This window comes from Nicotiana tomentosiformis, chromosome 6, assembly GCF_000390325.3.
Source record: "Nicotiana tomentosiformis chromosome 6, ASM39032v3, whole genome shotgun sequence".
Lineage (NCBI taxonomy): Eukaryota > Viridiplantae > Streptophyta > Magnoliopsida > Solanales > Solanaceae > Nicotiana > Nicotiana tomentosiformis.
Genome location: NC_090817.1, coordinates 133,402,666 through 133,474,754, shown reverse-complemented (window position 1 = coordinate 133,474,754; position 72,089 = coordinate 133,402,666). Strand labels below are relative to the sequence as shown.

Genomic DNA, 72,089 nt, shown 5'->3' with positions numbered 1-72,089 from the left:
TTGATTTTCCGGAGATTCAGAGATAGCTGCCGTGTTTCGCAGACCTTGTCTCTCCTTCCTATCTCTTTATTTACTGTATTTGGTCTTAGACTATTCTAGACAATAGTTTCCAGACTTGTATCCATACTAGATGCTCATGTACTCAGTGACACCGGGTTTTGGGAGTGTTTATATATGTATTTGTGAGTTTTCTTCTGCTGTAATCATTTTGTTTTTAAACATAAAATATATGGGAGTTTATTGAGATTATCGGCTTGCCTAGTATTGAGATAGGCACCATCACGACATGTGAGATTTTGGGTTGTGATACTTTTACAGTCTCTGATTTTCTCGATTTTGGAACTACCGGTAGTACTTGACATAAATTACCTCCCAAACCATTAATTTTTCACCAAATGGTTCATTAATATCCAGACAAGATGGGTTGCTCTAGTGGTGAGCACCCTCCACTTCCAACCAAGAGGTTGTGAGTTCGAGTCACCCCAAAAAAAAGGTGGAGAGTTCTTGGAGGGAGGGAGCCGAGGGTCTATCAGAAACAGTCTTTCTACCCCAGGGTAGGGGTAAGGTCTGCGTACATACTACCCTCCCCAGACCCCACTAGTGGGATTATAGTGGGTTGTTATTATTGTTGTTGTTGGTTCATTAATATCCAATATATCTCTAGAAATTCTTTTGACACTTAGCCATAAGTTCTTCATCCCATATTATCAATTTTGCTTTCCTTATAAACTTAGCTTCATTGCTCTGCTCTGATATATTTGTGATGGTTATTTAAGTTGTTTGAAGAGGTATATCAAATCTAAAGTGGGTGGCTTCACAATAAAATCGTTGTTGGTATACCACTTGTTATTATTGCGAACAGTGTCATACATCTTGATATAATATTTGCAAGTAATGCGTGACATAGAAATATTATTTCTAAATAATTAATTAAAAAGATTTAATTATTTAATTTTAACATAAAATAATTTATTCTATGTTGATTCAGATCATAATATTAGTTCATCTCTTGTTTTGAATATTTAATCTTAATTATAATTTTATCCACCAAAACTTTTATTTTCAAAGAGTAAAAGATTGATATGACATTTCACTTTTAGATCTTTATGTTCGTAGAATCATTAGTAGTATTCACTCTTACCTACCATTTTTTTCTCTTTCTCGCACATTTATATTCTTAAATATTTTCTTAGTTCTTGTTTAATAATTGAGTATTTTTTAATATTACGCGAAAAATTAATAAAAAATATTATTTGAGTAGGAAAATAATTCAAATATAATATAAAAATATATTATCACGGGATATTTTTTTCTCAATTTCAACTCTTTATGCAGTCCATTTAATATTACTTTTATTGTTTTTGGTATTGGATATTATGGAGTGGTAATGTACTGCCAATACGGATGATTCTGATGAAATTGATTTATTAAACTTTCCTACATATTTTTAATAAGAATTTAATAGACAAATTTTATTAATTTTAAAATCTTAAATATTAAACATTAGCATAAAATGTATTGTAGTCCAAAAAATAAGTTATTACAGTTATGCCCTTTCCCTATGAGTTCTTCCGTTTAATATTTTAGGGCTATTTTGGTATATTAATATTGTATTTATACTTTTATAATAATATAGGCTCTCATTTTTTCTAAATGGATTTGGACAATATAATACATTCTCAAATTAAATTAGTAATAGAACATTATAATACGTTTTCAAATTAAATTAGTAATAGGAATTTTTAAGAAGTATCTCTTAAAAGTAATATGATTACATAACTAAATATATTTACTTGTTCAATTTTATATGAATTAGACAACCGGAAAGTAATTATACTCATAATAATCATGTAGGATTTCAAACGTGTAGTATTATGTCCTAAAACTAATAGGATTAGAAGGTCAATATCTAGAATTCTGGTTATGTCCTTTTATTATGAGTTATTTTGCTTTAATATTATAAGGTTATTTTTGTAAACTGACATTGTATTCATGCTTTTATAATAATATTAGTCTCTACGTACGTGTCTCGCACGTAATACTCTAAAACAGAGAAGAGAAAGATAAAAAAAAAACTATCTAAGAGAGTAGATATTAGAAATGTAAAAGGAAGAATTCGACTAATAGTTAACATAAAAGTTCTAGCCCTAAACGTTCACTTGGCAAGCTCGATCTGACTTGCAAGGGGAACAACTTCAAGAACCATATGTTATCACCAATGACCCAACATCTAGATCAGATATTAATCTATAGTTGGTAATATTTGCAGCTATGACTCTTCAATCTTCCTACTTTTCGTCGTTCATGTGAAGGAAAGATTAATTTCATGCAACATGTTATTAAACATAAATTCTTATTCGATAATAATTCAGCTTAGACATGTATACTCTTAATGCTAACTCTTCGCCGGCTTTGACTAAATTGCTAGTGGGCTAAGAGTATGGAAGAGAATCAAAATACACCTTTTTCAAAAAAGTTAATATTGCTTGGGTGATTGTGCGTGTATGGTTGAGATGGAGGTATTAGAAGGAGCACGGATATCTGAAATTTAACAATTGACATACTAATTTACATAATTGATAAAGAGAGCGCGGTAAGAAAAGACTTCAATCACATACCGGCAACATTGGGACATCAATCACAATCACGCAAATTTGATTATTTGAATTACGATCTATTTAAAAATTGAGATTTCAATGTACTCCGAAACTAATATAGGCGTTGGTATATATTATTTAAATATATGTTAACAAAATTAATATAGGCAGTGGTTATATTACTATCTAAATACACGTCTACAACAATAGCATCTTTATAAAAAATATTATTACATCCAAGAGTGGTAAGTAGAAGATAAAGAAACACAAGATAATCTTAAGGATATTGTGTACGGTCAAAACCGGTTCTCAATCATAAAGACTGGTCGAGACAATGACGTTTCAATCAAAGGATATCCACACGACAAGCTCGGACGAATTCTGAAGTAGGGGCGTCGAGCTTCGAACTATAAGACCAATCGACGGCAAAACTCGATATCGTTATCGAGCCCATGTCTGAATCGGACTACGGGGAAACACCGGTCGACACAGGCCCCGAGTATCGATGCCCCAAGGCAGAATCGAGCTCGAATCAAGACTGGGGGTTCGATCTAATAACGAGCTCGAGCCAGTGCTAAGCTCGCAGACAAGAGCCGTTACAACTGCACCGAGGGATAGAATCTTGGCGAGAATCAAGGCAGAGACAAACCATCATGGGTCCTCCACTATATATATTATTTTATTATGTTATTATAGATAAAGTAGTGACCATCTACTATAAAAAGGGAGATAGACTGCAATAGACAGGCCCTCGAAGATACATTAAGATTTTATTGTGCTTGTTTTTCTAACTCATTTTCAGTCTTCCCGTCCATCATTCCCATTTTATAGCAAAAATACATGTATTGTCATTTTGGATCAAAGGGATTCACATATCCTTAGAACCATATCTAAATTTAACGTTATCCGATTTTTTGGGTAAACAGTTTGGCGCCCACCGTGGGGATAAGGGTAACAGTGATCGTTTGATATAAACCTAAAGTACACGCCAGTTTGCAACTTCAAATCAGCAATGGCTTCACCTATCGACCATGAAGCCGGCCTTCAAGATGAAACCAATAACTTGGCGCCCGGGGCCGGAAGGCCACTCGATGAAGGCGTTGAGGCTCGAATCGAAGCACCCAAAATTCGAGCTGAAGTATCATTGGATGTCAATTCACAAATAGCTCTAGAGGCGAATCAGCATTCCGAACCGGAAAGAAGCATTCAGGGCGGTACTCGATCCGTAGCTCGAGACACCCATAACGAGGATGAGATCGGAGTCAGCTTACGGATGATCTTCGAGATGTTACAAGCCCAACAAATAGCGATAGCTCAGTTGCAGAGCCAAACTCAGGTGCAAAGCAGGCCGGATCCCAATCCGCTTCGAGAAGTCACCCACAGAACGGAACCAGCCATAGAGAAACCAAATGAGCAAGAATCGGGGACTACTCTCGAAATCACTAAATTGCTCGAGGAACTCACAAAACGAGTCGAAACCAATGATAAAAAAGTAGAAATATATAATTCCAAGGTCGACCAGATCCCGGGGGCTCCACCAATGATAAAAGGGCTAGATTCGAAAAAAATTATTCAAAAGCCTTTTCTCTCGAGTGCAGCCCCAAAACCAATCCCCAAAAAATTTTGTATGCCCGAAATACCCAAATATAACGGAACGACCGACCCCAACGAGCACGTCACTTCTTACACGTGTACCATCAAGAGCAATGATTTGGAAGATGATGAGATCGAATCTGTATTATTAAAAAAATTCGGTGAAACCCTGTCAAAGGGGGCAATGATATGGTATCATAATTTACCATCTAACTCCATTGATTCTTTTGTTATGCTTGCAGATTGCTTCGTAAAAGCTCATGCCGGAGCCATCAAGGTCGAAACCAGAAAGTCAGACCTGTTCAAGATAATACAAAAGGATAACGAGATGCTAAGGGAGGTCGTAGCTCGTTTTCAAATGGAACGAATAGATCTGCCACCAGTCATAGACGATTGAGTTGTTCAAGCTTTCACTCAAGGTCTAAATGAGCGAAGCTCGAGGACTTCGCGGCGGCTGAAGCAAAATCTGATCGAGTACCCAGCTATTGCTTGGACCGATGTGCACAATCGATATCAATCTAAAATAAGGGTCGAAGATGACCAGTTGACTTCTAGGTCCATTACGAAAAAGCAAAAGTTGACCAGAGATCGATACCAATCATATAGTGGAAACGATACTACTGCTGAGTATTCGAGGCCTCTTTAAAATCAACCTCATACACAGGGGGGCTTTATCATTGAACGTATCTGTGACGATTATCAAGTTCGGTGCAAAGGAAGTTACTTCGTTATTTCATGACAAACAGTGTCTCAACGGGAAACGTTGTAAGGGCCAAACGGTCAAAACGAACCATGCTTATATAGTTGGCCCGAGCCCTGACGCAAAACATGAACCCATGTATAATGACCTGCAAAGAAAGCTCCCTTCTTTACCGATATTCTATGTTCAAGATTTATTATGCAAACAGGATCGAGTTCGAATCATTCGCTTGATTGCCAAGCCTACAGGCTACCTTTATTTCGAGTTCGAGCAATCACTCACTCGACCATTAAGCCTACGAGCTACTTTGACTATTACGCCTACGGGCTACATTGCATCGAGTTCGAATCATTTGCTCGATTGCCAAGCCTACGGGCTACCTTTATTTCGAGTTCGAGCAACCACTCACTCGACCATTACGCCTACGGGCTACATTGCATCGAGTTTGAATCATTTGCTCGATTGCCAAGCCTACGGGCTACCTTTATTTCGAGTTCGAGCAATCACTCACTCGACCATTAAGCCTACGGGCTACTTTGACTATTACGCCTACGGGCTACATTGCATCGAGTTCGAATCATTTGCTCGACTCCCAAGCCTACGGGCTACCTTTATTTCGGGTTCGAGCAACCACTCACTCGACCATTAAGCCTACGGGCTACTTCGACTATTATGCCTACGGGCTACATTGCATCGAGTTCGAATCATTCGCTCGACTGCCAAGCCTACAGGCTACCTTTATTTCGAGTTCGAGCAACCACTCACTCGACCATTACACCTACGGGCTACATTGCATCGAGTTCAAATCATTCGCTCGATTTCCAAGCCTACGGGCTACCTCTATTTCGAGTTCGAGCAATCACTCACTCGACCATTAAGCCTACGGGCTACTTTTACCATTACGCCTATGGGTTACATTGCATCGAGTTCGAATCATTCGCTCGACTGCCAAACCTACGGGCTACCTTTATTTCGAGTTCGAGCAATCACTCACTCAACCATTACGCCTACGAGCTACATTGCATCGAGTTCGAATCATTCGCTCGATTGCCAAGCCTACGGGCTACCTTTATTTCGAGTTCGAGCAATCACTCACTCGACCATTACGAGTCACTCTTCTCAGTGAGGCTCCGAACCTCGGCATCATGCTCCTCTCTGATTCGGAGAAAAGCCTCGTGATGCAACATCGAATCCTGCAAACAAAAGGAGAAACATTAGAATTACCTACAACTCTGTGTAAAAGAAGTGGCGAAAACGCCATCAGAAGTTACCCGATTCAAAGCATGTTGGGCCTCGTTGAAAAGACAGGAAGCCCCTCCGCATTCATCACTGATTGATCTTCTCCGGTCACCAAGGACCGAAGGTAACTGGCAATTCCCACAGGGGAAGAAAAAATTTGGGTATCCTCGATAAAGTCGGGGACTATAAAGACGCATAAGATGATCGAGCATTACATACGTCATGGTCGGGGTCGAGAGTAACGTCAGCATAAACTTGATCGAGTCGCATGGAAATCATATCGTTCCTCGCCACATCCTTTCCGAGAAACGAGGGGACTATCTGTGTACGGTCAAAACCGGTTCTCAATCATAAACACTGATCGAGATAATGACATTTCAATCGAAGGATATCCACACGACAAGCTCGGACGAATTCCGAAGTAGGGGCGTCGAGCTTCGAACTATAAGACTAATCGACGGCAAAACTCGATATCGTTATCGAGCCCATGTCCGAATCGGACTACGGGGCAACACCGGTCGACACAGGCCCCGAGTATCGATGCCGCAAGGTAGAATCGATCTAACACCGAGCTTGAGCCAGTGCTAAGCTCGCAGACAAGAGCCGTTACAATCGCACCGAGGGAGAGAATCTTGGCGGGAATCAAGGCAGAGACAAACCATCATGGATCCTCCACTATATGTATTATTTTATTATGTTGTTATAGATAAAGCAGTGACCCTCTACTATAAAAAGGGAGATAGACTGCAATAGACAGGCCCTCGAAGATACATTAAGATTTTATTGTGCTTGTTTTTCTAACTCATTTTCAGTCTTCCCGTCCATCATTTCCGTTTTATAGCAAAAATACTTGTATTGTCATTTTGGATCAAAGGGATTCGCATACCCTTAGAACCATATCTAAATTTAACGTTATTCGATTTTTCGGGTAAACAGATATCATTCAAATGTTTAAGTTCTTGTCTCAATCGCAGGGATGATGTACTGGGTATTAGCACTCAAAGAGAACAAAGACACAATGAAAATATATAGCTTAACAATATACCAATATAAATTGAACACAAGATTGGATTTTTACCTCTCCATAGCAAACATATACACGCTTTTGAAAGGTTCTGGCATGCTTATATTAAATCTCGAGACGAAGTAGTAAGACACACATCTATGCTTATTTCAAGTATCTTATAAGTTGTATATAACAATGTTACAATATAACAACATTAAACTATCTTCAGCCAGTCTCCACAAAAGACACATCATCCTCCACCGCAATTGAAATCTCTCGCATCAATCTGGTTTACTTCCACTTGCCCATGCCCCACATAGAATTTTAAACAAAATCATACAATAAATTAATCATGGTACATAACTACACATGTTCGTTCAAAACTATACACAAGCAAAGCACACAATAGATCTATAAAATTGAATTAAAATTCACTCATCAAGAGGTATAATAAACAGATGAGTACTATTGTCTTTCTGATAGAAGTATATATTACTATAATTTGAGTTGGATTTTTTTTTAAATTCGTGGCTGATTGGCGAAAATTCACGGAGACCCACTTTTAGTTGAATTCAAAAATCTAAAAATTAGGTAAAGTTTAATATTACAATTTTATCAAATATAGATTATCTCTTTGAAGAATTTCAAATAACGGAGGAGTACTAATGTCTTTCTAATAGAAGTATTATGATAACATGAGTTGGGAAACAATTTTAATTCATGGCTGATTGACAGAAATTCATGGAGACCAGATTTTTATCGAATTCAAAAATCTAAAAATTAGGTAAATAATATTACAATTTTACCCAATATGGATTGTTTCTGTGAAAAAATAATTTAGCTTTTAGGAGCATAAAAGTCGATCAATATTTAGGGGATATTTTTGTCGTTCAATATTTAGCGTGAAACATTCGTGTTTTTATAATAACTAGTCTTATGGTACGTGTGTTGCGCGTGCACCCATGTCAGTGAGTATACAACTTTTTAAGAAATCGTATAAATATTATTAAATAATATGTTTGTATTAAAAAATAAAAAATATATAAGTTCCTAAAAATTATGAACATTTTTCCTATTTAGCTAGCTCGATAAATGAAGTAATATGACTTATTGTGATTATATTCCCGCCAACTACGTATCGAAGTTATCTGACCACCATCTTTAATTTTCTCTCTCATGAATTATAGTCATAGAGAAAAAGAATTTGGTCATGTTACATTATTTAAATAAGAACGTAAAATTTCGATTGTGTTTTAAATCCTAAATATCTAAACTTCCAACATATTTTAAAATAAGAAGGATTCAAAAGATAAAAAGTTGATGGATGTTTCAATTTTGAATCTTTGTATTTAACTATTACAAATCACTTTTGTTTCCATTCATCAAATGGGGTTAGGCAAAATATGGACCGGTACTAGACAAGACACTCATGAAATGCTCTTGGACTTACGTGTGAGCTCTTATCTTGCGAAGCTTATGCTCAAGCGCTCGGCATATGCTTGGTATGTGCCCAATGCCTTACACACGGGCTCGTCACACAATTCGTGTGCTACTTTCTGTAATTAGCTTTGTAGATCATAAAAAATTCATTATCAATCTTTTGACTTGTTAAAAACTCTCTTAATTAATTGTATTTCAGAAATTGAAAACAATAATATTACGTCATGAAAGTGAATTTGATAGAACCTCTCATCCAAAACTTCTACATGTTATAATTTTTGTTAGGTCTTCATTATTGAATTCTTTATAATTGTTTCTTCAAATCTTGATTTTTTATTTTATTTCATTTGAAAATAATTTTTTCACATTTGTAAGTGATGAAACTTATTAATTAATAGTTAGTGTTTAATGAATAACAACTTATAAATATTTATATCCATTAATGTTCTTTTAGTAAGGATTAGAGTATTGAATTAATTTTTAATTTATTAATAGCTTATTGGAAGCATATAATGCTAAATTTATTAATTGTGAACTATTCCCTTAAAATTGTATTAGTAAATAATTAATCTGCAAATATTTTATTAACAAAATAAACGGTTTAATCAATCACGTTTTTAGGTTAAAAAGGGGACTCTTAAATCTAAAAGAAGTGCAAAGTGTTTCAAATTTTTCCAAATGTGTATTTGCAGTGTATGTTTTTTTCTTGTCTGTTTTCCTCTTTGTAATATTCGTTTTCTTTTAGCCTATGTGGCTTAGAAGTCTTATTAATGTGAATATGCAATGTTTTTCCTTAAGCTTTTAAACCTAAAAACTGTATTATGACGTGTCACTATTTTTCTTTTACAAATATGATATATTACATAGTTCAAATAAAGAAAACTCTAATATAGAAAATTTTGTTGATTTAGAAGTCCTAAATATTAGAAAAATAACTAGAAAGACTATTTTGTCCAATGTGAGATCTATTTTTTAAGGGTAAAAAAAGGCGAACGACATTTCGCTAAGGGTTTTTGTGCTTTTTATATAGTATAGATATAGATAGATAGATAGATAGATAGATAGATATAGATAATAAAATAAAACTTAAACTAAAACTTTAGTTGATTTAAAAATTTTAATATTAAATAAATAATTAAATATCGTGAATAAAATTTATATCTAAAAATATAAAATAATTAATAAAGGAGATAAATCAATATTAAACTAACATTGAAATCGTTATCAAATGCTCATTCCTAATGTCTATATACGTTGAATAAAGGAGAAAAATTTACAAACAAATTGTTTGAATGGTATAAGGTCAACTTAATTAATTACTCGTTTAAGTAAAATGTTAAAATTAAAAGGTGACTACTACCTTAAGTCATAATGTTAACTACACACATTTATAAGACAAAAAAGTTTTGGTGGGATTAATCTACATAATTAAAATATGGAAAAATTTACTAATAAGTCAAATTTTAGTTAATTTTAAAGTCCTACATATTAGGAAGTTAATTAAATGAATATTCCTAAATATTAGAAAAATAATTGAATGACTATTTTGTCTAGCGTAAACTTTAATTTTAAAGGGTAAAAAAGGTGAACGACATTTCGCTAAGGGTCTTCGTACTTTTAATATAGTATAAATATAGATAAATAATAAATAGATAATAGATAGATACATAGATATAAATAAATAAATAAATAGATAAATATAGATTCAGATACAGATAGATAGATATAAATATAAATATAAATATAAATATAAATATTAATATTGCTAGCTTATTTTAGATATAAATTATCGAGATTTAAATAAAAAAATTCTCTTCACACAAAGACTGACACGTCACCTCGCCATCAACCACGACCATCATACCAGGTACCCCGCACTCCCACCCCTAAAGACACCGTACCATTCTTTCTCTTATCCCTTTTTCTTCTCCTTTTTTACATGTATTTAAACAGACTCTGCTTAACAACGCAAACATATTCATATCCACATTGTTATTCAATTTTCTTTTTCCTTTTTCCATCTTGTTGACCTTTACATGAACAATTATTCGGATTAATAAATTAGGAAAACAGTCCCATTCACATTCGGTTTGCCGTGTTATTTGATATGAATATTCAACTTAATTCATAATCTATTTAAAGATCGGCTTGTGGCTAATTTTCTTAGAATCACATCAAAGTTTCAATCTTTTATTTGTTGAAAATACATACCTTCCTTATTTGAAAAGATATTCATTAATGGCGACTGCTATTGGAATGCTGGGAAACGTTGGGGGTTGCGGCTCTGCATCTGCGTCTTGGATTCGTTTGAAAAACTGCTCAAAGAAGAAAACGAAGGGTGAGAATGTTAGATTTGGGGTGTCTTGTGTTTATTCTCCTTCTGTGAGTGATCCTTACAAAACCTTGAGAATTAACCCTGGTGCTTCTGAATCTGAAGTCCGGAAAGCTTTTAGACAGCTCGCTCTTCAGGTATCTTCTTTCTCCTTGCCTAACTCTTTCTCCTTGCCTAACTTGTTTCGGGTGGATTCAGGATTTAAATTTAATGAATTTAGCTTTTAAAATTTTTAGTATTATATTCATTCAAATCTAATACCTTATTGAGGTTTTAGTACATATAAATTTATACTAAAATTATAAGTTTAGTTTGAATCCGTAGCCGACACCGCTGCTTGTGCTTATTGGAACTTGGAAGTAATTGATGAAATAGTGGAGGTGGTACAAGTTGATCCGGACATCACAAATATTAAAAATAAAATTCTTTTAATGGAAAAAAGGGTGTCTTTGTTATTTTTTTAAATATTTTGGTGAATTAGTAATTGCCATGGAATATTTGCTTTCTGGGAAATTATTGCCTTGTAATCAGGCTATTGTTAGTTTTCGTTTAGGTCTCCTCTGCTTATTAGACATGTTGAATAACGTTAATGTGTTTGATTGAATTTCAGTATCACCCGGATGTGTGCAGAGGAAATAATTGCGGCATCCAATTCCACCAAATCAATGAAGCATACGATGTAAGTTTTCGTCTCTCTCTCCAACTATTTCTGTTTGTCCATTTATTTTTTTTATTCTTTTTTTTTCATAATTAAATGTGTTTCTTTTCTTCTTTTTTTCCGATTCTTCTTCTCAAACAAACGTGGTTAATATGTTATTTTTAGCTCTAATACAAATAACTAAGGTTCTTTTAGTGAATGCGAGCACGATAAAGTTGTTTTTCTGTTTTCTATATCTCACAAGTGAGCCGTAGAAGCTGTTAATAATTTCATTAGGATAAGCTATCTACCCTTTACGAATGCTAAATGTTTTTGCGCACCCCTTTAAGCAGAGAATCTAGGAACCAGATGAAAGAAGGCTTGGGTTTTTGATAGTGTAGGTGTATTTTTTTACTCCGTACTAATCTATCCCTAATACTAATAAATAAAGTGAACCAAAGATTCAATGGATATAAAAATTTTATTCCGTAAACAAATACTTTAAGTAGGTATCAATCACTTCATCCTTGGATAATCTAATCTCGTAGGGAACCAGTACCCACTATTTTAGGCAAAAGGTCCTTGTCACCTTTTGTCGAAAGTTGAGGAATGCCAATTACATAATATAATAAATTAATAATAATAATGTCACTATCCATTTCAATTATTTATCATACGTACTAGAACTTGTTTGCGTAGGTCCCTTTTTTAATAATTTTGGAATTATTTTAACTTCTCCATTATTCAGAGTCTCCTTAATAGTACTAGTATTATTTTTCTAATGGGTAGGTTTTTTGGTGCAGGTTGTGATGAGTAACTTGAGAGGTGAAACGAAGAGGGCAGAAATGGAAATATACGAGGAATATGAGGATGATGATTCCATGAGAGGAGTGAACGATCCAGATTGGGACATGTGGGAAGAGTGGATGGGATGGGAAGGAGCTGGCATTCGTGACTACTCTTCTCACATCAACCCTTATATTTAATCTTTAATCTAGACTATACTTACCTCGACGGGGTCAAAAGGTCTATGGCCTAGGCTGGACGGCCCGAGTGGTCGAGCCTACGTCATATTTTTTGTTTTAAACAATCTGGACTGCAGTATTTCTGTTAAAAAAGCCCGTCCATCCATCTATTTCAACCGAAGATGGTTCGTGATTTCTGTATATTTTCGATGTAAAAAGTGTAATTATTTTGTACATATATGGGAGTCTCTCCTCTGTGATTATTAATATCAACTATGACGATATGATAGACAGATGATATAATATCAATGAGAACTTATATTTGGTTAATTTTGTATCAATCTTGAAATAATTATGAAGATTATGGCTTTGAGTATTTTCTTTTAATTGTTGAGTTAAGAAGCTTACTCAACAAACGCAGTATGATCCAATCTTTTTTGCCTATGTAAATATATTGTATGGGTTGAGTAATGAGTTATATAGTCCAACTTGTTTAATTTTGGTTTGATCACAATTGACATCTTTAAGGTGCGAAGATGTGGATTTGGTCGACATTAGACCGGCTACGGTCGCATTGAATCGATATATGGTTATAAGTGACATAATCAAAGTTCGTTTTGGTCAAGATAAGTAGAATAATATTCTTAAGTTTGGATAAATTGGACAAATTACGTTATAGTCAAGATAAGTAGAATAATGTTCTTAAGTTCGGAAAAATTGGACAAATTACACTTTTACGGATTACCATTGACATCTCTAATTGAAGATAATCTACACTTAATACACTCACTCTGGTTATTTAAGAAACTAATTTGTGTGTTAATTTTTATCTTAGTTATGGCTATTCAGTCGAACGATTTCATGGAACATGAAATTAGAAATTAGCTGAACTGAAACACACCACAAAAAGTCTCTTTCGGACTTGAAACGACAATAATAGAAGTGTCTCTTTCTGGTAGCAGAGCCGGTGGGGACTGAAGGGTTCTTTTACTACTTTATCAGACTTCATAACATAGATGTCATTTTCTACCAATAAACAAATTCATTGCCATGAACAATTATTGATTCATTTTGTAACACATTGACAACATCATTTATGACTTTTGGTGTTTGGAATACACAAACCACGTAATGGATATCTAGGCAATGTTGGGACTTTTTCTCCTTTATTTTATCAATTTTTCTCTCGTTAAAAATTAGAGAAGAAGCTCGAAGAGGTGGTAAAATTATAACAAGAAAAAAATGATACTCAATTGATTGTTGATAAGTCAACGGATGAAAATATAGAGAATGCCAACAAATTTAATTGCATATCTGTTTCAGTACTATTTCACTGCTATGTCCTCATTTTATATTTCGTAAAACGCATCATACTAACAAAAATGAAAAAGACGCATTCAAATTATTACCTAACGATAAGTAATATACGGATCATATTTGCAGTAGTGTGATGCATCCGTTCAGCCTTACATTTTGCTGATGCGTATATGGACATGAGATATGCAATGATATTCCATTTTTGACAAGAAAATCACAAAACAAAGAAAGTTTAATATATTCAGCACCGCCATCATATTACAAAGCTTTTATTTTTGTGGAAAATTGAGTTGAGACATAAGAATAAAATGATTTAAATTTTAAAAAAGCTTCTGATTTACGTTTTAAAGGAAACACTCATATATTTTTTGAATAATCATCAATAAAAAAAATATAATAACGGAAGCCTGTAAAAGATGCTACGGGAGATGTGCATATATCACTATGTATCAACTCAAATGGAGATTTCGTGAATGATTGAGATTCCACAAAAGGTAATTTATTGTGCTTGCCAAGGTGACAAGCATTTATTTTCTCTAACTAATATAGCAAGAATGGCAACGCTTGGATGGCCTAATCGTTGATGCCAAAGATTTGGAGAACGTCGCATTGCTGCAATAGCTCGATGAACCGCACCAAAAGATAAGGAAGAAAATGAATAAAGAGGGCCTTGGCTATTGCACCGTAGAAGAATTTTCTTGGTCTTGAGATCCTTAATAAAGAAATCAAAAGGATCAAATTCAATGGTGCAATTATTATCCGAAGTAAATTTACGAACACTTAGCAAATTACTTGAGAAATTAGGAACAATAAGAATATTCTCTCTCGGTGTATATTAGCTTAACATGCGCCTACCATGGGTAAGAGAGCTCGTATTCCATCTCAAAAAGCATTAATGGTGAAGGAGGTAGTTGCTTCACAGAGTAATGCTCAACGAGGAATCAAAGGAAAGGTAGCAACAAATGAAAATTCTGGAAGTAAGCAATCGAACCCTAATTTCAATGAAACAGGACCAAAAATACTGAAAAATGAGAAACTCTAGCAAATTGAAGCAATTCAAATATGGAATGAGGTTCAACAAGCATCCACGAGCAGCAATCCAATAGTGCATGTGAGTAATGGAAAGAAATCATGGGTAGATGAGGTCGATGAGGAGACTGAAGTGCAGGGGAAGAAGAGCTCAGTGTGGGATAACTTCGATATCACAAAAGTATCAAATGTTGGGTATAAATTTGGAGTATGTTCAACCTAAATCAACAGGCGAGTTTACTTTTGTTAAAATTAAACTGGACGACATTAGTACGAAAATTGATTACAGGGGAAATGTTGTCATGTGCTATGTGCTTGGGGCTCATCCACCGTTTGCCGTGATACAAGGTTACATACATAGGATGTGGGGTAAACATGGTATAGATAGGATAGCAATGCTAAAAAATGGGGTAATTGTTATATAATTTGATACAGCAAGGGGAAATCAGGAGGTAATTGAGGGTGGCATCTATTATTTTAACAACAAACCATTCATTGTCAAAGCTTGAACACCTGATTTGGAGTTCACTCGGGAGGAACTCCTTACAGTACCAATTTGGATCAAATTGCCAGCAATGGACTTCAAATATTAGAGTCCAAAAGGACTAAGTAAAATAGGAAGTTTGGTTGGTAAACCACTGATGGTTGACCATAACACAAAGAAGATGATTGATTTGAACTTTGCTCGACTGTTAGTGGAGGTTGAAATGGATGCTAAACTACCTGATGTGGTGATGTTTAGGAATGAGAAGGGTAATCTAATAGAGCAAAGGGTTAGCTATGATTGGAAGCCAACACTTTATACTCATTGCTTAAAATATGGACATGAAGAAGGTGTATGCAGACTAAAGAAGCAAGCTCCTAAGAATGAACAAAGGAACAAGGAACATACAACAGACACTCAGGTGGAGAAGCAAGGTCAAGTGCATAGTGAGAAGAGCAATGAAGCTCAGAAAACCAGTTCAAATGATATAAGGAGTAATAAAGGACAAGTAACTTTAGGAAGAACACAACAATATGTAGCAAAGGAGTAAGTGGTAGCAAAGGAAAGAAATGCAGAACCAAGTTGGTAAATACCTAATAAGTATGGCAAGACTGTGACAAGGCAGAAGGAACAAATGGAGAAATCCAACTCATTCCAGATTCTTAATAAGCAGGAAGCTCTCAACCTATCCATGGAGGAGGGAGAATGAAGCAGTGTGGGTGGTCTAAACATCCCTAATAGTGGGGATGATTAGTCTACTAAGTTGGAATATTAGGAGGTTTAATGCCCCTAATAAGAAAAAGAAGATAAAGCTCCTTTGTAATGAGGAAATAGTAGGCTTGATAGGCCTGCTGGAAACAAAAGTTAAAAGGGAAAAGATGGGCCAACTAGCAGACAAGATATTTGTTGGATGGAAGTTTGTAACAAATCTTGATTGTCATTACAATGGTAGAATCTGGGTTACCTGGAGACCAGATTATTACCAGATTATACCTAGAAGAAAGACAACTTAATTAATAACATGTGAAGTACTGTATATCCCTCTTCAACTATCATTTGAAGTAACCTATGCGTATGTTTTTAATACAAAAGAGGAGAGTAAGGAATTGTGGGAAGATTTAATTACTCAAAGTAGAGAATGCAGTAAACCATGGATGGTACTGGGTGATTTTAACTCAGTACTGAATGCAGAGGATAGAATAAGAGGGAATGAAGTAACATGGGCTGAAGTGGTGGATTTCTATAATTGTGTTGTGGAGTGTGGTTTGATGGAACTACATGCACAAGGGAATAGATACACTTGGATAAACATGAAGAGCACAGAATTTTTTCTAAAATTGATTGGATTTTTATTAATGAGCAATGGTTTAATACTATGCTAAATGCAATGCAAGATTTTGGACAGGGAGGAAAAGTGATCACTGTCCTGCAAAGGTGACTTTTGTCAATGAGAGGCAAAGAAGCAAGAGATCCTTTCAATTTTGTAATGTGTGGACTCAACAATCACAATTCATGAACATAGTCAATGAGTGTTGGAACTATAATGTTGAAGGGTACAAAATGTTTAATATAGCGAGAAGATTAAAAATACTAAAGAAGAGATTAAAAACCTTAAACAATCAGGCATTTCATAACATAGTGGCTGAAGCCAATGAGGATAGGAACACACTCAAATAGGCTCAAATTCAACTGCAGAGATGTCTTACTAGCCTAGAATATCAACAAGTTGAAGTCAATACATACCAAAAGTTTAGACAATTATCTTACCTAGCTGAAGTGTATTTACAGCAAAGGAGTAAAGTAACATAGATTAGATTGAGAGATGACAATACTAAATATTTCTACTCAGTAATCAAGCACAAGAAACTGAAACAGGCTACTACTTAGGTCAAAGATAGCTCTGGTCTTTGGCAAACAGATCCTGATATAATTGCTGGTATGTTTGTTGACTAATATAAAGATCTATTAGGGAGGAAAGCAATAGAAAGAGTGCAAGCTTTTGGTAGTATAATCAGGAATGGGAATAGGTTATCAAAGTCTCAGCAAAAGATATACTGCAACCTTTTTCTGAAAGAGAAGTCAAGCAGGCAATGTTTCAGATTAACAGCAACAAAAGTCCCAAACCTGATGAATTTAGGAGTGGATTTTACAAAACAACCTGGCCAATTGTGGGAAGAGACATCACTGAAGCAGTTCAAGAATTCTTTCAAAATGGAAATATCTCAGGCAAATAAATGCTACTACCATTGCCTTGATACCTAAAGTGGAAGCTCCAGAAAATGCAGCTCAATAAAGGCCAATTTCCTGTTATAATATTCTATACAAGTGTATATCTAAAATGATATGTACCAGGTTGAAACCAGCAATCAATCATATAGTAGCAGATAACCAGTCAGCTTTTGTATAAGGAAGGTCCATGATGCACAATGTTTTGATATGCCATGACTTACTAAGGCACTATAATAGGAAGACAACTCCTAGATATGTAATGAAAATAGATCTCAGAAAGGCATATGACATGATAAGTTGGGAGTTTTTGGAGGAAGCTTTAAGAGGATATGGATTTCCTGAGAAATTCATCCATTGGATCATGGTATGTGTGTCTACTACTATGTTCACAGTCAAAGTTAATGGTGAAGGCCATGGTACTTTGTTGGAAAGACAAGATTGAGGCAGGGAGATCCCATTTCTCCATTACTATTTGTTCTAGTAATGGAGTACCTTTATAGAACCTTAAAGACAATCAATAGATTACCTCACTTCAGGTTCCATCCAATGATCAAAGAGATTAAGCTAACACACCTCATATTTGTAGATGATTTGATGATATTATGTAAAGGTAATGTTAGCTCAGTTAATAGAGTAATGGAAGCCCTTGATCACTTCAGTAAAGTATCTGGTTTGATTGCCAATATGGAGAAATCTAGCATCTTTGTAGTTGGGGTTGAAGAAGGTATCAAGGACCAACTGCTGGAAAGAACAAGATTTACTCTTGAAATTTTTCCTATCAGATACTTAGGACAGCCTTTACCTCCAAGTAAATGGAATAAAATGGATTGTCAAATGTTGATTGGGAAGATCACTCACAGAATCAATGTTACCTACTCTAAGCAATTGTCTTATGCAGGAAGACTTCAAATAGTAAATGTTGTGCTCTTCTCTATACATAGCTTCTGGGGAATATCTTTGTTTTACCACAAAGTGTGGTAAAAGGAGTAGATAGGCTATGTAGGGAGTATTTGTGGGGTAAAAATGAGGGGCAGAAGAAAGTGGCACTGGTTGCATGGGAAAAGGTGTGTTGTCCAAAAAAATTGGGGGGGTTTAAATATCAAAGGGTACAAAGAATGGAATATAGCCTCAGTAGGTAAACTACTATGACAACTGGCATTGAATAAGGAATCCTTATAGGTAAGTTGGGTTCATGGAGTATACATGAAAGCAGATCATGACATATGGGCACATACTCCTACTATATATAGTTTTTCGTATTGGAGGACGCTAAACTCAATCAAAGAATTGATGGTACTCCCATGCAGATATGTTCTAACTACATGAGGGAGATATTCAATCACTCATAGCTATCTTGCTATAGTTGGCCAACAACAGAAACTAAAGATTGCAGATTTAGTTTGGACAGTTGTAGCACAGCCTAAACACAGGTTTATTGGTTGGCTTGCAACACTAGGGAGACAACAAACTAAATATAGATTGATTGGGATGCAATTACATGTTGATAATATATCATGTAATTTGAGTAATGAGGATAAACTAGAAATAAAGGACCACTTGTTTGTTGAATGCAGTAAGACAAGATATCAACCTGTGGTTAGGACAGGCAGTACCGGCTGCAGGAATCAAGCAAATGCTATAAATGATCAAACGAAAGAATTGAAAACAATTCAAAAAGAAAGTGGTAGCTGCAGCTAATGTAGCAGTGATATACCATACCTGGAGAGCTAGAAATATAAAAAAAATTCAAGGAAGAACTGTAAATAGAGCAGAGGTAGTTACACAAATTAAGAGGGAAGTTATAGAAAGGTTAGAGTTACTTCAGAAGTCAAAGAAAGCACAAAAATGTAGGAGTTTAGTTCGACAAATTCTTTGTACTTAGCTGGGTTTTTTGTTGGAGGCCTAAAGTCTGTGGTCAGATTTAGGTGCTCTATAAGTGTAATTGTTTGTTGTTGTCAATGGTAATATTTACATTGTTATAAAAAAAAGAATATTTTTAAGAGAAAAAAAAAAGTAGAAGGAGTAGATATAGTACCATGACAAGTGTATGAAATGAGAAGTTGAGTACCATTGCCTATAAAAACTCGATCAGTACCATTGTAAGGAAGAACTGAGGATACATTACCAGGATTTAGGGTCATGTGAGAGGAGGCTCCAGTATCAATATACTAGTGTGCATCGCTAGGCATGGCTTAAGAATGAGTTGAAGATTATTAAAATCAAATACAAATGCTTTAGAACCAAGGGATGGACATTCACGAGCTGCATGATTATATTGAAAATGAAGTTGACATTAGACAATAGCATGCATGTGGGAAAAGGGAAAAGGAGAATGAGGAGTAGGCCTGAGAATGGATGGAGATCTAGGGTGAGGAAAGAGATTTGGAGAAGGGCTAGAAACATTCTTATAAAACCCAGGACTGTTATGACCCCTACCACGACCACTATTTATATTTCGACCCCCATTGTTATTCCTACCACAACCATGACCATGACCATGAGAAGTAGAATGTTGCTTTGCAATAAAAGCAGTAGCAGAGAAGTCAGGATTAGTGGCAGAGAAATTAGATAATTGAGCCTCATGCAAAAAGAGCAGAGAATGTGTCTCTATAAAAGATGGAAGTGGGATTCTAGTAGAAATGGAAGTAATAATTGGCATGTAATCAGAAGAAAGGCCATACAAAATTTAAAAAACAAGATCCGTTTCTAAAATCGGATTACCAACGAAGTTTAGAAAATGTGCAATTGTTTTAAGCCGATGCACATAGCCATTGATTGAAAGGTCATCTTTCTTAAGTGTAACGACCTAACCGGTCGTTTTGAGTATTACAACCTCATTTTCCCATTTACTGCTTATTCTATGTTCAATTATAATTATTTGGCTCGTCGGAGAGGGTTCAAAATGAATTAGAACACTTAGTTTCAAGATTTAAAGCTTAAGTTGGAATAGTTGACCGGATATTGACTATATATAAATGAACCCGGAATAGAGTTTTGATGATTCCAATAGCTCCGTATGGTAATTTTGGATTTAGGAGCGTGCTCGAAAAATTATTTGGAAGTCCTTAGTTAAATTAGGCTTGAATTGGCTAAAATAGAAATTTAAGTTTGGAAGTTTGACCGGGGAGCTGACTTTTTGATATCATGGTCGGAATTTGATTATGAAAATATGAATAGGTCTATTATGTCGTTTATGACTTGTGTGCAAAATTTGAGGTCAATCGGACTTGATTTGATAGGTTTTGGCATTAAATGAGAAGTTGAAAATTCTTAGTTTCATTAAGCTTGAATTTGGGGTATGATTAGTGGTTTTAGCATTGTTTGATGTGATTTAGAGGTTTGACTAAGTTCGTATGATGTTTTAGGACTTGTTGGTGTATTTGGTTGAGGTCCCGGAGGTTTCGGGTGAGTTTCGGATGATTAACGGATTAAATTCGGACTTAAGGAAATGCTAAAATTTTTCTGTTGCTGGTGTCTTCGCACCCGAGCATGAGGGACCGCAGGTGCGGCTCGGAGAAACATGAAAATTAGTCGCAGAAGCGACCTGGGGAAGGCTGGCTGGGAGGCTCGCAGAAGCGGCCCAACTCGCACAGAAGCGCGACCGCAGATGCGGTTTGGACGTCGCAGAAGCAACCACTGCCGGACAAGACTGACTCGCAGATGCGAGCTTCTTTCGTAGAAGCGGAGGCCGCAGATGTGACTATGTTATCGCAAATGCGGAAGACGCTTGGCAGAAGCTTTAAGTTAGGGGTTTCGCTATTTTTAGCTATTTTCGGATTTTGAAGCTCGGTTTGGGCAACTTTGGAGAGGAAGTTTTTCACACAACTTGGGGTAAGTGTTCTTGACTCACTTGTAATTATATTTCATGGACTAATCTTCATTTCTCGCGTATGATTATTGAATTTTCAAGAGAAATCGAAGGAAATTTCTATAATTTCATAAAACGAATTTTCGAGTTTTGAATACTGATTCAGAGTCGGATTTGAGTTAAATTAGTATGGTTGGACTCGTGGTTGAATGTGTATTCATATTTTATAACTTTTGTCGGGTTCCAAAACGTAGGCCCTACGGGCGACTTTTGAGTGTAATTTCAGATTTTGTGAATGAAATAGTATTTTGATATGGAATTAATTCCTATAATTTGTGTTGGCTGAATTAGATTATTTGTGACTAGATTTGAGCTGTTCGGAAGTTGATACGCGTAGAATGGAATTTCTGGAGCATTGTTTAGCTTGCTCAGCATTGGATTCGGTTTGTTCGAGGTAAGTATCTCTTCTAATCTTGGAGCTGAGGGTATGAACCTTGATTATACGTGTTATGTTTTTGGTATTGAGGTGACACACATGTTAGGTAACGGGCGTGTGGGCGTGCACCGTGTGAACTTTGACTCCGTTATTCCTGTGGTATTGTGTAGTTACCTGAACTTATCTGTAATCATGAAATCTCTACGTACTAGAGTTATCGAGTTGTGACTTATGTTAGAAATAATACTTAGGCAAATGTTGGTATTATTGGGACCCACTGAGGTCATTTCTGCTGTCGAATTATTTGTTTAAATTGTAACTTCATACTCAGTCATGTTCATTCATTTCATATCATCTCTCAGTCTCTGTTGCTATTTATTGATTCATCATATCATCATTTTGGGCTGATTTCTTTTCGACATTGTGAGCCCGAGAGACTGAAGAGATTGATAACTAAGTGAGGCCGAGGTTCTGATGGTGAGGATATTTATGGGATCAGGATGCGCGTCACAGCATGTTTTATTGATGTATACCATGATTGGCTTGTTGTAGTGCTTGGGATGAAGGAGCCCCTCCGGAGTTTGTACACACCCCCAGTGAGCGTCGGTACCTACTGAGTGCCGAGTGCCGAGTAATTGGGAGGATTGAGTGACTGTGAGGACTGAATGACTATGAGGACTGAGTGAATTGATACTCTAAGAGTATGCATATGGTTTTATCACTGAGTTGCATTGCATTCGACATGCACACTTGACATACAAGCATAGAGATGCATTTTTTCTCATGTTGTACGGTATCACGTCATTTATGACTTCTCATACATATTTATATGTAAGTATAGAGATGTAATTTCCTCATGCCATTTGAAAATGAAACATTTATCTGTTGAAAGCTTTGAAAAAAATCACAGATCTGAGACTTACTCATACTTTGGTGATTTCGGCAAAAGATTTGAGTTTTACTGTTATAATTGAAAAGAAAATGTTTATTTTCTGGAATTGTATACGAGCTGAACATTTTATTATTGAATTATTACTGGTGTTACTTTCTATATATATATTTTTTTATGATATATTGTTGGCTATTGGTGTTGAACCCTGACCTTTGTTCCAGTTTGTCACTACTTTTAACCTAAGGTTAGGTTTGTTAATTATTGAGTATATGGGATCGGTTGTACTCATACTATACTTCTGTACCTTGCGTGCAGATTTTGGATGTTGACGTTGCTGTACACGGTGGAAGTTGGATCTGAAGGCGTACATGTGTTCTAGTCATTGCTGCCTCTTGTTCATGGTAGCCTTAGATTTAAAAAAATCTGTTTATGTACATTTCGAAGAAGTGATGTATTTATTTCATACCAGCTTTGTAATTTCCAATCTTAGAAGCTCATGATTTGTACTACCTTTCCTTGGAAATTGTATTAGAGTCAGTTAAATATTAATGGAAATGGTTTGTTGTTAATTGGCTTACCTGACGGGTTGGGTTAGGTGCCATCACGACTTGGTGGATTTTGGGTCGTGACAAGGTGGTATCATAGCTCTAGGTTCATAGGTTCTATAAGTCATGAGCAAGTGTCTAGTAGAGTCTTGCGGATCGGTATGATGACATCCATACTTATCTTCGAGAGGCTACAAGGCATTTTAGGATAATTTTCCATCTTTCTTTCCTTATTGTGCAGAATTGATTTGGCTTAAAGAATAACTCCTTGAATTCCATTCATACATTCGTGTGCGCATGTGAGCGCTCGGTATCAGTTGTGCATCGCCAGCTTGTGATTTCAAGGATGACGTGCGAGATGTGTATTCTGTGTTTTGGTGATAGACCAGTCTGGAGGACTTGAGGCCAGGTTTAGACCGCAGCTTAGACCCGACAGTTTCGGTTGTGAGAACTTGTACATTTGGACCCATATTTTCACGACCCAAAATCCCACCATATGCGTCGTTATGGCACTTAGTCTCTAAGACTAGGTAAGCCGATTACAATTACATTTCGAACACATTTTGTTTTTTAAATAGATAATTTAATATAAGTGTCGAAACCAAAAGCGGAAACAAATATAACAACCTCCCAAGACTGGTAATACTGAGTCACGAACTCTAACTGAATACATGTAATGATCTCAAGGATCGAATATAAAATACTGTTAGAACAAGAGTTGACAATACAATAAAATAGAAAGACTCCAAGGGACTGCGATGATCAAGCAGCTCTACTTTAAATCCTTGCGATCACACTCTAACCTCTGTCCGAATTCGATATCTCCAATATATGGCTCTATACAAAAATATGCAGAAGTGTAATATGAGTACACCATAGTCGGTGGAGTAGTGACGAGGTACAGCCAAGACACTCACTAGTCAAATAACCTGTGCAATATAGTAGTATACAATAGTACTGAAAAATAACTAGGAGTGATAGCAAAAAAAATCAACCAGTGATATAAACAACAAGGCAACAAGAATACCATAATTATTGCTCAAACGAATAAGGAACACAAGTACAACCAATTAATCAAGTCCTTCAAATATAGATCTTTCACATATAATTTTTTCGAATAAATACCTTCCGAATATACTTCTTTCAAATAAATATCTTTCGAATATAAAATTCTTTCAAATAAATATCTTTCGAATATACTCCTTTCAAATAAATATCTTTCGAATATAAATTCTTTCAAATAAAAGTCACTCTGTGACACCTCATTTCATAATCATAAAACATGGGTCTCAGCCCACTTTCATATTTTCGTAACACGGGTCTTAGCCCACTTTCATGTTTTCGTAACATGGGTCTCGACCCACTTTCATATTTTCACGGCACATCATGCCCATATTTCTATCAAAATCGCATGGACAACTCACATGCCAATAATAAAAATCATCATATTTTCTCCGACACCTCGTGCCCGCATTTCATATCACTTTTGTACGGACAGTTCACGTGCCAATAACATAATCCGCCCGGCAATAGCCACAGGCTCACAATTTCAACATAGATCAGACTATTATCAAGTTTACCGAAACAACAAGACAAGTTGGCACAAGATATACAAATAAACACAAGAAAAATCACAACATCACATGAAAATTACTAACGTAATAACCCCACATCATCACATAAACATTACCAACACAGTAACCTCACGTTATCACAAATCATCCCTGACAATAGCCACCCTTTATCTCTCCTATAGCCATCATTATCTCTCCTATAATAGCCTCAATTATCCCTCTGCACTGACAACATCAATAGCCACCCTTATCGCTCATATAGCCACCCTTATCTCTCCTATAATAGCCTCCATTATCCCTCCGCCCTGACAATATCAATAGCCACCCTTATCGCTCATATAGCCACCCTTATCGCTCTTATAACCACCATTATCGCTCTTATAATAGCCTCCCTTATCGATCCGTTTAATAGCCTCCTTTATCACTCCGCCCAAACAATATCCCAACACACATAACAACAGTGAAATATCACCCTTATGCCCGCATAATGTCAACAATGGGATGCCACCCTTATACGCCGCATAACAGTAAACAACAATTCACACAGAATATTATCACAACAACACATCATCATCAACTCGTATTTACAAACTGCCCATAGGCCACAACCATTCCAAAGGTACAATAAGGTCAATTAATTTCACAACAAATAGTCCACGGCTCAACACAATGTATATAAAATCTCAAAAACAACCACAAGGATGGGAAAATAACTCATCATAGGACAACACCATCTTTAATCCAAAATTTAGATAAATATATAAATGCCTCAATTTAAACTTATTTAATTAATTATTTGCAAATAAAAAATTCATAATGTGATCATTTCCAAGAAATATTAAATCAACAAACACACGAAATTCACATAAAAATCTAAGTGGCAATCACACCAAATTATCATATAAAATACAAACTCGACAAACAAGGAATGAGGTATGACAAATAAAGGATTTACTAAGTTCCAACAATTTTCCAATTTAATACATAAGGGCGTCTACGAATTTCAACCGATATAATTTGCACATATAAGCCAAGTATGTACTCGTCACCTCGCGTACATGGTTTTCAATTACACAATTTTCATATAAGACTCAATGCCTAAGGGGTAATTCCCCCACTCAAGGTTAGGCAAGATATTTACCTCGACAAAACTAAGTCAATGCTTTAAATGATCTTCACGAGTGAAGCCACCTCCGGACGACTCAAATCTGAAATTCGCCCCTTAATAATACTACGATAGTCCACCACACTAAAAAAATTTCAATCTACAACAATGCAGCACAATTGCACCAATATTAGTAACAAATTTCCAGATTTTTGGTCATTTAGACATTTTAGCAAACACCTAGAGTACATAGCATATTACTACCTCTAATAATGGTATTTCTTCATCCAACAACCCTCCTTCCTACCAACAAGAGATACTAAACCATCCTTTGTCAACAAACAACCTTCTTTAGCACCATTAAAATCATCAATGAACTCACATCCACCCAATTATTGCTAATTAATTCATTACAAAATCTCTACAACACCCAATAATCTAGTTTAAGTATTTATGGCTCACAAGCACCATCCAATAAGTGTTAATACTTATTTTTTGCTCACATACTCATAATAAATCCATACATATAAGTCTAAGGGTGAATGATTACCTTGGAAGAAATCTTGCAAAACCCTCCTTTTAGTTCTTGAAGAAATTTCTTGAAGATCTAAGTATTTTATATGTAGATTTCATCAATACTAGTATAGAAATGATGGAATTTCATAACAAGATAATGGGGATTGCTTACCTTGAAGAAGAGAGGAGTTGGTGGTCTTGAGTGAGTGGAGAAGAGCTCCAAAATTCATCCAAATGAAGTGAGAAAAATGAACCCCGAAATTGTATCTATAGGCACAGATTTCTGGGTTTCGAATGCTACCCCGGATGCTATGGCAGCACTTCACTGCCAGCTCTTCTTTTGGATGCGGCCCCGGATGCTTCGCATTCGCAGTCTCCTCTGCCAGCCTTTGGTAATTTGGTCATAACTTCTTGTAGAAATGTCCAAATGACGAACGGTTGGAAGCGTTAGAAACTAGACTCGAATATCTTTAATTTTATAGGTTGTACATCACATAACTCCTTATATATATGTATATACTGTCGTCCTAAGTTAGGTATTGTACAGAAACATAACAAATCGATCTGGAATGACCTCAAATTTTGCACATAAGTCATAAATGACATAACAAAGCTATTCAAATTTTCGAAATTGAAGTCCAAGCCCGATACATCAAAGTCAACTCACGGTCAACATTTTTCTTAAAATCCTCCATTTTCCAACTTTCGCCAAAAATGCGTCGAATTGTCCTACGGACTTCCAAATCCAAATCCAGACATACGCCTAAGTCCGATATCACCATACAAAGCTATTGACAATATAAAAATCCCATTCCGGAGTCGTTTGCTCAAAAGTCAAATTCCAGTCAACTCTTTTCATTTAAGCTTCAAAAATAAGAATTATTCTTTCAATTAAATTCTGAATCTTCCGGAACCAAACTCGACCGCACACGCAAGTCATAATATATATTATGAAGTTGCTCGGGATCTTAAGTCGTTGAACGGAATGTTACTTCTCAAAATGACAAGTTGGGTCATTACACATATGTCCGGTAATATCCCCATGAGTGGAATTTGTGGCTCGATGAGCGATTGAATGACTATATAATAAGTATGATATGACTATGAGATGTGTTCAGATGGGTTGAATGTGACGAATAAAGTGTACTTGTGACTCAAGAGTTTGCTATTGGGTACTTGATTTCTGTCTTGATTTGACGCATAGTCTCGAGTTGTGAGTGTATTGAAGGATCTTTCACGTTGTTAAATTGTGGGATAAATTAAATTCTCATGTCTTGTCAATAAGTTTGGACTCAGAAAGATTAAGTGATTGCATAGTAATTGTGACTGCGAAAGGGTATAGAAAGATGCCAGTTTGAGGCCAAGCAGGCGGGTTATCACCTGCGGGGTAATTTGCGGATGTGTGATCCTTATAATGATGAGTGGAGAGTTTCTTTTCTACCAGCGGAGAGTATGTGTTGAGATTTGAATTTGAATCTAGGTGAGAAAGTTGACCTGAGTATCAAGAGAATAAATGCGATCTTAGCGTATGATTGAGGTATTTTATCCTTGGTGTTGCCTGAGCTTGAGAAAAATTTTCGTTGAACTGACTGCAGTATTATGGCAGTAATAGAGTATGAATATTATGAGCTATCAAGTGTTTTAATCCATGGCTTTGAGCCAAGTGGGGGAGCCTGCTATTGACAATTCAATTTCATCATTATATGTTAAATTTTAGTTTTGTTCTAGACATACTTGTGGGTTAGTCATGACTTGTAGAGGTTGAGATCGAGGATGACTCGAGTAAGGAAAATTTCTGAATACTCGTTACATTGCACTTTATGGAAATATGAAAATCATGGAATGATTAAGTTGTTATTTTGAATAATGTAGTGCGCACAAAGTATGAATTTGATTAATGGTGTTAAGGCAGGATTACTTATTTGGGTGTTGTTGTGCTAATGGGGCATGCGTCTTTTGGCCCGTCTGGGAGGTACAATTTGGATTTGAACAAAGTGGGTGACTCTCGAGAAAATCCAATGGGTTCGAGGTTTATATATAGCAATTGAGAATTTCTCCGGACTTGTGTATGGATAAAATTTGAGATTTGAATCTGATGGTGCCAGGACTTACAGTAATTCTGTATGACTATGGATTCTATAATCCAGTATAAGAAAGGTAAAAGAACAATTTTAAATTCAAATAAGGTATTTTCAGAGTGGGCATTTCGGTTGTGGTACTTATGGGGGTGTTTAAGAAGAGTACAGTGGCTTATGGGCCTTAGGGCGGTGTTATTTTATGTTAGAAGGTCTTGTAGTGAGCTTTGGGTAAGGATCGTAGTGTTCTGACAAGGAGAAGTGTCAACTTGAGGGTAATTCAGAAGAAACTCGGAGAAAGTAGGACGACTGGATAGTAGGCTGGACCAATATGATAATGTTATGATCTGTTCTTTGGGTACCTATGATGTGGTGAGACTTTACAGATATTTTTGTGGCAATAATCTTGGGTTTGGCGACTTGCGTGACTTGGTTAAGTTAGAGAGATTCAGTTATGATGGTCTAGTAATGTGGAAATGGGTTTCGAAGAGTTCTCGATGATTTCTATCATGGTTCGAGGTAGATATTTCCTACTGGCGTGAGGAACATGTTGCATATTGGGATTTTCTCCTGGATGAGATCAAATGAAAGGTTCCTGGCCAATTGAGTATGTAGTTTGCTAGTGATCAGAGTTGATTATGAGATTCTCGTACCTTTTCATATGATGGGATGATAGATGCAGTGTGTTGTGTAGGATTGAGATTTGCATGTGCAATGTCACAGTTCAGTTTTGAAGAGAAGGTCATGAATTCTTAGACAACATGGATTGTTTCAGATGTTTAGATGAATGCTATTACTACTTGGTATTACCTGAGAAGGGTGTGCATTTCAGAAGGCGCATTGTGTTTTGACTTACAGATGCTTTATTAGTATTGTGATGCTCGCATGGTTGATCGACTGCTGATATTCAAATTTTGCTATGTGGCACAGAAGAATTATAAAAGTATTCCTCGTGGGATGATCGTGTATGAGAGATGTGTTAGACATTCGGACGATGGAGTTGGGATTAGATATGGTGATTCGTGTGTTCTATGGATTTAGAGACTGGGAGTTTTGAGGAGCAGATTGTTTCGTGGTTGTGGACTGTGAAGTTGTGGCCAAAGCTAGCCAAATGATAGTATGCATTATGATTCAGTCACTGTTGACCTTCGGGGGTTATTTATCTATTTGTGGGTGACCATAGTTGATTTGGGGTCCACTGGTAGGCCCAATGAGCATGTGTATTCTACATTGGGTCGGATTTGTTGACTCCAAATAGCTATTGTTGAGGGATGTGGCATTCGGTTAGAATTGATTTTATTCGTATCTGATATGTTTTATGTGTTACTCTTCCATGCTACGAGTGGTTGTGATTCGTTGGTTATATGTAGACATGATGCAGTTCTGTTTGAGCCTTATAGTGGAATTCGAGCGAGATGGTGATTGGGGTGTGGAATGGTTAATTGCGCCTTGGTTATGGTCTTTCCGGGTTGTGGTATATTGTGTCATTGGCTTCTCCAAGGTTATGGTCATGCACTTCGTGTACTTGATGTTGAATTACGTGTAGTTGTTGGTTTTGAGCATGTTAGCTGGAGGTATTTCATATGGACCAGTGTTGAATGGGATCATGCATTGCCGCTGGGATACGTTATGATCCTTTGTTTTAGATTGGTGTGTTTGGTTCTACTATGTATGATGGGTTGTAGCATTGCGATTGTGGTGATACTTGTTGAAGTTGCCAGGATGGTTCTCTCATTTGAGTCGTTTTCCCTGATTAAGTATATTTGAATTGTTACTTGTTGGTGCACAGATTGCACAGTTGTGGTTTTAGGTTGTGTTGGTGTAGCATGTCTGTGGAATAGTTGTGTTTGATAATATAAAGTCATTGGACCTGGAATGGGTACTATCAGGTTTGATTACGGTATATTCGGGAGGATAGTATTGTAAGTCGGCTTAGAAAGTGATTATGGTTCTGGTTGGGGCGAGAGAGCTCCATGACTTGTTGATCCGATAAGGGGTGATAAGACTCCGCGTGTTTCTTTTATCATCAGCAATGTACGAAGGTTTTGGAACGAGGTTTGGCTTGATATAGGGTTTAATACTAGTACTTGGTTGGTTTGGAGTAGTTACTGTGATCGGGAATGGTGCTGCGAGCATACGAGTTGTGTAATATGTTATGTGATTATATCTTGAGTTATGGCTATGTCTTGATACAATTTGTTCGGACTTATATAGTATGTAGATGTGAGATTCGGGTCTTGAAAAGAAATTCTGAATGTTGGAAATTGAATCCCAAGGATCATGGGCTAAGGTTGAATTAATGACTTCTAGTGATATTGTGTTGTCAGGCCTATATAGAATAGGGTGACATGGGATCACCCCCGAGTATGTTATAGTAGGGTGGAACAACGATTTAAAGTCTTAGAAACAACTCTTGGCACGTTCGAGGATGAACGTATATTTAAGTGGGGGGAGAATGTTATTACCTGACCGGTCGTTTTGAGTATTATAACCCCATTCCTCCATTTACTGCTTATACTATGTTCAATTATAATTATGTGGCTCGTCGGAGAGGGTTCAGAATGAATTAGAACACTTAGTTCCAAGATTTAAAGCTTAAGTTGAAATAGTTGACCGGATGTTGACTATGTGTAAACGACTCCGGAATAGAGTTTTGATGATTCCAATAGTTTCGTATGGTGATTTTGGATTTAGGAGCATATCCGAAAAATTATTTGGAAGTCCGTAGTTAAATTAAGCTTGAATTGGCTAAAATGGAAATTTAAGTTTTGAAGTTTGACCGGGGAGTTGACTTTTTGATATCGGGGTCGGAATTTAATTCTGAAAATTTGAATAGGTCTGTTATGTCGTTTATGACTAGTTTGTAAAATTTGAGGTTAATCGGACTTGATTTGATAAGTTTCGGTATCGAATGAGAAATTGAAAATTCTTAGTTTCATTAAGCTTGAATTGGGGTATGATTCATGGTTTTAGCGTTGTTTGATGTGATTTAGAGGTTCGACTAAGTTCGTATGATGTTTTAGGACTTGTTGGTGTATTTGATTGAGGTCCCGGGGGCTTCGGGTGAGTTTCAGATGATTAACGGATCAAATTCGGACTTAAGGGAATGCTGGAATTTTTTTGTTGCTGGTGTCTTCGCACCTACACATGAGGGACCTCAGGTGCGGCTCGCAGAAGTATGAAAATTGGTCGCAGAAGCGACCTGGGGAAGGCTGGCTGGGAGGCTCGCAGAAGCGACCCAACTCGCGCAGAAGCACGACCGCATATACGGTTTGGACGTCGCAGAAGCAACCACTGCCGGACAAAGCTGACTCGCAGATGCGAGCTTCTTCCACAGAAGCGGAGGCCGCAGATGCGACTATGCGATCGCAAATGCGGAAGACGCTAGGTAGAAGCTTTAAGTTCGGGGTTTCGCTATTTTTAGCCATATTCAGATTTTGGAGCTTGGTTTGGGTGACTTTGGAGAGGAAGTTTTTCACACAACTTGGGGTAAGTGTTCTTGACTCACTTGAGATTATATTTCATGGACTAATCTTCATTTTTGGCGTATGATTATCGAATTTTCAAGAGAAATCAAAGAAAATTTCTATAATTTCATAAAATGAATTTTCGAGTTTTGAATACCAATTCAGAGTCGGATTTGAGTGAAATTAGTATGGTTGGACTCGTGGTTGAATTGGTATTCATATTTTGTAACTTTTGTTGTGTTCCAAGACGTGGGCCCCACGAGCGATTTTTGAGTGTAATTTCAGATTTTGTGGAAAAAATAGTATTTTGATATGGAATTAATTCCAATAATTTATGTTGGCCGAATCAGATTAGTTGTGACTAGATTTGAGCTGTTCGAAAGTTGATACGCGTAGAATAGAATTTTTGGAGTATTATTTAGCTTGCTCGACGTTGGATTCAGTTTGTTCGAGGTAAGTAACTCTTCTAATCTTGGAGCTGAGGGTATAAACCTTGATTATACGTGTTATATTTTTGGTGTTGAGGTGACGCATATGTTAAAGGTGACGGGCATGTGGGCGTACACCGTGTGAACTTTGACTCCATTATTCCTGTGGTATTGTGTAGTTACCTGATCTTATCTGTAATCATAAAATCTCTACGTACTAGAGTTATCGAGTTGTGACTTATGTTAGAAATAATGCTTAGGCAAATGTTGGTATTATTGGGACCCACTGAGGTTATTTCTGCTGTCGAATTATTTGTTTAAATTGTAACTTCATATTCAGTCATGATCATTCATTTCATATCATCTCTCAGTCTCTGTTGCTATTTATTGATTCATCATATCATCATTTTGGGTTGATTTCTTTTCGACATTGTGAGCCCGAGAGACTGGAGAAATTGATAACTAAGTGAGGCCGAGGTCCTAATGGTGAGGATATTTATGGGATCGGGATGCGCGCCACAACATGTTTTATTGATTTATGCCATGATTGGTTTGTTATAGTGCTTGGGCTGAAGGAGCCCCTCCGGAATCTGTACACACCCCCAGTGAGCGCTGGTACCTACTGAGTGCCTAGTACCGAGTGATTGGGAGGATTGAATGATTGTGAGGACTGAGTGATTGGGAGGACTGAGTGACTGTGAGGACTGAGTAAATTGATACTTTGAGAGTATGCATATGGTTTTATCACTGAGTTGTATCGCATTCGACATGCACACTTAACATACAAGCATAGAGATGCATTTTTTCTCATGTTGTACGGTATCATGTCATTCATGACTTCTCATCCATATTGATATGTAAGCATAGAGATGTATTTTTCTCATGCCATTTGAAAATGAAATATTTATCTGTTGATAGCTTTGAAAAAAATCACCGATCTCAAACTTACTCATACTTTGGTGATTTCGGCAAAAGATTTGAGTTTTACTGTTATAATTAAAAAGAAAATATTTATTTTTCGGAATTGTATACGAGCTGAATATTTTATTATTGAATTATTACTGGTGTTACTTTCTATATATATTTTTATGACATGTCGTTAGCTATTGGTGTTGGACCCTGACCTTTGTTCCACCTCGTCACTACTTTCAACCTAAGGTTAGGTTTGTTACTTATTGAGTACATGGGGTCGGTTGTACTCATACTACACTTCTGTACCTTGCGTGCAGATTTTGGGTGTTGATGCTGTTGTACATGGCGGGAGCTGAATCTGAAGACGGACATGCATTCCAGTCATTGTTGCCTCTTATTCATGGTAGCCTTAGATTTATAAAAATCTGTTTATGTACATTTCGAGCAGATGATGTATTTATTTCATACCATCTTTGTAATTTCCAATCTTAGAAGCTCATGATTTGTACTACCAGTCCTTGGGGAGTGTACTAGAGTTTGTTAAATATTAATAAAAATGGTTTGTTATTAATTGGCTTACCTAGCGAGTTGGGTTAGGTGCCATCACGACTTGATGAATTTTGGGTCGTGACATTAAGGTTATGAAATTGAACCTTGAGTTGAAGAGCTCGAGAACTAACTTGGTCATGGAATAGATGCTCCATTTCGAGCCAAGCTTCTCTAGAAGTAAGAGAATGATTGGGACGAAGAATAGCTTGAAGGATTTCTTGAGAATTGGTTGCTTGAATCCAAGACAAGACAATAGAATCAAGTTGAACCCATTGTTGGTAAGCAGGATTGAGAGTGGAGTTACCATCTTCTGTAATAATGGTAGATGGTGGATAAGGAAAGCTTCCATCATTAAGTCATAAACACCATGACCTTGAAAACCGGCAAAAAGAGTTTCCGCCATAACATGTAATTACTATAGTCTAGTACAATAGAAAATAAGTTTTTGATGTTAGACACTGAAATAGCAATGTTGGACGAGGGAGACAGAGAAGATTGATCAGTTTTGATTGGAGATGAAGCGAAAATTGAGGAAGCAGAAGAAGCCATCGAGAAAAAAGAGACCAAAGCTCTGATATCATGAAACAATGTTATGCTTGATAAAACCAAAGTACAATTATAGTAGGATATTTATAATAACAAACAAGCATAAGAATAGGATTGATCTATCTTAAGATAAATACAAAAGATATACACTAAATAAATATGTTATCAGACATAATAGAAGATCGGGATTCGAATCACATGGAGGAAAAAGATTAGGTGATTTCTTTATATTTGTCTAAATTTCGGCGACAAACTTACTTGATATTTATAAAAAATGCATATAATTTTGTATAATCAATATATAATGTATGTATACCGACTAGAAAAAATAAACATTAAATCTGATGGTTATTTGTGTAACAATCCCTTTCAATACCCTTTCAATACCACTATTATTTAAAACAAGGAGAAGAAAAAACGTATCTTTTATATTCGGAAAAAATATATGGACACTACATTAGTTTATTTGTCATAACTGAAATTATAGTGTCATAATTTCAAATTCTAGACTTAATTGTGTGACAAGGAAAAAAGAAAAACACCAAAAAATGAATTCCTAAACAAATAAATACAAATCTGTGACAGTTAGATGCAAGAAATATTCTTCAGCCACAAATAAATAAAGGGGAAGATATATAGGAGCAAGAAATAAAATTTTGTCCATTAAGAAGAATTTATATATTTTTTCTACAAATAAATTTCGTAAATTACAGTTTCTGTACTCCCTTAGGGCTGAGAAGAAATACTTACACTCTCATTTGCTGTCTAGTCTCATCAGCTAAGATCAGGTGACTTCTGTGTCTATCTCGGTCGGTGATTTTCCGGTGTCCCGCTTGACGGTGGAGCTACAGCGGCAGTTCCAACCGAAACCCTAACTAAACTCATCTCGGCCCGAACCTTGGACTGATTTAGGCCGCCAATTTCAAATGACGGCCCGGTTAATTGAATAACCACCATTTTCCCTCGGTTGCCACCGATCTACAGTTGAAGGTTCCCTCTTTCTACTTTCCTTTTCTCCGATGATAAAATATTTTCAATTTCTCAAGCTTCAATTTTAATTTAAGTGTTTTCCTTAGTAAATAATTTTGTGTATTAAAGTAGCTGACATGCAGTAATTTTACAGGTATAGGACATGGTATGAGAATAGTGTTTTATTGATATATTGGATGTTAAGTGTTGACAACAATTTCTGAGGTTTGATTGAAACTAGTAAAGATTGTTGCTTATTAGAGACTGGGCTAGACTAATAGGCTGAAGCAAAATGATACGTTGATATTTTATGGGAAGCTGCTGATGCTGAATGTGGATTTAACTGTCTCTTTTTAAATCATTGGATGATGTGTATACAATTAGTATTTAGGTCCAGTAGGCAAACTTCAGCCATTGAAGCTTCACATAAGTTGTGCCTGGTTTAATGGACCAACTTATCTAAATTCCTACATGGTCCAGCAGACCTGGTTAAAGTTAATGAAATCATGGCTGGGAATGGAGGTTTCTTCAGTTATTTGTTTGGTTTTTCCGATTTTTTGTTCTTGGAGCTCATTTACTTCTTCATTTGTTCCAGCATCTAAAACTCTTCATTGATGGCTGATCTCAAAGAACGACTGCTTCCACCAAAACCTGCATCAGCAGCAAATCTTAGAGAAGTAACTTTTAGGCCCCCTGTCTCTGGTCGTCAACCTTTTCAAGGTATAGATGTCTTGGGCCTTAAGAAGCGAGGTCAAGGACTTCGATCATGGATTCGGGTTGACACATCTGGCAACTCCCAGGTCATTGAGGTTGACAAGTTCACTATGATGCGTCGTTGTGACCTTCCAGCTCGTGATCTACGTTTATTAGATCCATTGTTTGTTTATCCATCAACAATCCTTGGCAGGGAGAAGGCAATTGTTGTAAATCTTGAGCAGATTCGATGCATCATTACAGCTGATGAGGTTCTCCTATTAAATTCTCTTGACAGCTATGTCCTGCAGTATGTGGTGGAGTTGCAGCGGCGATTGCAAGCTGCAGGAGCTGGTGATGTTTGGCAGCCAGAAGGTGAATTGAGCAGAAGAAGAGGAAGCAGGAATCTTGAGAATATGTTTGGTACTCCATCACCAGATTATTTGCCCTTTGAGTTCCGTGCTCTTGAAGTTGCGCTGGAGGCAGCTTGTACTTTTCTTGATTCTCAGGTATGTAGCAGAAAACACCATCTTTGCAGAATTTGTTTTCATCTACATATAGTATGAGTATATGGCACAAGTTTTGCAATGCAAATCTTGTAAGAACATATGTCTGAGTACTCAAGTAAGTAGAGGAGGTGAAATAAAATGGGACATTAGAAGCCGAGAGGTAATTTGGTAAATTAACATGTTACATGTCTGAAAAGACAGTGGGCGGTCTTGAAGTTTGTGCTATTGAATATGGTCCACGTTTCGTTGTTTTGTATAAGATAGCAGCAATGGATACTAACATCCATTGCTAAGAGACCAAAGTTACGTCGGTTACATAAAATAGGATAGGAGGAATAATCTGTTAAAGAGGGGTATTGGCAGCTCATGATCCAGTCAAAGATGGATTGCATTTGCTGGCAAGCTGTGAACTTAATTATCCAGAATATTTAAAAAATATACTGTCTTTATGGGAAAGCAGCACCATAAACTTCTGTCTTTCTTGATTTTGCACTCATAGAAAAGGTTCTATTTCATGACTATTGCTGTTGTTATTATGATGTCTCTTTGTTGCAGCTTTTTATCTTGATCTGCAACTTGTGTTAGTTCTATTTAGAAACTTTTTGTGGTTTGAGTTTTTCCAATATTTTCCCTGGATTATCAAGTGGGGCTGTAGTTTTAGAAAGCCATTTATTTAGTGAAATTTAGCAGAAAGCTTCACAGTGAAAAATGGACCAAAACATTATCAGTCTAAAGAAGGGTGGTGAGAACAATTCTCAATTATGCCTCATTAATCTCTTTGGTCATATTCTTATGTGGAGCTTCTCTGTAGTACTGGTCAGACCTACATATCCTGACTGGATAAGAGAGTTTGCGTTGACGTTATCCTTGAACTGCTACAACCATCCATGCAAAATATGTATGATGCAAGGATCCTTACTTGACAAAGTAAACTTCTCGATATACCTTATGAAAGATCTTGTCCTGAGGGCCAAAAAACAAACACTGAGTTCCAAGAGATAACAGCGACAAGCTTTGTGGAAATTTCATAGTTTTCACATGTAAATTTTGCAAGAAAGAGGTCTTGTCTCGAAGAGAGAGAATGAGCTTACAAGCAACATGGAATTATCATGATTCCATAACGAATCTCTCAGTTTCTTTAATATTCTTAACAAAATGCAAAACCATTTTGCAAGAACACAGGTACCAGCCTGAGCACCAAGAGAACCACTAAAATGACTGTGAACTAAGTGTGTCGTGAACGTTGAATATATATGTCCGTGATCTAGAACAAGTTAAACTAAACAATTGTTTATTATTGTACAACAGGATATTGTAAGGTAGACAAATATTTAGGCTGACATCTGGACCCTTCTTCTTTAGGCACATAGTTCTATATTATATGTTAGTGTCCACCCAGTTATTTTGATTTTGTTTTCTTTCCAATTGACCAGGCAGCAGAACTGGAAATTGAAGCGTATCCATTGTTGGATGAACTTACATCTAAAATCAGTACCTTGAATTTGGAACGAGTTCGTAGATTGAAAAGCAGGCTTGTCGCTTTGACTCGTAGAGTTCAGAAGGTATCCTAGCTATTTAATGTTTTTAGTATTTTCAAGCACAAGTTACTGCTTATATCATCTTACCTTATCACCATCTTTTATCTAGGTTAGAGATGAGATAGAGCAACTTATGGATGATGATGGGGACATGGCTGAGATGTATCTTACTGAGAAGAAAAGGCGGATGGAATTGTCTTGCTATGGAGATCAATCTTTGCTTGGCTACAGGTCAACAGATGGTGCGTTGTCCGTGTCTGCTCCAGTTTCCCCTGTTTCTTCACCTCCTGAGAGCAGGAGGCTTGAAAAAAGCTTGAGCATAGCAAGAAGCAGGCATGAGAGCATGAGAAGTTCGGAAAGTGGCACTGAAACTCAGAGTATAGAAGAGCTGGAGATGCTTTTGGAGGCTTACTTTGTTGTTATTGACAGCACTCTCAACAAGTTGACATCGGTATCTTCTTGAGTCTCTATTGTTTGTCCTTTCATCTTGTGTTCCTTTTCTTAATCAAGCTTTTGTTTTTTCTGTTACAGCTGAAGGAGTATATTGATGATACAGAAGATTTCATTAACATTCAACTGGTATGCATTATACATTCAAGTTGGTCTTACTGGGATTTTACTTCGCATTCGCCCATCTTGACTTGTTAAAACATGAAAGTTGTAAGATTGGGATAGGTAAAACATGCACTTCAATATAATTTCCGGGATCGGTTTTCTCATATCATAGGCAGTTCTTGTTACAGTAACTGTGTACATATGATATGAACTTGATTTGAAGATATTCTATGTGCAGGATAATGTCCGGAATCAGCTTATTCAATTTGAGTTGCTACTTACAACTGCAACCTTTGTGGTTGCCATCTTCGGGGTTGTGGCAGGAATTTTTGGGATGAATTTTGAAATACCAATGTTTAATCAACCGGATGCATTTAAATGGGTCCTAATAATTACAGGTGTTACTGGAGCAGTGATATTCTTTGCATTTTTGTGGTTCTTCAAATATCGAAGATTGATGCCACTATAGATGCTTGAGAGCACAGCCAATTGAGAATACAACAGTTCTAGTAATGAGGACGGATTGCTGGTAATATTCGAAGGCACTTGAGAGTGGATCGTAGTTGTGGAATAAATACACGAGCCTATGAGGGAAATAAGCGCTTCAGTAAAGGCCAGTATCTGTTCGATGCTATCTACCAGAACTGATAGATTTACTGAATCATGTGTTCTTACTACTAGGTAGCTTCAAAGTTGAATTACTCATTATAATAGCATGTATTCTTGGAGTTCAAAAAAATGAAGAATGGCTAATTCTTGTCAAAAATTCAAGGTCAGCACAATGGCGAGTGACTTTGATCTTGCATCACAACTGTTTCAGTGTCTCTAAAGTGCTAGGTAAATACGAAGAGGAAATAAAAATACACAATTGAAGTAGAGTTGGTTTCCCAAATAGAATGAATCGTATGGATTAGCATGTTTTCCCCGTTACCTTTTTCTCTGAATAAAATATACCTTTCTCGTACTAGTTCTATATTCTACTGGTAGTGCGCCATATGTTCTTAGTACGCTATCCGATTTAGCTGTAACTTTATCCAACAACCCAGTATTCTCTGCTTATTCATACATGATTCACAAATGGCAGGTCATGATCCAATGAAGCTAATCTTCGCTAAAACTAGACTCCAGAAGATTACATTTTAAAGAAGACAGAATGGCACTTCAGCTCTTTGTGTGATATTATTTTCTAATTTTCTCTATAGAACAAGCATAACAAAAAGAAAAAATGGAATGAAAAGTAAGGTGTAAGAGAGCTTAACATAACAGTCTAAATGCGACAGAGCAAGCAGTCAAATGAACCCTTACTGAACACCATATCAGGGCTTCACAGTTAAGTTTATTCTTTTTGTTTTTAGAATTATTGCGTCAAAATATTTCTTCAGATTTTACTATTTCAAGTTGTAAAACGACATAAATATCACCTTGGTTTATATATGCCGACTAGAGACTCAGTTTTATCAAATGAGAATTGCTCTCTACTATGATTTACTTAAATAACTTCTCTCTTCTTTTCTTTCTTTTTTTGGAATTTAATAAATAGTACTCCATTTGTAGAGTTTATTTTTGAGTTGAATAAAGTTTTTTTTCCAAACAAAAACACCTTATCACCAAATCCAATGGTTCGTTATATTTCCCTCCACTATCTGTCCAACAACACGAGCCATCAACCAACCATAGTCATGGCCGTAACCACGGCTTTACAGACCCTCCCTTCTTCCTTCACTCTTCCTCGCTCTCACCCTTCACATCCCTTTATCTCTTTTTCCTTTTCCCATTTCCCTATTCGCACACTCTTCCACTCTTCCTCAAGATCAGTACTCCCCAGCTTCAAGGGGGGAATTCAATGCGTCAAGAAAGAAGCTGACCCAAAGCTCGGCGTCAGTGTTTACAAGCCTAAATCATACCAAGTCCTTGTTTCTGATGCCGCCAATTCTCTCGCTTTTGCCCTTAATGATGGAAAGACCCGACTCGAAATTGACTTCCCGTAATTCTCCTATTTCTTCCCTCTAATTAATTGTTTCTTTAATTTGTGCTATAGCTGTTTCATAATTTTCTTCTTGTTACTTTCAAGGAACTTTTCGTAATTAAAGACAAATTATTGAGTATTGGAATGGATATTGGGGATTCATATTGCTGACTCTAACTAGTTTGGGATTAAGGCCCATTAATAGTATGTAGTTGCGTATTTACTGCGCACAGTTTGTTCGTATTTGTGTTATGCAATGGGAGTGGTTTTTTACTACTACTAGTTATGTAGCAACCTTGTGAAAGAAGTTTGTATAGGTAAGTTAAAATTATTCCGAGTCCAAATCGCACGGATGAAACAAAGTTGAAATCTTTTGAATGGAAATACTGTCAGAGCAGTAGAAAATCAGCTTATTTTACCTTTATATACCAATGTGAGTGGTGACTTGGACATAATTGCCTGCTTTTTATGTGGAACAAAAGACCCAAAATCACACCTTTCCACCACCAGGGATGTGTCCCAATATAAAGACATTCGTCTAGAAGTCTCTACTTGTGGATTAGATATTTAACACATTTTTGTGCATATGAATAGGTGACCTAGATTCTGTTGCAATTCCTAATTGTCGTTTACTTAATAACTTTCTTCCAACTGATGAGTATGGTTCCTGTCATAAAAAATGACAAAAGGTAAAAGGAAGTGAAGTGTTTACACATTGAGTAAATTTTTCAAAGCTGAAATTTATGCTAAAAGTTTAGGTGTTGTAAGCTAAAATTGATGGATATTTACCTTAATCTAATATGTCTCGTTTTTAAAATTAGTTACAGATCATGTGCCCATCAGATCTTAGAGTGATGACTTAGTGTGTTAAAGCTAAATATATTTTTCTCCAACAATTTTTAGCTGCATTCATTGTATTGGAAATTTTGTTATCTCCTGCATCTGAACGAATCCGCATTGTAGTACTGAATATCTTCATCATATAAAATGAACACTTTTTTACCAAACATCAAGTCAGGTCACTTTCCAAATCAGAACACTTCAAGCACTTTTTAAGCTGGTGTCAGCAGTACATTATTTTTGCCTTTGAATTGTAAATACGTTCATGAAGTTCGATAGGAATATACCCTTTTTGAGTACATGCTTATTCTTTCAATAATAAATTTGTCATTGCTTCTTTCCTGACACTTTTCCTGTTTGTTTTTACTCTCCATTGGTTTACATCTTCAGGCCCTTGCCCACCAGCATTTCTTCTTATAAGGTATCATGTTAACTGTCTTACATTTGTATTAGTTCTGTGCTCATGACATATTGTTGTCAGGAGTTATTCTATTTTTCTGGATAATTATGATCTCTCATATTTTGCATATGACTTGCTATGCAACCATGCAATTCAGGGATCTTCGGATGAGTTCAGTGATGCCAATATCCAACTTGTACTAGCTGTTGTTCAGAAGCTTCAGGAAAAGAAGGAAACTAGAGCTTGTGTGGTGAGAAGAAACTTCGTCATTCTTTTTTTTTTGTAGAAGTTATAATTCACTTGAATGCACAGAAGCAGATCTGACAAGATCCCTCAAATTGTAGGTGTTTCCTGACAAACCTGAAAAGCGTAGGGCCTCCGAGCTTTTCAAAGCAGCTCTTGACTCGGTACTGAATAACTCGTCGTCGATTTCAATTCTCATTTCTGATACTGTGAAATATAGCATTTAGTTCTAGTAGGGAATACCTTCGTGTGTAAGTAGGCTGCTTTCATGAGTGTAGTAGGTTTTGCCTCATCTAAACTTCTTCTTGAACTAGAGGTGAATGATTAAATATTGAAAATCCTTTTTAGCTGTTTATGAAATGGAGTCAATTCATCTTTTTCTTTTTGCACTTTGGAGTTGCAGTTCATAGTGTCTCAAAAATATCATTGAAATCTGATCATGCCTTCTTTAACCCTTTCAGATAGATGGTATTACCATTGGGTCCTTGGATGATATTCCTGGTGGCGCTGTGACCTCATTCTTCAGATCTGTAAGGAATACACTGGATTTCGATTTTGACGATGATAATGAAGGTTAATTGCACATATTTAACTGTTCTTATGATTCCAACTCTTTCATCAACTTAGCCACTGTTGTTCAATAACCAGTTCTCAATAAATCCATTACGATATCCACATAAGCTTTCTTTCTTGTACTTTTCTGGTAGGGGAGAGGGGAGAGGGGAAGGGTGATGAGATCCTGTTTTGTCCTTCAAAGAAAACTGATAGGAAACAGTCTTTTGAATTTTGTTTGGTGTTTAAGGCTTTTAAGTCTTTATGATATAAATTAGAAATCCTGCAAATGTTAGGTTCCCCTGGTGCATTTAACACGAACAGAACTCAAGAACATCAAAAACATGAGTACATACATGCGTCTTGTGCTGATGCTATCCAATCCTGCTTCAAAATCAGCTGGAGTTTTTCTCCTCTAGCGATATTTCATCATACAGTTTGTTTTTGTCTTTTAAAGCATTTTAATCCTTAGGTTTAATGGGTTTAGCTATCTTTTTATTACATTCATTCTGATTTTCTTGAAGTTCTTAAAGGAATTGATGGTTCCGTTAACTCTTGTTTTATTAAAACCTAAACCTCCAAGATTTACAAGGGCCTAGTTACTCAAAGGAACAGCTTGGTTCCGGGTTCTTGCAATGGTCATCAAATATTTGCTTATGCTATGTGTACTGTACCTTAAGGCTTCATGCATCTTTATTGGCTCAGGTCGTTGGAAGTCTGACAAGCCTCCTACACTTTATATATTTATCAACTGCAGCACTCGTGACCTTGCGTACATTGAGAAGTATGTGGTAAGATCTGTTGGTATTAGAAAGTCAAAATCATCTTATTTTTCACTTCCATATTTGCAAGAGATCTCCAGTAAAAATCAAGCTCACTAGTGTATCAATGTGTGGTCATCCTTACTTACAAGTGTCACCCGTTCTTTGGGTGAAAGTCTATCAAACGTTTGTGTCATCAGCCAAGATTGTTGTTGATTCTCTTGGCTAGTGTTCTGACTACATTATTTACACCACTTCCCTTGGATAGAAAAAAGATAAACAAAAGAAAGTAAGTGAAGAAGCAACTTCGAGATTGTGAAAAAGACACAACTGTCATTTAGAAGTGCCTTGCATGAAGCTTTTTCTCGCAGTCCTGTCCCTTTGATTTTCATTAGTTTAATTTGTTTCTAGAAATAACGTGAACTGTCTGATACATTGTTCGTTTGCTCTTCCATGTACTATAGCTTAATTACTTAGCTTATTATTATCGTTTTTCGTGACCTTAGTATTTAGTTTTTATTTTATTGTATCTTTAAATATTGGGTATGTTGTTGTTGTTGTATTGTATCTTTAAATAAATATTTCTTTTATGCATTTATTCAAGGGTTGATGATATTGACATCTATTGCATTGGCAATGTGCAGGAAAAAATTGCTATGTCAACCCCTAGCCTCCTTTTCAATCTAGAGCTTGACACCTTGCGGTATTAAATTCTGATTAATATTTTTTTATTAGCTTTTTTATCCCCTCAATTGCATGATTAACCAATAAGTTTATTCAAAATTGCAGCGCTGACCTGGGTATTTTTGGCTTTCCACCCAAGGAATTGCATTACCAATTTCTTTCTCAATTCACCCCAGTTTTCTATATTCGAACAAGAGAGTACTCAAAGGTGACAAGTTTGTAATCTTGGTTTTATCTTCGTCTGTCTTTTGTCCATGTTGTAATTCCGTATGAATAATTTCTTTTTTCTTTTTCTAATGGAAGACAGTTGCAGTGGCACCTTATATTGTGAACTACAATGGAGCTCTCTTCCGTCAATATCCTGGTAAGATTTCGTTCATCTGGTTATACGCTTATTTAGGGATTCTGTTACTTCTATTTCATCATTTCTCTATTTTTTATCGACTTCTCTTCTTGTTTCTCAATTATATATCCTTCTTTCTGATACCAAAATATGAGTGCAGATTATTTTCTTTGTGTTTACTCCAGTAGAACAATAAGATATAAGAGGATACTTGTAAATATTTCCAACCTTTGCAAATTTACTGTAGTCCAGGTCATATTATGAGTATAAAATCAAATCTGATCCTAGGAGCTGTTTTCTCACTTGAAAGTGAGATGAGAGAAGAAAATGAAACCCCTTATTCCAATTCTTGTCTTTGTTTGTGAACATTAGGACGACATACTGTCAAATGTAAACTCTTTGCCTGTTATAGTTATTTGTGGAACTCTACATAATCAAGAATAGTTTCCTTTTATAGAAAATTCAAATGCTGTAAATGAAATTAATGTATTTGAAATGAGATAATTAGCATCGGGTCAGAGTAAAAGATTTCCAGCACTTTTTGTTTCATATAATATTCATCAATGTTGTTCTCTGATATTGAGGCTGAGGTATAGGTAATGTATCTGCTAATCACTCATCATTCAGATTTCAGGGCATTGACTTGCTCCATCTTATAGTTGGTAAACAGAGAATATGTCAAATAGCAATATCAACCCCATCTTGCAAAATAAACAAATAAACAAAAGACAAGAGAACAGCACCTGCAGCTAACTTGTAAGATTGTGTATGTGGTGTCTCTATGGAAATACCAACAATCTTTAGCTTTGTTTTAAATTTTGCAGGGCCTTGGCAGGTGATGCTGAAACAGACAGATGGTTCTTTTGTTTGTGTGGCAGAAAGCGCAACTCGCTTCACTCTTGGCGAAGTAACTATACATCTGATCCTTGTGCTTCTTAATTAACTTTTATGGTAAATAAGTTGCTCATTAGGGTGTTATGGCAGACCAAGGAAGAACTATTGAGAGTCCTCGGACTGCAAGAGGAGAAAGGAAGCTCACTTGAATTTCTCAGAAGAGGCTACAAGGTCTCTTTATATTAATTTCATCCTTTTCATAATTTTGTGTTTATTTGTGTTTTCTCCCATTACTCAAATAAACTTCTCATTGCTTATCCTAAGATGATCAGTAAATTACGCAATAGATTTGAGAATCTGTTTGAATGATGGGTTAAATGTCTTACTGCAGACTGCAACTTGGTGGGAAGAAGATGTTGATTTAGAAGCGTCCTCTGCATGGCGTAGCTGAACAGAAGATTGCCAGAGAAGATAATGGCGGGTGGAGAGTTAAAACATAAAATTCGGGTGGTGGAGGAACAAGCTACTAATATTCCAGATTTGTTGATCCAGCATTTCCTTCAGAGAGATGTTCTTTGTATTCACTTTACTTGTATATTTCCACTAAAAAGAAGGTTGTCTTTTAAAGAAGTGACAAGTCCTTGAAGTCTCCTTGCTCTAAACCACATCTCTATAAGATTAAACTTTGTCATGTATTACTGTAATCCGAATTAGTGATTTATTGAGAGTGACGAGCGAGAGATGTAAAAATCTAGCATTAATTCAGTGTTTGGTTATTTGTTTTGATGCTTGCATAAAATTCAGCATTCTAATACATTGTTTGGTTGTCATCCTTGTTGCCAATAAAGAAATCTATATACTATTATTTTATACAGGATAGAAGGTAAAATAAGAACATCTGGATTAGTATTACATGGATTGAAACTACTAAAATGTACCCAAAAAAAGCCTCATGTATTAAACAACTTATTTAATAATAAGTAAATAAAAATATATTTTAATCCTGATATTCAAATTCATGTATTACTAATCAATGTATTACAGTCCTTGCATGGCTAATCATTACATTACAATCCATATATTTTTAATCCTTATATTATAATTTTAGCATTACTAATTTCTATAAAACTTATCTCTAAACCAAACAACCCCTTATTTTAAGACGACATTAACGACTCCTGAACTAAAAATCTTAATTTCAGAACAATTCAGAATATTTTTGTCCCGAAAAACTAAAATTCAGGTCGCACTGGCTAATTCGTAAAATAGGATCCATTAGTATGGCTACCTGATGGTATTTCTACCTTATTTTAAGACACATTATCCACCATTGGGCCCAATAGTACCAGGTCTATTCGAATATTCTGCGGACAACATAAACTTGGCACTGGAGGTCGGAGCCGACTTTCTGTTTTGGGACTTCCCACAGTATAGATTCCAAAAAGGGTACAAAGCGAAGGGACATACAAGAACTAAAAAAGCAAGCGAGAAGATATGGGGTTATGGGCATGCATAGGACTGATATCGCCATTTCCATTCTACTACTTTCTCTGGACAAATCCTCAAACATGGGTCGATCTGTGCGGAAGAGGACGTGACCCTTGCAAACTTATGGCTATGGTCTCTCACGTTATAAAGTTGCTACAGTTCATCTCCCTCTTCTCAGTTTCCACATTTTCGTGGCCTCCTCCGCTTTATTTTTGGCCCCTCTTCATTTTTGGCCAGTTCCTTAATTTCAGGTCAGTTTCCTCGAGCTTCAAAGCCCTTGACCCTTTTCTATACGTAATTGATCTTCTTTCTTTCTATGTATATTGTCAATGGACAAACATTGTACCGATGTTCTTTTAACGAAAGATTATGTCAATTTGTAAATTGTCTAACACATGCTTTGGTCTAGTGCTGTTTGCTAGAAATTAAATTCTTGAAACTAGAATGAAAAATGACAAATCTAGGATTTCAATGTAATTGGCCTAAACAAGCTGAATAGAAACAAAGGATTGATTGTCTCTAGAGCTTTGATTCAATGACAAAAAATTACAGTGTGGAATGTGTAGCAGATCACATGTCACGAATTCGAATACTAGCTAGTGAACCAAGTATCTAAGTGGAGAAATGGTAGAGGGATGGGCCCATTATCCATAAAGTTTTAGAGCTAAATATCAAAGATTGATATAGCTGACACCAACTAGTTTGAAATTGACATGTAGTTTTTTCGATGTGTTGATTGACAAATGAGATAGCTAGGATTTTGTCAATTGTTAGAAATTTTTAATGCGTGGAGGAAAGGGATTGCCTCCCCTCCCCCCGTGTCTTCAATTCGCTGGGAGCCGGTTTGATCATTCTTTACTGAAAGGAAGCATTTATGATATGGTTTCTCCTATTCAGTGGAATCATATAAGCCTCCGAAAGACTTGTTTTATTGTCGTCATGGATATTCAATGTATGCAAAGCACAAAGCTGCCGTATTGGCAATTTGATAAAGAACTAGTACATAGTTGTGCAAGGAGAACTACATGTTGTATTAATGCATATTGCCACAGGGTTAGATGTGGGTTTTTTAGAGGTTCATGTGCATTTCTCTGTCAGTTTATAAGCAATCGTATTGTATAGGAGAAGAGGTTTGTTCAATCAATTCAGAAGTTTGATGTGCCAGTGCCATCTCAGATTGCTTAAATTATAGTAATCACATCAAACCAGTTCAGCCTGATCACATCAGCTGATTAAGGTTTACAAATTGGACCTGCAAAAGTAATGATGGAGAATTTATAGGTTCAAATGAAACCCTCCAGCTGAAACCAAACAGCACACAGGGATTGTAATCAGTTTAGTGTGGAATATATAAGGGCTACAGATTCTCAGCCTGCAATGTCAGCCAAAGTCAAAGTAGTGTATGTATGACACTAGCAGCTTGACACGACGACCGGACTATATATTAACTAATGTCTCTGGAGATATGGGGGAAATTTCAAGGATTTGGGTCTTAATACTCTTTACCTCCCACCTCAGACACGTAGGTTGACTTTGACAGTCAATTTGATCTGTTTATTTTGAATTTAGAAATTTAGAAAATAATAGTTGGCAGTTAATAATTATGGACAAAAGTTTTGTCCGGAAGACTATATAAATCATGGATAATGTGATGAAGTCCTACTTGGGATGGGATACAGATTAAATGTTGGATATTTAGCTCTGACCGGAGTTCCGACCAATCTTATTTAATAGGTAGATTATTTCGGCTCATAGAAGAGTAATGAGTATGAGGTTCACTACCTAACTTAAAGCGTAGTTATTTAGTATAGGTTTCTTGTGATCATACATTTAAGTAACTTTATACAAGCATTTATCTAAAGACTAATTCCAAAGAGATAGAGTTTGAAAGGCTTAAAATAGTCAAATACCTAGGGCAACATAATTGAATCATTTATCAAAGAAGAAAAGGATTAAGAATCAAGTCTCCTTGAATTTAATTTAAAAACATATAACCAACAGTGACTAACCTGTTTAAACCACATTGATCACGATCATCGGAGTAGTTACCACTCCAATGGCGATTTTCAGATTAGAGATCTGACAAGGCACCAGCTATCGCTTTGGATATTCTGCTGGCAATTTGTTACCTGGTTATTTTGGACATAACAATCCATATCTTGAATGAAGCTATATATTGGTTCCATCTTATCAGGAGTGACTGCTATGTTAGAGGTGCACTCCAATTGGTTGTCCAGGTTTTACATTTAGTTCTTTACACTTTCTGGTTTCATGGGTGTAATAATTTATAAAACTGCAGGGTATACCAACTGTTGGGAGAATCAGGCACTTATTATGGCGTACGCTTTGGGAAGAACATCCCTTGGGTAACAGAGTTTCCTTTTGGAGTAATAAGAGATCCTCAGTATGTGGGCAGCATTTTGAGTCTGCTAGCTTGCCTCTCTTGGGTTCCTTTCTTGTACATTTTCTTATGGGTGCTGGGCTATGTTTTTATGATTCACGTAGAATCCAAGGAAGATCCAGCTACTCGTGCAAAGCCACTCTCTTAAGGGTATAGAAGATACAGCAGCTCCAAACATCAAGGAAATGATGCTGCTTGCTTTTGCATTCCTGAGGAAGAGTCTTTTTGATAAAGTTCTAGCATTAAGGATAGTTCTTGATTGCTTTTTTAAATCAGACTTATCTATATTTTGAATGATTGTTTAATTTCTTTTTCTTTTTGTTTGAAATTTTGAATCAGCCAACATAATTTTAGCCATAAGCTATGTCTTTTAGGATTAAAACAATTTCGAGGCAATAAAGAGCAATTTCCTTCCTTTTTCCCCTGTGAATGGATCTTGAGAACACTGTATGTCCTCTCTGGATAGAGCAAACTGAATGATTTCTCAGCAGTTAGTGCAAAATTTTCAAAGTAGCAGCCCCCGGATACAATGTGTAGAGGTGAGAAACTGGAAATATGATGTGATTACGATTGATAAGGGAATATAAGGAATCAAAGACGGGTATTTTGAACGGCCAATTGCTTGAGTTGTAAAAGTCTGCGTTTACCGGAAGAAGAGAGAAAAAAGAAGGAAAATAAAACAAGAACTCTTTAGTAGCTGGTGGACTTGAGCATGACTTTGATTTCATTGCCTTGTTCTCCTAGCTATGGTGCACATAATCAACGAGGACGGGTCCTTTGACATATACATACGGGGTTTTGTGGACCACAAGCCTATAGTTAGTTTGAAAAAGTGCCTTGACATAACTGATAAAGTTGTTGCCATGTGACCAGGAGGTCACGGGTTCGAGCTGTGAAAAAAGCGTCTTGCAGAAATGCAAGGTAAAATTGCGTACAATAGACTCTTGTGCTCCGACCCTTACCCACCCTTACCCGGACACCGCACATAACGAGAGCTTAGCGCACCGGGCTGTCAAGCTTATAGTTAGTTTGGATACCAACAGCCAACTAAGACATCAAAAACTAAAAGAATAAGACCAGACCTTGTTAGGGAGTTGGACCAACTGAGGTGTACGCTTTCATGCAAGTGGCTGGAATCAGAAACGATTGTTGCGTCAGAATCATGATTATATATTATAGCAGGTTACATCCTATATTTTTCAGATTACCAGATCATGCTTATTATCCCAACTTATTTTATGTAACTTAAATTGACGCTGTAATAAAATTATTCAATGTCAGTGTACATTAACTTGAACTCATAGATAATTAGCTGAGCATCCAGAAGCAAATATAATTGGATATTTCTTAATCTCATTTCAATATTCTCCAACGTTGTCAAATTCAACAACTTAAATGTTAAGGACCATGCAGTCTCAATCTAGCAAAAACTCAGAACAAGTTTGGTCCATATGCAGGACCCAATATGGCTGCTGTTGATAATTAGTCCATGGCAAGATCCCATTCTCACGTGCACTTTCCAGTCCAACTTTGCGTCTCGAAAGCTACACTTTTTCTGTATTTACATTGAACAACTTGTTTCTCTTTTTTTTTTACTTAACTTTCCAAATGAGTCTAAGTTGGAAAACATTGAACAATTGTCTAGCCTATCCATAAATAGAAATTGACTGGTGTGCAGGACTTTCGTTTACCATCTACTTGTTTGATTATTATGTTGGAGAATTTTTCCTGAAATGGCAGCAGCAAGTGCTGCTTTGAAACTTGGATCTTTAGTCAATGAAGAAGCCATTTGCTCTATCAAGAACTGTTGAAACTCTGGCTTACTATAGTGATCCCTTTCTGTTGTCCTATGGCTATTGCCGCCTGTAGGACTAATACTGCTACTCGTCTTCATGATATCGCCTTTTGCAACTGTTTTAGGTTCAGTAAGATCGAGAGTAATGGTTGGTCCTGAGGGATTGAGAGTGGTAGAGCAAGGGACTGAAGCAGTAGTACCCACAATAGTTCTCACATTTAAACGGCTGCCGCTGGAAGTAGTAGTAGTAGTAGTAGTACCAGCAGCTGCCTCTGGTTTTGAAGGGTTTATTGGATGGTTATGTTCTCCTTCATATGTTGCCACCACAATTGACTGATCGTCTATGCTTCTTTGCACCTGAAAAATGCCGCACAGCTTCTTGTTAGAATAACTATAGAATTGGTCACCATCTTTTGTACAATTATCTAATTAATCTAGCTAGCCACTATAGCAGTAGAATTACGAAAAAGGATTTGTGTTTCTAGTCTGTTGTAGCAAGAAACCTGTCTTATTATTGATGTAACTAATCTCATTTTTCATGGACGATTATATGATGACCAAACAGTGTAAAAGGGCTTTATACTATCTTTAGCTGTGAGGAAGAAAGAAATCAGCGTTGCATACTAAAACTATATAGTGAGCTCATTTTTGCTTCACTGTTTTACATTTTATATTACCCCTAATTGACTCTTTTCGGTTACTGGATACCGAGAACATATTAGGCGTCCTAATTAAGTAGTACATTCATGTTCTCCTCAGGACTTAACCCAACTTTCAGTATAACATAGCTTATAAAAAGAGTGATTGTGAACTAGTAGTAACAAAATTGGGTTTTGGAGTTTTACCTTCTTTTTGACGGGGCAGCCAGGAGCAAAAGAGCACCTGAAGTAAGCTCTTGGAGAAGGATTGTCTCTGGTTACTTTCTGACCATACTTTCTCCACTGATAACCATCCTTTACAATCTGCAAATATGTTAGCTTTACCTCATAAGAAGTTGCCGTAATTAGATCAGTTTAAGCTTTTAGGTGAGATGATTACACATTTCAATTTCAAGATGGCAAATTCAAGTATTTTCAATTCTCACATAAAATATTGTTTGAAGGGTCTTTAACTAAGAGAAGAGTATGGACTTACAAGAGAAGTATCAGATGCTTCTGTCTTCATAGAAACAACAGAAACCTTAGTTTTTATGTGCTCTTCTCTAGGTTTCTTGCAACTAGACTCTTCATCACTTGAGCTGCTTTCTGATGAACGTCCACAAACAATATCCAAGTTGTTGTTTTTGTTGTTGTTGTTGGGATTGGAGATATTTTCAGCTTTTCTTTTCCTTGATCCAGCACTATCATCTACTACACCATTATTCTGCTGGTTGTTCATATACTCCATTAATTGGTTTCTTAAAGCATTGTAATTTTCACACACTACTGTGAGCATCTCTGTTAGCTTCTTGTTTTCACTGCTCACTCTGTTCAGTTCCTCCAACAAATCACCTGCCTGAATGAACACAATACAAAATAAAACAAATTAACAAACGCATAAAAAGCCAATCTTCACAGTTATTCCAATATAATCGAGTAAAATGGCCAGCCCGGTGCACTAAGTTCTCGGTATGCGCAGGGTCCGGGAAGGGTCGGACTACAAGGGTCTATTGCACGCAGCCTTATCTTACATTTCTGCAATAGGCTGTTTTCCCGACTCGAATCCGTGACCTCCTTGTCACACGTCAATAAATTTATTATTTATGCTAAGGCTTCTCCAATATAATCGAGTGAACAAGAATAAAAGTTACAAACCTCATCTTTCACCAGCATAGTGTCTCTGCTCAATCCAGTGAAATTACTCTGAACTTCTTGTTTCTGAAAACAAAAAAGAACATCTATATTAAGTAAAATACAATCACAGAAGCATATATTCATTTGGGCTGAACCATAGAGTCCAAAAATCTCCACATACCGCCACTTTATCAAGAACTGGAAGAGGTCTAAAACTCAAATCCAAGGAAGTATCAACCAAACTTGTGAATTCCATTGCTTTAATTTCTTCTTAGTAGGATTTCAACAATACACAAATAATAAAATCCTTCTTCAGGTGTAAGTAACACTTCTTCTCAAATATCTGATGATAGCACAATGAAAGTAGAGGGTTAAATACAATACTAGGAATTGACCAAGTTGTAAGAAGGTGAGGAGAAAATCAAAGAGAGAGATAGGATATTGAGAGTTAGAAGGATCTTTTCATTCTTTCATTTTCTTAACAGCTTACTTATAGTTGTAAAATTTGTACTAGTAACGCAAGTGGTTGGTTCAGTAGGACATGTATATTCAATAAAGTAAGTTAAATTGCCTCATGTCGGCCCATCATATTTTGACTTTCTTTACACTAGTCAAGGTCAAGCCAACCCCAAGGAAACTAGAAAGAAACATGTATATATGGATAAAAGAAAAGAAAAATTAAAAGGGTGCTAGATTTTGGATATATAGCATATAATACAGGTTGAATATTGAGTCTTGTTTTGACCAATATGCCAACCTACTCGCTCGTATTATATCATTTGGTACGTCAGCACCAAAGGAAAGTGCATTATTTATTTGATATAAGTACGTGTTTACAAACATTTTCCACGTTATCTCTATCTTTTATTGCCTGCGAGTAGGATAGGCATAATTTGGACAAACCCATAATTATAATCGAAATTTGCATTTATTGAATTTTGGTTTGAATTTTCGGATTACGGATTGTATGTTGGATTTAGTACGAAGAATTTTTGAATATTTGGAAATTTGAATTTTTATACCTTATATTTGGTGCTATCCATTAGACATTAATCCATTTCATATACCAAATACTAATAAGTCTAATACCTTACCCATTAGACATTAGCTCATATATTCAACTATTTGCATATTATTTTACTATTGTTAATTTATATCAGCATTAGTTATGTCTGTATTGTATTTTCTTAATAATGATTTTATTACTTGCATGAAAACTTTATTTGGATGTTATTTTTGTAAGAAGAATAAATATATCAACTTATATGTTCAAAGTCGAAAATCCGAAATATTCAAATTGATTAATCCAAAATCACACTTAAAAAATCCGATCCATTCAAACTTATTGAATTATTATTTTTTTAATTCGAAAACCAAAAATTCAAAATTAAATTTTCATGTCCAAATCCATCTGCCCGAACGTACACCCGTGCTTATGAGGTCTGGATTCTGAAAGAGCAGAAATCTTGAATATTGGATTAGAATTCGGTATTAAAGTGCATTTAAAAATACGCGCACACAGCTCACCAATTTAGCTGTCCAACACGCGGGTCTCTATGTGTATTCCACGACAGTATTGGAGGAAGGGATATTATATTCGTGGAGTATTTTCTAGGGAAACTTACACAAATGTCCGAAATAAGTCTCAGCTTATCAACCTCTAATCATCAGTTATACACTTATCAAAACTAGTCAAGTATATATAAAAATTAAAAAATCAAATAAATAAGGTTCTTTCTCTCAAAGAATCACATGCAAAAATTTCCTTCCATATTTTTAAACGTGATTAGTAACATTAAATGCAAGACGGAAAGGAAATTCCATGGATGAGGTAGCAAATAAGGTGATGAAATACAAAAAAAAATACAATATTCCAAAAATCTAAGCAAAAAAAGGAACTTTTTTATTGGATATAGTTAAAATTCATTGAAAACATATAGATAAGTCAATATACAAAATTTGAAGAAGATTGGAGGTGATTTGGACTGGTTTTGTATCGAAATTCGTAATTAAATCGAGTTCAAAAAGGTTTCTGCGACACATGTATCAAACATGTATCACGCATATATCTCACACATAGGTATACATGTGATACACAATTGATACAAATATAATACATATGTGATACACAGTATGATACACATATCATTTTTTCATGTTCAGTTTTTACTTCGAATTTTCAATTCAAACCACATCAAAACTTCACCAAATCATCCCAAAACTAAGATTCAAGCTTCTTAAGATGTAAAGTCTATTCTAATAACACCCACTTAAAAGAAAGCAAAACTTTGACCCTTTTTTATTACAAATAGCTAATTGGCTAATATTAGTAATATTTTATGAATTGACCAATTTTGATAATGAACTACTTATAAATGAACATAACTGGTAGTTTCGTATTTTCTATTGGCAGAAACTGATAGAACTAGGTAAATATAAACAGATAGCCCCAATACTTAATTCTAACATATTTGAACAAAATAATTCCTGTTTTTTGGAAAATGGGAAGTCCGAAATCGATCTTCTTAATTAGTCTGAAGTCTGCAAGTAATAAGACAATCATCTGTTTCTTTCGAATTAATCAATTTCATATCCAAAATTATTATGCTAAATCAAGAAAATAGATGCTTGTAACTAGAAGATGATTAGGAAAGCTAGATTGTTAGAAAATTTCCAAAACTACAAAAGTTGAAATTGTATAACTTCATTTTCTAGATAAGGAAAATTCAGAATGCATCGAAATTATGCAGTTGACTCCGACAAAATGTTTGGAATTCAATTAATTTAGAACCTTGAGATAAGGACTCCAAAAATATTTCAATGTATTTCACATGACAAAGTCTTAATTTTTATTTTTTAACTAGTCATGTATGAGAGATTAACTTTGATCTCTACGCCAGAAATGGAATGGACAGTAAACTAGGTGTCAAAGTTGGCTACCCGCCAGCCATAGCTGTTAACAAATCGAAGAGAGAAATAGATCACTAGTAATTTTAGTACGTACTTTATCTCCTTTAGTTTATACGCACTCTTATATTTTTACTTTCTTCTAGATGATTACTATATATTTTTATAATAGAATTTTTTAACTTTTAACTTCTCATGGCATACTTTTATAGTAATAAGATATCAAAATACGTTTAAAATTATATCTTCTAATAAAGAGACTTTTAATGTGTGTAAACGTCTTTTTTTTTCTTTTAAACACAATGTCCACACTTAAGGAGGTACATAGGTCGGTTTGGTTCGTATTTTTTAATTACCAAACCAAACCAATTGTGTCAGATTATTAAATCTAAAGACAAAACCAAACGTTGGGGTTTTTAATCTCGATTTTTCTCCAGTTTTTCGGGGTTTTATTTTGATATAGTTTTAATAGCACAAAACATAGAATTTGTGCTCCAAATATTTCTTTAATCCTAGTAAGACATAGCTATATAAGGTGTTTCTAAGAAACTAACATAAAATATGAGATGAGTCATGGCATTGTACTAAAAATTCAATAATAAAGATAATAAAATCGCATAAAACAAATATCATTAATAAGCCATAATAAAAATAAACATAATCTCAAATTACTAAGTTGCTAAAATAAGTATGACTAATAAGTATTATTATTTACATAACTAAATATTAAAAAAATAAAAAAAATTATATTTTATCTAAACCATGAAAAAACTAAATAAATGGATATGTCATTCCTAGCAATTGAATTGAATGTCTGTTGTTAGCATTAATATTGATTTGATCTTGGTTTGGGATTTGTTTGAGTTACTAATATTTATGAACTATTAAACTTATTGGAGTATTCAAAAATTATAAGTCCAAACTTGAAATAATAAGTTAAAAATAAAATTATGAAAAAGTTTAAGAAATATTGATAAACTACACTAGAATAAATATTTTTATATATTAAATATATTTAAAACTTCTATAAATGTAATATCGGGTTGGTTTGGTTTCGATTTTGACTTTTTTTTAGTTAAAATCAAACCAAGACACCAAGCCAATTATGGTCGGGGATTTTTCCCCAACACCAAACTAAATTAAACCAAATCATAATCGATTTTTCTCGATTTAACTCGAATTATTGATTTGGTGTGATTTGTCGATTTTCTTTGTATACCCCTATGTGCCGTCAAACAATTGTCATTTACAGTAATATGGAGGGAGAAATCAATTGTAAATGTAACTTCAAGTGAAGTTGGCAGAGAGAATATTGAGTGAGACGCGACAGGGAGAAACTCCTTAATTAGTTGCTATTATAGGAAACATTTCCTTGTCAATTCCTTATCTCGTATTAGTAGTATAGTATAGTAGTACTTGGAGATTTAATTAAGATATAAGTGCAATAGAAATAAATTAATTAAAGGAGTCGGAGCCTGCTCCAAATGTTTGTTCATTTCCCATTTTCTTAGTTGTAACCAATGTTTTATGAGAAGCATAAGGCGGGGCGTTTTACATGTACCTCACCGAGCCGTAAGCTTCGAGATACGGGGCGTAAACCCCACATATATTTAATTTTTAATATTTTATAAAATAATATAATGACAGTAAATATTTATAAACATGTAAAATTACATAAAAATTGAAGAAAACTATAAATATGTGAAATATATATATGTGCTCCACAAAAAACTAGTTAAAATAATTTATTACACGCTACTTACAAGCACAAGTAACTTGAGTTTAAAAGAATAAAGTTTTCTACATTGAGGAACAAAAAGGATGATTAACCTGCAATTTGAACTTTGAACTTGCTGCTACGAAGGAGAATGCAGTTCTCTTTGTATTTGTAAAAAAAAAAAAAAAAAAATCTTTGCTTTTGGGAGATATTAGCAGACTAGTGGACAAGATAAAGAATTGTGAAAGACCATGAATTAGGGTTTCAATCAATAAAATATGTCTTGACTTTTAAATTTAATACTTTTGAGTTCCTTTTTAAATCTTTTGAGTAATTACCAAACTTACTTTTGAGAATTTGGGTATTATATGAAGGACTTATTCAATAAATTTTATTTTAATTTGAAAAAGTCTATGAGGCTTACTCCTCACAAAAAAGCGCGCATCAAACGCCTGGACGTACGTCTCGAACCCCCGGACGTACGTCCCGAACTCCCGGACGTACGCCCCGAATTGATGGGCATACGCCTCTTGAGACTTTCGTCCCACACTATCGCTCCGGGACTCATCCCGAAAATAACTTTTAAAACACTATTTGTAACGAGAAGGAAAAAATAGCGTAGCGTTCAAGAGTCAACAAGAAAAAAATTGTTGAATCGTAAACTCAACCTTCAAACTTGTATTATTAAAATACTAGCAATCTATCTATCTATCACAAGCCCACTTTCGGTTGTCCCAAAATAAAATTTTAGGAAAAAGTACTCCAGTCAATATATACTACCTAAGAGTTGACATTGAACTCGAAGTAAAAACAAAAACTCAAATAAACTATATTTATAAAAAAATAAAATATTATCAAATGTGAACTGAAAAATTAAAAGGAAAAACTGTTAAACGGAGTACAAAGTTGGAAAACGTAGTAATTAATGCATCATAATCTGAAGTCAGGACGACCAATGACGGTGATCCAATTTCCACAATTACCTTGACATTAATCCAAAAGCTTTTGATAATCGTTTCAATTTACTTAACTAATATTCTTTCTGTCTCATATATTGTATCATGTTTCTTTTTTACACATCCCTTAAGAAATATTAATTAGAAAAGGGATTGGATTATTCTATCCTTATTTATATCATAAGATATAATCTCTTTTCATTGAATATTTATTCTATTTAGGTGTTATCTCCATCTTCAAAAATAATTATTATTAAGGATAAAAAAAAAATTTATCTTAAACTTCTAAAATAATAAATAATTTAAGATAACTATGATTAATAACTACTACTGTTAATATGAGACGCAGTGAGTAATTAATAAAGAGAAGAAAGGTACAATAAGAAAGTCAAAGTTAAACAACTCTAGACGAAGACTTTAAAGTACTTTAACCATGGACCGAGACCTCCCATGACCAATCAGGACCTTAAATTTAGCCCATTAATATAAGTTGGTGTTGGTTCATTGAACCTCGACTATAATCAGGTCTTTTACGTACATTATTACATATGAATTCTTATTTTCTACATGTGTTAATAATTTTCGAGATTCATGAATTGTTTCTATTGTAGATTCTATAATATGTTTGTTTACCCGAAAAATCAGATAACGTTAAATTTGTGTATGGTTCTAAGGATATGCGATATAATTTGACATAAATCGTATAGAGAAAATAGAAATATGAGTGTTCTTGGCTATGAGAATGGGAATAGTGAGCAAAAGAATAAATAAGGTCAAAAAATAAAACAAGCATCACGAAATATCTTTTAATATGAGAAGTGATCTTTTTTTACAGTGTATTCTCTGTCGTATCCCTTGCTTACAAGGATCCCCCTTTTATAATAGAGGGATCCTACTTCATTTATAATAAAATAAAGCATACAGTGGAGGACCCATGATGAATTGCCTCTTCCTCGATTCCCGCCAAGATTCCCTCCCTTAGTGCGGTTGTAACGACTCTTGTCTGTGAGCTAGACACTGGTTCGGACTCGTTATTAGGTCGAGCCCTCGGTTTTGGCTTGAGTTCGACCTCCGGGGTGGGCGTAGCGCATTTCTAACCTTGAAGCAATGCCTTGCTGATCGATTTGGTCACGGGCTCGATAAAAGTATCGAGCCGACTCCTCGATTAGCCTTCGGACTCGAGGCTCGTTTGTACTGCCTTCGGAACTCATCCCAAAATCCCACTCCGGTTGATTACCATTCGAACTCGATCGAACGTAGGAAGGACGAAATCTATTTCGACCGTATACAGATAGTCCCCTCGTTTCTCAGGAAGGATGTGGTGAGAATCGATATGATCTTCGACAGTTCGATCGGGTTATAAGCTGACATTTTCACAGGGCTCGATCATGACGTATGTGATAGTTGTCCCATCGATTTAGTCTTTTCAAGGTATTTAATGCATGTCAGACGGTGGTCGGTCACCTCTGATATTGAACCGTCACGATGCAAGCCTATAAATAACCCCTCCATCTAACATTTACCACTTTTACATCTTTCATTCTTCCAAATTTTTCCTTTCTCTCTATTCCGCCGCTTGCTGAGCCATCTGCATCGATTTTTCATCTTCATTTGCCTTTCTTTCTCTTATATCAATGGCCAAAACTTCGAAAACTGAACCTCAGAAAGAGAAAGCTTCTTCTTCACGACTGTCCGGCGACAAGGCGCCGGTGGAGCCGCCTACCTATGAGTATGTTCTCGGCCCGGTACTCTGAAGATCGATTTTAAGGTTGAGAATCCTTCATCTGTTTCGGGTCGATGTGAGCATGTGTCGATGTACATGTGCTCTATAACGGAGGGTCATCTCGAGGCTATGCGGAAAGACTGCAACTGGGGTTCCGAGGATGTGTTGTAAATTCCCTCCCCCGAAGAGAGCGTCATCACCCATGTGGAGAGATTTTTAAGTGTTTACACTTATCCTTTCACGTTGGGTCCAGTCGACCCGGTGATCATCGATTTTTGCAAGATATATCAGGTCACCCTTGGTCAAATTCATCCCTTTCTATGGCGTATAGTAACCTTACTTCGCTTCTTCTCCAACAAGGTGGGGGGCTGGAATTTTCCCTGAATCACCTCATACGACTATATCGGCCTCAAATCTTTCGAGGACTAATCAGGCTTCATCGTCGGGCATCGAAGGCTTTGATATCGAGCATCGACGAAGACAAGGATCGGGATTGGATGGGCCGTTATATCCGAGTGAGGACCCGTGACCTCATTCTGGAAAAGAAGATGTTATTTCCCGAGGAATAAAATTTCGACCGTAAGTGGTTTTCATAAGACGTTGCTTTTCGTATATTTTTCCGATTTTATCTGATGTCTTTCTCCGATATACAGCTGCCCCTTGGATGCCACAAGCGGTACTCGACCTCGAGGATTGGGTTCGGAAGTTAGCCTCGACTTCCTCTTATGCCGAACGCGCTTGGCGTGATTTGGCAAAAGGTAGATGGGAGGCCAAGAATCATGGTAAGGGTTACTTCTCGTGTTCTTCAAAATATTTTTATGCTCCATTCGTCACCGATTTCCTTTCATGCAGGTGTAACCAAGGATGCCGTTTTGAGGCCTTCGAGTGGTGAAGAAGGAACTAAGTCCCCGGTCCCGGAACCGAGGAAAGATAATAAGCGAAAAGCTGTCTCTCGGCCAGAGGACGCCAAGCCCAAAACTCGAAGGGTGAGGAGGAAGGCAATCGCTCTTTCGATGGACTCGGTCTAACGACTGAGAGAAGAAGAAGAAGAAGAAGAAGAAGAAGAAGAAGAAGAAGAAGAAGAAAAAGATGATGTCTCGTCTTTGGTGATCCGATTTGCGAAAGCTATCGAGGTCGCTAGAGCTTCTGAGCTGATGGTGGCTGTACCGGTCGGGGTTGATTCCGGTACTCCGAGTCTCGATCAGAGCATCCCGAGCGATTCTCTTGGGACCACGACAGTGGGTCATCTGCCTTCTCCTCCAACCTTTTCTGAGGAGGCGTTAAAGGAGGCTCGAGAATTGAAGACCCCCGATATGGGCGGAGGTTCTAGTGTAGGGGACCCATTTTCGGGATTGCCTTACTGGAGTCGATGATGCCTCCGACATTGGTGATGCTTCTCTTTTCCTATTGGAGGCCCAACGTTTTATTTCTCGGGTAATGATTTTACTGTACTTGGTTTCTTCGTTCTTTTCCAAACTTGACTTGTGTTCTTTCCATACTGTGCAGGCCATTAGTAGGTTTCGAGTCGACCTCAGCCAGTGTGAGGTCGAGCTTCAGAAGGTCTCGGGGGAGAGAGATGCCCTGCGGCTTCTTTGTAGCCAAAAGGACGAGGCTATAAAGGATCTCCAAGCAGATTTGGCTAAGGCTCGTGAAGAAGAGGCCGAACTAGATAAGCAGGTGAGCCTCGTTCTGTTAGAGTATGGGTTTGACTCAACTGTGGAAGTTAACCCTTCGTTATATCAGCTGCATCAAAGGGTTGAAAATATCAGGTTGCTTCACGAAGAAGTCAAACAAATCAAGGCTGAATGTAATCGGTGGAAGGAGACTATCGACCACCTGGCTGCGGAAAAAGAAACCATCTTGGCCAAATTATTATCGGCCGATGTTCAGCTTCGAAGCGTCAAGCAAAAGGGTTCGGCTCAGGCTAAGAGGATCGAGGAGCTTGAAACACGGCTTGCTGAGGCCAAGGCGTAGGTTGAGTCATCGAAAGTCATGGCGGACAAGTCCATTGCCGTGTATCGGGCTGATGCCGAGTCTGCTCAGATGGAGGCACAAGAAGCGGCGGATACTACCGACACTCGAGCACATAGGATTGCCGAACTTGCTAAGTGTCGATCTCGGAGGGAGACCCTCGAGGAGATACACGCTCGAGGTTTCGACCTTGCTGAAGAGATAAAAAAGGCTAAAGAGCTCGAAGCTGAAGCTGAATCCTTGGCTTCTGATTGCGATGATGAAGATGATGACGGTAGCAAGAGCGGATTCAAAAATGGGGGGGGGAGGGAAGCCTGATAGGGGAGAAACCGCTCCTGAGGATGACCAGGAAGCTTAGTCCTTAGTTTTTTCGTTTGTAATCAATTATGTAGATAATTTTGTATATAGACAACTTTGCCGACCTGCTTCTGTTTTGTGAAGTCTTTATACATGCCTTATGAATGTTTTCACAAAGATTTAAACAACTTAATCAAATTCTGGATTTCGTAGCCTCTATAATCGAGCGAGTGCTTATTCGAATTTGAGGTGATGTAGCCCTTAGGCTTATTAGTTGAGTCAATGATCCGAACTCAAAGTAATGTAGCCCGTAGGCGTAATGGTCGAGTAAGTGCTTGCTCGAACTCGAAATGAAAGTAGCCCGTAGGCTTAGTAGTCGAGTGAATGATTCGAACTCGAAGTAATGTAGCCCATAGGCGTAATGGTCGAGTGAGTACTTGCTCGAACTCGAAATGGAAGTAGCCCGTAAGCTTAGTTGTCGAGTGAATGATTCGAACTCGAAGTAATATAGCATGTAGGCTTAGTTGTCGAGTAAATGATTCGAACTCGAAGTAATGTAGCCCGTAGGCGTAATGGTTGAGTGAGTGCTTGCTCGAACTCGAAATGAAAGTAGCCTGCAGGCTTAGTAGTCGAGTGAATGATTCGAACTCAAAGTAATGTAGCTCGTAGGCATAATGGTCGAGTGAGTTCTTGCTCGAACTCGAAATGAAAGTAGCCCGTAGGCGTAATGGTTGAGTGAGTGCTTGCTTGAACTCGAAATGAAAGTAATGGTCGAGTGAGTGCTTGCTCGAACTCGAAATAAAAGTAGCCCGTATGCTTAGTAGTCGAGTGAATGATTCGAACTCGAAATAAAGTAGCCCGTGGGCTTAGTGGTCGAATTTATCTTAACTCTGTTTGTGTAATAAATCTCCAAATAGAGGAGTTTTTCTTGGATATAAGATGTCGGTAAAAAGGAGAACTTTCTTTGCAAGTCACTATACATGTGTTCATGTTTCACGCCTGGGTTCGGGCCAACTACATGAGCATGGTTTGTTTTGACCATTTGGCTCTTACAACTTTTCCTATTGGAACCCCGTTGTTGCGAAATAACTTTCTTGCATCACAACTCGATATGTTTGAAGGCTAATGCCCCCTAGTATTCGAGGTCGATTGTAAGGAGGCCTCGGATACTGTTTGTAAGTGCAGCACGGTCTTTGGTTGCCTCGTTAAAAACCTTGCCGAAAAACCCATTTGGGATAAAACCGGTCTAAGGGAAAAAGAGTGCAATGCGTGCTTTCAGATCTATTGTAAAGGACCCATCTTAGCTCCTGCTCGGACTTCTGCAAGGGTCAGTTTTGAAATGTAAACGAATATGAAAGGGTCGTACCTTAGCAGTAGTATCGTTTTAGATGTGACATATTCCAATTGCTTGATAACTGTTTGCCGTTTATAATGTCGAGCATGTATGATCCCTTTAGATGTTCTCGAGAACCTGATATGGTCCTTCCCAATTTGGTCCTAGTTTTCCTTCGTTCGGATTTCGGGTATTGATGGTGACTTTCCTTAGCACTAAGTCCCCGGGCTTGAAATGGCGGAGCTTGGTTCTTCGATTATAATATCTTTCGATTTGCTGCTTTTGGGCGGCCAATTGGACGACAACAGCTTCTCGTCTTTCGTCTGATAATTTGAGGCTACTGTTCATAGCCTCGTTATTTGATTTTTCCATCGTGTATTGAAACCTGGTACTGGGTTCGCCAACTTCGATTGGTATCAATGCTTCGGACCCATATACTAAGGAGAATGGGTTCGCCCCCGTACTGGATTTCGACGTCGTTCGATATGCCCAAAGGACTTCGGGTAGGATTTCTCTCCACTTTTCTTTAGCGTCGTTCAGCCTCTTCTTTAGGGTTTGAATGATGGTTTTGTTCGTTGATTCGGCATGTCCGTTCCCACTGGGGTGATACGGTGTCGATAATATCCTTCTTATTCTGTGGTCTTCGAAGAATTTCGTCACTTTGCTGCCCACAAATTGTTTCCCATTGTCACATACTATTTCGGTGGGTATCCCGAATCGGCATATGATATGATCCCAGATAAAGTCTATAACTTCTTTCTCTCTTACTTTCTCGAACGCATGTGCTTCAACCCATTTAGAGAAATAGTCAGTCATAAATAAGATGAATTTGGCTTTATCTGGGGTCGATGGCAAAGGGCCGATGATATCCATTCCCCATTTCATGAATGGCCATGGGGATAGGACCGAGTGAAGTTGCTCTCCGGGTTGATGGATCATTGGTGCAAACCTTTGATATTTGTCACATTTTTGAACAAATTCCTTCGCATCTTTGCCCATATCGATCCAATAATACCCTGCCCTGATTATTTTTCGGACTAATGGATCGGCACCGAAGTGATTCCCACAAGTACCCTCGTGCACCTCACGTAAGATGTAATCGGTATCTCCTGGACCCAAGCATACTGCCAATGGTCCATCGAATGTCCTTCGGTATAACGTTCCATCTGAAGCCACCGTGAATCGAGCAGCTTTAGTCCGTAGGGCTCTTGAATCTTTAGGTTCTGATGGGAGCTTTTCGTCCTTTAAGTATTCAATATACTTGTTTCTCCAATCCCAGGTTAAGCTTGTAGAATTTATCTCGGCGTGACCATCTTTAATCATGGATCTCGAGAGTTGAACGACAGAATCCGAGCTCAAGTCACCTTCCTCGACCGATGATCCTAAATTCTCAAGTGCATCAGCCTCACTGTTTTGCTCTCGTGGAATGTGATATAAAGTCCATTGTTTGAAATGGTGCAAAGTGACATGTAGTTTGTTCAAATACCTTTGCATTCTATCCCCTCTAACTTCGAAGGTTTTGTTTACTTGACTTACCACCAACAGAGAGTCACATTTGGCTTTGATGACTTCTACTCCCAAGTTTTTGGCTATCTCGAGACTTGCAATCATGAACTCATACTCGGCCTCGTTGTTAATCAACCTGGTAGTTTTAATAGATTGCCTAATAGTGTTACCTGTGGGTGCTTTAAAACTATGCCCAAATCGGACCCTTTTACATTCGAGACCCCGTCTATAAAACGGGTCCATACCCTCGAGGACGTACCCAACTTCAACAAGAATTCTTTTTCGACTTCGGATACGAGGGTTGGCATGAAATCGGCCACGAAGTCTGCTAAAATTTGATACTTGATGGCCGTATGAGGTTAATATTCGATATCATACCCACTGAGTTCGACGACCCATTTGGCCAATCGTCCCGATAGTTCGTTGTGCGAAATATTACGAAGTGGGTAAGTTGTTAATACGCATATAAGATGACATTAAAAGTACGGTCGTAACTTTCTAGAGGCACTTATCAGTGCAAGTGCCGATTTTTCTAATTGTGGATATCTAGTTTCTGCTTCTCCTAAGGTTCGACTTATATAATAAATGGGAAATTGCGTACCTTGCTCTTCCCGAACTAGGACACCGCTTACTGCGATTTCTGATACTGCCAGTTATAAGAAAAGTTTTTCGTCTTCTTTCGGAGTGTGAAGTAGTGGTGGGCTCGACAGATATTGTTTCAGTTCCTTCAGTGCCTATTGGCATTCCGGGGTCCAAGCAAAATCGTTCTTCTTTTTGAGTAGGGAGAAAAATTTGTGACTTCGATCTGATGATCTCGAAATGAATCGGCCTAGGGCTGCAATTCGTCTCGTTAGCCTTTGTACAACTTTTACACTGTCCACGATGATGATGTCTTCGATGGCCTTGATTTTATCGGATTAATCTCGATTCCCCGATTTGACTCCATGAAACCGAGGAACTTGCCCGAACCGACCCCGAAAGCACATTTTTTGGGGTTGCGCTTCATGTTGTATTTTCTCAAAATCTCGAACGTTTCCTGTAAATGGGTCAGATGGTCCTCTGCGTGCAGGGACTTAACTAGCATGTCATCAATATAAACTTCCATTGATTTACCTATTTGTTCTTCGAATATTTTATTTACTAGGCGTTGGTAGGTAGCCCCCGCATTTTTTAGCCCGAAGGGCATCACATTATAACAATGTGTTCCATATTTGGTGACAAATAAAGTCTTTTCCTGGTCCTCCAGGTTCATCCGGATTTTATTATACCCGGAATAGGCATCGAGAAAAGTGAGGATCTCGTGACCGGTCATGGCATTGATCATGCGATCGATGTTGGGTAGTGGAAAAGAATCTTTGGGGCATGCTTTTTTTAAATCCTTATAGTCCACGCACATTCTAACTTTATTTCCTTTTTAGGCACTACAACTATATTGGCTAACCATTCGGGATATTTCACCTCCCGAATGGACCCTATCTTGAGAAGTTTGGTTATCTCGTCTTTTACGAATGTGTGTTTTACCTCGGACTGGGGTCTTCTCTTTTGCTTTACCGGTCTGAACTTAGGATCCAAGCTTAGCTGATGCGTTGTTATGTGTGGTGGAATCCCTGTTATATCTAAATGGGACCAGGCAAAACAATTAATGTTATCAATAAGAAATTCCTGAGTTCGGGGCTCAGCCCCGATCCCAGGTATACCTTTCGTTCGGGCTAGTGCTCGATTAGTGTGACTTGCTCCAATTCCTCAATTGTTGATTTGGTGGCGTCGGAGTCATTAGGAATCACGAAGGACTGAGGGACCCTCTGATCATCATGTTCTTCGATCATCTGGTTATCTGGTTGGGTCGAAGCCAATGTCTGTGATTGCTATTTGGTGTCTTGTTCTCCTTCCGAGGCCGATCCCTTTACTGACGAAGGCGAGGATATTGGTTTGGCTTCCTCGACGGTGAACATTTCTTTTGTGGCCGGTTGTTCTCCGTACACTGTTTTGACTCATCTCGATATTAGGAATTTGAGGACCTGGTGTAGGGTCGAAGGTACAACTCTCATGTTGTGGATCCATGACCTTCCGAAAAGGGCGTTGTACCTCATGTCGCCTTTGATCACGTGGAACTTAGTTTCCTGGATGGTTCCGGCCACGTTTATTGGTAGAATTATCTCGCCTTTGGTGGTTTCACATGCCATATTGAATCCGTTTAGAATCAGGGCTGCGGGTACGATCTGGTCCCGCAGGCCGAGCTGCTCTACGACCTTCAATCTGATGATGTTGGCCGAGCTACCTGGATCAATTAACACACTCTTAACTTTAGTTTTATTCATGAGTACGGATATTACCAATGCATCGTTATGAGGTTCTTCATCTTCATCATTGAAGGACAAGGTTCCTATGGGTGTGTAATTCTGAGTTCGAGATCGCTTTTCTTTCACAATTGATATTTTAGTACGTTTAAGCACTGGTCCCTGAGGGGTATCGGCACCGCCGATGATCATGTGAATGACATGCTGCGGCTCTTCCTGCTCGTTTTGCTTGTCGAAATCACTTTTTTTAAAATGGTTCCTCGCCCTATCGCTCAAAGATTCCCGAAGGTGGCCTTTGTTAAATAACCGGGCTACTTCCTCTCTTAGAAGCCTGCAATCTTTCGTTCTGTGGCCATGGATGCCATGATATATGCACATTTCATTGGGATTCCTTTGGGCAGGATCGGTCTACATTGGTCGAGGCCATCTAGTGTCTTTGATGCGTCTGATAGCAGACACGATGGCAGATGCATCAACGCTGAAGTTATATTGCGATAATCGAGGTGCTTCTATAGGATCGGCATATTTATCAAAGCCGCTCTTGCTCATAAGTCCCCGAGAAGTTTTCCCTCGATCAATCCTTTGATTGTTCCAGGCGGTGTTGCGTGTCAAACCATTGTTCATTCGATCTGCGACGTATGGTTGATATCGGTCTCTGTTCGACCTTTGTTCTATGTCGATCTCCCTTTGGTTTTTAGCAGTTGTCCTGTTCTGATGCATGGATCCAGACGGAGCTCCTAACTGGTCATCTTCGACCCTAATTTTTGACTGATATCGATTGTGCATATCTGCCCAAATTATTGCTGGATACTCAATCAAATTTTGCTTCAGCCAACACGATGCTATCAAACTTTGCTCGTTCAACCCTTGGGTGAAAGCTTGGACGGCCCAACCGTTTGTGACCGGTAGAAATTCCATGTGTTCCATTTAAAATCGGGATACGAATTCCCTCAATATTTCATTACCCCTTTGCTTTACTTTGAAGAGGTCTGATTTTCTTGTTGCAACCTTTATGGCTCCAGCATGTGCCTTTATGAACGAATCTGCTAACATGGCAAAAAAATCGATGAAATTTGGCGGCAGATTGTGATACCAAATCATCGCTCCCTTCGAGAGGGTCTCCCCGACCTTTTTCAACAACACGGATTCGATCTCATCGTCCTCCAAATCGTTACCCTTGATGGCACATGTGTAAGAGGTGACGTGTTCGTTAGGATCGGTCGTACCATTATATTTGAGAATTTCGGGCATATAGAATTTTTTGGGGATTGGTTTTGGGGCCGCACTCGAGGGAAAAGGCTTTTGCATGGATTTTTTCGAATCCAGCCCTTTTATCATTAACGGAGCTCCCGGGATCTGATCGATCCTGGCATTGTATTTTTCCACTCTTTTGTCGTTGGCTTCGACTCGTTTTGTGAGTTTCTCGAGCAATTTAGTAATTTCGGGAGTGGTCCCCGATTCTTGCTCGTTGGATTTCACTATTGCGGGCTCCGTTCTGGGGGTGATTTCTCGAAGCGGATTGGGATCTGGCCTGCTTTGTATATGAGTTTGGCTCTGCAACTGAGCTATCGCTGCTTGTTGGGCTTGTAACATCTCGAAGATTATGCGCAAGCTGACTCCGATTTTCCCCACGTTATAGGTGTCTCGAGCTACGGATCGGGTACCGCCCTGAATGCTTTTTTCTGGTTCGGAACGTTGGTTCGCCTCAAGAGCCACTTGCGAATTAACATCTAACGGTACTTCGGCTCGAATTCTAGTACTTCGATTCGAGCCTCAGTGCCATCGTCAAGTAGCCTTCCGGCCCCGGGTACCAAGTTGTTGGTTTCATCTTGAAGGCCGACTTCGTGGTCGATAGGTAAAGCCATTGCTGATTCGAAGTTGTAAACTGGTGTGTACTGCATATTTATATCAAACAACCACTGTTATCCTTAGCCCCACGGTGGGCGCCAAACTGTTTACCCGAAAAATCAGATAACGTTAAATTTGTGTATGGTTCTAAGGATATGCGATACAATTTGATACAAATCGTATAAAAAAATAGTAATATGAGTGTTGTTGGTTATGAGAATGGGAATAGTGAGCAAAAGAATGAATAAGGTCAAAAAATAAAACAAGTATCAGAAAATATCTTTTAATATGAAAAATGATCTTTTGTTACAGTGCATTCTCTGTCGTGTCCCCTACTTACAAGGACTCCTCCCCCCCTTTTTATAATAGAGGGATCCTACTTCATTTATAATAAAATAAAGCATACAGTGGAGGACCCATGATGAATTGTCTCTTCCTCGATTCCCGCCAAGATTCTCTCTCTTAGTGCGGTTGTAACGACTCTTGTCTGTGAGCTCGACACTGGCTCGGACTCTTTATTGGGTCGAGCCCTCGGTTTTGGCTTGAGTTCGACCTCCGGGGTAGGCGTAGCGCATTTCTGACCTCGAAGCAATGCCTTGCGGGTTCACGGGCTCGATAAAAGTATCGAGCCGACTCCTCGATCAGCCTTCAGACTCGAGGCTCGTTTGTACTGCCTTCGGAACTCATCCCAAAATCCCACTCCGGTTGATTACCATTCGAACTCGATCGAACGTAGGAAGATCGAAATCTATTTCGACCGTATACAATGTTAACATCAACTTTAATTACGTTTTGGACGATAAAATCTTGTAGTAGAAGTACTGCGGAGGGGACTCGAAACAGTAGCAGCAATTGTAGTACAAGATGGAATAAAGTCTTAAAATGGAACTTTACTGCATTAAAAGAACATTCTGCTTAATATTAATTTAATAAACTGCGTTTAATTGTGTTGAATTTCTCATCTAAAAACTACTGCTACACTTTCAGCTTGTTTGAATTATTGCTGACGTGTCCGTTTCATAGTGTATCGTATTGTATTATACTACATTATATTGTATTGTTTGTGTCGTTCATCGTCATTTTATGATGTCACACACCAACAATATGAAGAATAAATTTACAACATTACTAAGAAAAAATAGGATACGAAGTATAATTATTATATAAAAAAAAAGATAAAGGATAAATATTAAGGAAGGGCAAGATGAGAGAAAAAAGCAAGAAAATGACACTACCACACCAAATTTGCCGTTACATAAAGTGACACTTTTCGTGTTTACGTAACGATCGATTTAATCATACGATACAATAAAATTTAAGTAACAATCAAAACTAATATTACATTTAAAATAACAATACCATATAATACAATAGGTAACAATCATCCAAACAAGCTGTTCACCGGCAACGGGCAAAGCATAGCAGAATAAATATAGTCAATGCAGCGGCCATAGTCCACAGAGTTTGAAAACCCGGAATGGCATGCACCGAAAACACAATTTTGACACGCTTCCTTTCTTTATACTTCTGATTTATTTTACGGCAAAATACAAAATTGATCTCCGTTGAAACTAATTACATTCGCAAATGAAAAAGTATATAAAATATATATTTTTTGTTATAATACACATAATATAAATATATATATATTTCATCAGCATATAAATACCATAGTTCTCTATCTTCTTCTTTATGAACTATGGTACTCTCATAGTGGGGCAGCACTATATGTTGTTTGTTGACATCTTTCAACTTAAAAAATATATATAATCACAAAAAAAATAAAAAATAAAAGTTATATTGATTTCATACTTATCATTATCATTAAAAATACACTTATGATATAACACTTTATCTACTTATTTTGATTCCGGGTTAATACATCTCTGTTGAGGAAAAGGAGTTGCAAATTAAAGTCTTTTGCTTCTACGCTTGTATCCAAACATCTAACGTTCTTTCTTTTCTTGATTTCTTCTTTTGCCTGTTTTTCGTTACTATTGTGTCCCCTTATTCTACTTTGTACTAACGAACCAACACGTTAATCAATGTGTGTAGAATTAATCCTATTTAGATTCTGCGAAATTTTCTACTTATTTATCGAGTCTATCCACTGCCTATATCATTACTAGAAATTCGACCAAAACTGACATACTTCCATCAGTTATTTTCGTGTACAAATACAATTAAAGAGTACAAATAAAACAAAAGAAAGTCTTAAACCAAAATATATCAATGGTCCAGTTGTAGAATAGTATCCTGCCACAATACGGACCCTGGTTCGATTCTCAGACAGTGCATTTTTTAATTGCATAATTAAAAATATCGATCGGATTCGGTCGGAAAATATCGACCAACTTCGGTCGGTTTTTTCGACAGATTTTTTTTTTTTTTTGCGTTTTGTGAAATTTACTTGACCAACCGAAATCGGTCAGAAATTGCGACCAACTTCGGTCGCTATTTATTACCGACCAGCCTAATTTCGACTGATTAAAGTCGATCGATTTTTTCAGGTTTCTGATCGATTTCGGTCGGTATTTCTGCACGATTTTAGACAATTTTCTAGTAGTGTATCTAATCATCACTGCATTTTATCAAAGATAAAAAGCTTTTCATGCTACATTCTCCAGATATCTAAAAACAATAGAATTAAGGCTACATTTTGTTCACTATAAGAGATATTTTATCAGCGAACAAGCAAATATAAGAGATATTGTTATATTAGTTTACAAAACCGATTCCATTGAATCAATATTTCCATTTGAATTATACC

General features: G+C 36.9%; 5 protein-coding genes and 1 long non-coding RNA gene across 6 annotated transcripts; 4 read left to right on the top strand and 2 right to left on the bottom strand.

Annotated features, from left to right (window-relative positions):
- Positions 1-10,516: 10,516 nt before the first annotated feature.
- Positions 10,517-12,896, top strand: LOC104118374 (chaperone protein dnaJ 8, chloroplastic-like). Its single transcript, XM_009629603.4, has 3 exons — positions 10,517-11,044; positions 11,518-11,586; positions 12,348-12,896. The coding sequence occupies exons 1-3, from the start codon at positions 10,814-10,816 to the stop codon at positions 12,528-12,530; spliced, it is 483 nt and encodes a 160-aa protein (XP_009627898.1). The 5' UTR covers positions 10,517-10,813; the 3' UTR covers positions 12,531-12,896.
- Positions 12,897-14,358: 1,462 nt separating this feature from the next.
- LOC108948890 (uncharacterized) lies at positions 14,359-34,390 on the bottom strand. The gene is made up of 3 exons (XR_001973680.3): positions 33,959-34,390; positions 19,604-20,359; positions 14,359-14,538 (listed from the first exon to the last, which is right to left on the bottom strand). It is a non-coding gene; the product is annotated as an uncharacterized lncRNA (long non-coding RNA).
- Positions 34,391-35,083: 693 nt separating this feature from the next.
- LOC104118375 (magnesium transporter MRS2-1) lies at positions 35,084-39,652 on the top strand. Its single transcript, XM_009629604.4, has 6 exons — positions 35,084-35,411; positions 35,986-36,592; positions 38,026-38,154; positions 38,240-38,581; positions 38,662-38,709; positions 38,924-39,652. The coding sequence occupies exons 2-6, from the start codon at positions 36,005-36,007 to the stop codon at positions 39,152-39,154; spliced, it is 1,338 nt and encodes a 445-aa protein (XP_009627899.1). The 5' UTR covers positions 35,084-35,411; positions 35,986-36,004; the 3' UTR covers positions 39,155-39,652.
- A 603-nt stretch (positions 39,653-40,255) lies between these two features.
- Positions 40,256-46,091, top strand: LOC104118377 (protein LPA3). Its single transcript, XM_009629605.4, has 12 exons — positions 40,256-40,669; positions 41,882-41,912; positions 42,049-42,141; positions 42,236-42,298; positions 42,596-42,707; positions 43,392-43,477; positions 44,092-44,150; positions 44,237-44,339; positions 44,435-44,495; positions 45,299-45,381; positions 45,459-45,539; positions 45,700-46,091. The coding sequence occupies exons 1-12, from the start codon at positions 40,302-40,304 to the stop codon at positions 45,757-45,759; spliced, it is 1,200 nt and encodes a 399-aa protein (XP_009627900.1). The 5' UTR covers positions 40,256-40,301; the 3' UTR covers positions 45,760-46,091.
- Positions 46,092-46,687: 596 nt separating this feature from the next.
- Positions 46,688-49,612, top strand: LOC104118378 (phosphatidyl-N-methylethanolamine N-methyltransferase). The gene is made up of 2 exons (XM_009629606.4): positions 46,688-47,047; positions 49,096-49,612. Exons 1-2 carry the CDS (start codon positions 46,803-46,805, stop codon positions 49,343-49,345), a joined length of 495 nt encoding a protein of 164 aa, XP_009627901.1. The 5' UTR covers positions 46,688-46,802; the 3' UTR covers positions 49,346-49,612.
- A 918-nt stretch (positions 49,613-50,530) lies between these two features.
- Positions 50,531-53,228, bottom strand: LOC104118379 (probable WRKY transcription factor 40). Its single transcript, XM_009629607.4, has 5 exons — positions 52,946-53,228; positions 52,786-52,848; positions 52,127-52,486; positions 51,838-51,954; positions 50,531-51,349 (listed from the first exon to the last, which is right to left on the bottom strand). Exons 1-5 carry the CDS (start codon positions 53,018-53,020, stop codon positions 50,885-50,887), a joined length of 1,080 nt encoding a protein of 359 aa, XP_009627902.1. The 5' UTR covers positions 53,021-53,228; the 3' UTR covers positions 50,531-50,884.
- Between the last annotated feature and the right edge of the window lie 18,861 nt (positions 53,229-72,089).

Bases quoted from the DNA above. Each gene is read 5' to 3' on its own strand.
- LOC104118378 (XM_009629606.4), top strand. From the start codon at position 46,803: ATGGGGTTATGGGCATGCATAGGACTGATATCGCCATTTCCATTCTAC. The intron at 47,048-49,095 runs GTCAGTTTCCTC...ATAAAACTGCAG, and splicing joins GGCCAGTTCCTTAATTTCAG to GGTATACCAACTGTTGGGAG.
- LOC104118377 (XM_009629605.4), top strand. From the start codon at position 40,302: ATGGTTCGTTATATTTCCCTCCACTATCTGTCCAACAACACGAGCCAT. The intron at 42,142-42,235 runs GTGAGAAGAAAC...CTCAAATTGTAG, and splicing joins AGGAAACTAGAGCTTGTGTG to GTGTTTCCTGACAAACCTGA. The intron at 42,708-43,391 runs GTTAATTGCACA...TTATTGGCTCAG, and splicing joins TTTTGACGATGATAATGAAG to GTCGTTGGAAGTCTGACAAG.
- LOC104118374 (XM_009629603.4), top strand. From the start codon at position 10,814: ATGGCGACTGCTATTGGAATGCTGGGAAACGTTGGGGGTTGCGGCTCT. The intron at 11,045-11,517 runs GTATCTTCTTTC...ATTGAATTTCAG, and splicing joins TTAGACAGCTCGCTCTTCAG to TATCACCCGGATGTGTGCAG. The intron at 11,587-12,347 runs GTAAGTTTTCGT...TTTTTGGTGCAG, and splicing joins AAATCAATGAAGCATACGAT to GTTGTGATGAGTAACTTGAG.
- LOC104118379 (XM_009629607.4), bottom strand. From the start codon at position 53,020: ATGGAATTCACAAGTTTGGTTGATACTTCCTTGGATTTGAGTTTTAGA. The intron at 51,955-52,126 runs GTAAGTCCATAC...ACATATTTGCAG, and splicing joins AAGCATCTGATACTTCTCTT to ATTGTAAAGGATGGTTATCA. The intron at 51,350-51,837 runs GTAAAACTCCAA...GGCATTTTTCAG, and splicing joins GCTGCCCCGTCAAAAAGAAG to GTGCAAAGAAGCATAGACGA.
- LOC104118375 (XM_009629604.4), top strand. From the start codon at position 36,005: ATGGCTGATCTCAAAGAACGACTGCTTCCACCAAAACCTGCATCAGCA. The intron at 36,593-38,025 runs GTATGTAGCAGA...CCAATTGACCAG, and splicing joins GTACTTTTCTTGATTCTCAG to GCAGCAGAACTGGAAATTGA. The intron at 38,155-38,239 runs GTATCCTAGCTA...TCTTTTATCTAG, and splicing joins TGACTCGTAGAGTTCAGAAG to GTTAGAGATGAGATAGAGCA.